This window comes from Vulpes vulpes, chromosome 6 (genome assembly GCF_048418805.1).
Source record: "Vulpes vulpes isolate BD-2025 chromosome 6, VulVul3, whole genome shotgun sequence".
Lineage (NCBI taxonomy): Eukaryota > Metazoa > Chordata > Mammalia > Carnivora > Canidae > Vulpes > Vulpes vulpes.
This window is the reverse complement of record NC_132785.1, coordinates 21,438-89,149: the sequence shown is the minus strand read 5'-3', so window position 1 is coordinate 89,149 and position 67,712 is coordinate 21,438. Positions and strand designations below refer to the sequence as shown.

Genomic DNA, 67,712 nt, shown 5'->3' with positions numbered 1-67,712 from the left:
CCGCCCTGGCTCTGCCCTGGCTGTGCCCGTCACTGCCCAGCGAGGGGCACGAGCTGCAGTGGCCGCGGGGCAGGAAGGGTGTCCTGGGCCCGACAGCGTCATCCCTAGGGGGCTGGGGGGACCGCGTGATGGGAGTCCCGGGGGTGCTCCAGGGCCCGGTCCGTCGCGGGGCCTCTGGGGTGGCCCAGGCAGGTGCCAAATGGAAGGAGACCCCGTTTTCTGTCTTGAAGCCCGCCGCGTCCCGGGGCCGCCTGCCTGCACCGCCTTGTTGCCCCGGGAGGGTGGGGAGGGAGTTCCACCGCCGGGGCTGGGGGGCAAGTTGGACGATGGCCTGGCCGGGAGGGGGTCCGGGCGGCTCAGGCCGGGCGGCTGGGCCCGGGGAGGCCGGCTCCTCCACCCTGCGCGGTGGCTCAGAGGCCGGAGAAGGGAGGAGAGGCCCGGGCGCCGGGGACACTGGCTCCAGGCCCAGGGGCCTCGTGGGGAACTCCTCAGGTCCCGCTGGAAAGAGGCCGACGGGGTCAGCGTCTCCAGCAGGCTGTGTGTCCCCCGCTGGGGGCCCCGGGGGTCCTCACGGCTCCCGCGTGACCCCCCCCCCGGCCTGACCCTGTGCTCAGCCCCCCACACTGCTGCCCGGGCCCTGCAGTGGGTACCCGCCCGCCCAGCCCTGGCCTGGGGTCCCCGAGGCTGGAGCAGAAGAGGAGAGCCCCAGAGATGAGGACGGGGGCCCCGGGGGCTCTGTCCCCTGTGGGCGGCCCCAGCAGGCCGAGTCGGGAGGGGCCGGGGCCCTGAGCCCACCTGGCGGGGGCAGGTCGCACCGCATCCTGCGGAGCTGGGTCATGGAGGCCCGAAGGTGTCTCAGCACGGCCTCGTCCTCCAGGGCCCAGGGCTGGGCCAGAGAGTCCTGGAGGAACTCCCGGAGCCCTTCCAGGGGCAGCTTCAGGAGGCGCTCTGGGCGGTGGGCGAGAGTCAGACCCAGAGGGCCCCGCCCTGGGGCCCCCGGGGCCCCCAGGCCAGCGGCTGGGGTCCCGCTGTGCCCAGGAGCGCCGCGGGCAGTGCGCTGGCCGGGGTGGCCCCTGCCCGCTGCTCCACTCGGGGAGCCCCGCTGCACCCGCCTGCCCCGCCGTCCCCCCGCCCCAGGTCTGGGTGCTGCTCAGAGCCCAGGGTCACCGCCCCTGCCCCCCGCCCCCGGCACACCTGGGCTCCCGGGGGCTCACTTACTCCTGTGCACCTTGAGGATGGTGTAGGCCATGGCCGTGAGCACCCTCTCCCCATCCAACACGTAGGCATCCCACAGCTTCAGGGTGAGCGAGAAGGGGGTCTAGGGGGACGGCGGGGTGGGAGGAGCAGCCTGAGCAGGGCCCCTGGGGGGCTCGGCTGGGGCTAGGCTAGGCCTGCCATCTGGCCCCCGGCTGCCTGCGACGAGGCCCCGCAGCGCGCCCCCCCCCCGCCCCCGGCCCCCCGCCTCCCCGTGCGTGCCCTCCTCCCAGGGAGATCAGGGACTCCCGGCCGCTCCGGGTTCCGACCCCGGCCAGCACCTCCCGCACCCCTGGGGGCACAGACTCTGCCCGCACTTGACGACAGACACCACGCCTCGAGAGGACCCCAGGCTGGCCGCCCGATGGGCCGAGGGCCCGTCCACACCCCGGGCTGACCCGGCCTCCCCCGGGGGAGCTGAGGCAGAGACGGGCCGCCCCCCGGGACCTCGTCCAGGGACCCTCTGGGCTTCTCTAGGACGGGCTGGGCTGCGAGCCTCAGCCTCAGCCTCAGGACCCCGGGGTCGGGCCTGGCTCGTCTGGAGGGTGGGGCTGAGCTGGGCCCTCCCCCGGGGGCAGGGGGCAGGTCCGGGAGCGGGGGTCCCGGGGGGGGGGGGGGGGGGGCCTCACCCGGCCGAGGAAGCACTGGAGAAACCATTTGGGGCTGTAGATGCCGGTGGACATCTGCTCCTCGTCCTGGCGGGAGGGCAGGGGGTGCTCAGGCCCCACGCCGCGGCCCCTGGAGCCGGGTGGACGCGCTCCCCGCAGCCCAGCCCAGCCCCGAGGGCGCCCCCGGGCCCCAGGGGGAGGAACGTGACCCCAACTCTGGGCAGCTCGGAGGGAGGGCCATGCCCCCCACCCCCTGCCCCGGGCTCCGGGGACGGAGCCTCAGGAGCTCCCACTCGCCCCCACTCGCCATGTGCTTCCTCAGGTCCGGGAGAGCTCTTTGGAGGACCCGCTCGTGATGTCTCTGGAACCTGAGGAGCTTCGGGAAGCCCGGGACGAAGAAGCCTGAGAAGGCCCCAGGCCCCCACGGTCAGGGCCTCCTCCTGCACCAGGCGGGGTGGGGGGTGTCGGGGCAGGGGCCTCCCCGCCACGCCCTGACCCCCGTGTGCCCACCGCCCTCGGAGCCCTGGCTGGATCCGCTCTTCCCAGAGGGCAGGGCCTGCCTCCCAGGCCGGGGGCGCGGGGCCCGGGGACCCTCGTCCTCACAGAGATCCCGCGGGGCGTGGGCTGGGGGCTGAGGACCGGGCCCGGCTGACCCAGCACCCTCTCTCCTGCGGGGGCCGCCGCGGGGACAGGCGGGTCCCCAGCCCCGAGGGGCAGCGGGTGCAGGCCAAGGGGAGGGTGATGGGCGTGCACGGCCCTCTGCTGTGGGGCTTGGGAGTGAGGCTGGGGGCCCCCGGGAGGGGGAGACGCTGCCCCCTGGGCCCCGTGTGGCCGTGGGCTGGCAGGGGGGCCTGGGGGACAAGCCGGCAGCCCGGCGGGAGGCTGGGGGAGCAACGGGAGTGCGTGCCTGGCCTGCAGACGGTGGGGCGGGTGGCCGTGGCTCCGGGACCCCGAGGCCACCGGGGAGGCGGGGCCCTTGCCCGTGGGGGGGCGAGCTGGGGGGTCCCCGCCTGCCCCCCGGTGCAGCAGCCTGCGGGGAGGCCCTCCTGAGCTCCCCGGCGGGCCCCTACCGTGCATGGAGTGCCGGTCGCCCACCATCAGCTGGGCCAGCGCCCAGAAGGCGTCCTCCTCGGGCAGGAACATGAGGAGGACGGCCGCGATCTCGCTCATGCCCTGGCAGTAGCCCACCTCCTGCAAGAGCCAGAGCCCCACGGAGGGCGTGCGCCCCGAGGCCCCCTCTGAGCCCTCCCCGCGGGCGTCAGGCTCCCCCGGCTCCCTCCCAGCCCGGGCTCCCGGAGGGGGCTCCCAGAGGGCGGGGGAGCAGGTGAGGGCCACCCGGACCAGCTGGGGCGCGAGCACCCCGGGCCCCGCTACCGAGCCCTGCGGCCGCCGTGCCAGGACCCCCGTCCTCAGGCCAGCAGGAGGGGCCTCCGTGAGCTGTGCCAGGCTGTAGGGGACCCGCCAGGTCTGGAGACCCCCCAGAGGGCAGGTCGGCGGGGGGGTGGGGGGGCCTGACTGTGGCCCCTGGCAGGTCCCACGAGGGGAGCTGGGCCAGGACACCCCGCGGGGCCGGGGAGCGTGTGAGCTGGGGTCCTCGGGGACCCTTCTGGAATGCGCCGTGGAAGGGGGCGGCCTCCTGGGCGCCTCGGCCTCGTTCCCTTCGGGGGAGTGGGAGCCTTCCCCGCCCGGGCTCTCGTCGGTAGTGCCGTCTGTCAGGGTCCAGACCCGAGCTCTAGGACGGCCGCGGTGCACGCGGGGGCCCCGGGCAGCCCCGGCCCTCGGGCACGCAGGCCCTGCCTCCCCTGGGAGGTCTGCACCCCGCCCCCTGCCCGTCCCGGAGGAGAGAGACCCTCCCCGGCATCTCGGGGGCCGTGGAGCCGGGGCCATAACTGTGAGTCCCGCTGGTCACCACCACTCAGGACAAGGCCGCCCGCGGGGCAGGAGGCGGGGGCAGGGACACTCACCGTGTCGTACACCGAGTACGCTGCCAGTACGCAGAACAGGGCTCGCTGCCTAGGAGGGGGGACAGCGGGGGGCTCTGCTCAGTCAGCCCCCGCCCAGCGAGGCCGCCGAGGTGCCGACACCGGCCCCGCAGGCCCCGCGGCCCGCAGGGCCCCTCCGCGGGGGCCGATCTCCGGGGTCAGGTCTGCGCACGGGGACAGGCGGCGACCTCACACGTGCAGCGTGCCGGGGGTTCAGTGCACCCTGGGGTGTCCGACGCCTCCGAGCGGCTCCCGCCGTGGGGTGTGCAGCTCCGGGCTCCCCCAGCGCCGCCAGCGCCCCGGGCCTCCAGCCCTGGAGCGGCCCCCCCCCCCCCGCACGCCCCCATGGGAGCCAGCGCTCCCCCTGCCCCGGTCCCCGCAGCCCCTGACGCCTCTCCTCCGCTGCCCTGGCCTGGCCCGGCCCCGTGTCCCGGGAACACCACCAGCCCCACGTGACCCCTGCCCCGAGCCCACGCAGCCGGGGCATCCGTGGCCCTGAGCGCACCCCCAGGTCTTCCCAGGTGTCCCTGGGCTGGACTCTGTGGGGGGCACCCCGGGCCCGCCCATCCCAGAGCATCTCGGGGCTCCAGGTCTGAGCCGCCGTGAGGAGTGCAGGGAACGTCGTGCAGGTGTGACCCCGATACAGGCTGCGAACCCCTGGGGTCACTATCTGAGCACGGGGGGGTACGGGGTGCGGCCCCCTCAGCGCTGCCAGGAGCCGCCCGATGCCCCCCGCACGGCGGCCTGAGTCTGCACCCCGGCTCCGCGGCCCCCGGGCCCGGGCTGCTGGAGGCCGGCTCCCCCCGGGCCGGGGGTCACAGGTCAGCCTGACCCGGCCGCGCTCTGAGGGCCGCGGGGGCCCCGGGGGGCAGCAGGTTCCCTGCAGGGAGGAGCACCGAGTTCTCGTGGGGAGACGGTCCGAGCGGCCCGCCCGGGAAGCCCAGCCACCCATGCCTGGCGTATCCCCAGCCCCGCCCCTGGCGCCCCTGCAGGTCACCCCTGGGGTCCCGGGCTCCCACACACCCCGCCCGCTGCACACACAGGTAGCTGCACCCTATGCTCCACCCACCTGCAAGCCCCTGTCGGGGGGCTCCCTGCCTTCCCCACCCCCCCGCGGCCCCTGGGGACTCTGCGGGACACCCGGGCTTCTGACGGGAGCAGGCCGTCCAGAGAACCCCAAGGTGGCCGGGGAGGCTGAGCATGTCCCACAGGGGGCAGCTGCACCGCGTCCTCGTGGGGGTGGGGTGGGGTGGCGGTGGGGGCGGGACCGATAGTGTAGGGGTGGGGGTCTGGGGTTGTGGGGGATGGTGTGGGGGGTGATGCAGGGGGATGGCGTGGGGGGCTGCGGACACAGGGCACCCCCTTCTCTAAGGTGCACACGGAGACGTCTACAGATAAAGGCGACCCCAGTCTGGGGTTTGCTGTGACCCCTGCCCCTGCCCCTGGGGCCCCGTGTGCTCCGCGCAGGGCCTGCCTGGACCGGGGCGGCGTCGGGGGGGGGGGGGGGGGGGCGTCATGCCGTGTGTGCTCACCAAGTGCAAATTGTCTAAAACAAAATGCCCAGAATTCAGAAGTACATAAAGCACCGGAGGGTGGGTGTCACCCTGACCTGTCCGACCCTCGTCGGGTCCACGTGTCCCGGTCCAGCCGCGGCCATGCACCCTGGCCCCAGGTCCCCTTCGTGCCCCCCACGCCCCCACCCCGGCCCCCTGCTCTTCACGGGGCCGCCCCTCACCCCCTTGGGGTTCAGCTCAGACGGTGACCCCTGGAGGCCCCGTCCTGCGGCCTCCCCATCCCCGAGACCCTGGGGTTGGGGGCACGGGGGTCATCCCCAGCACCCTACCACGTGGCAGTGTGTTGTTTGCTGCCGTCGCTCCCCCCGGCCTCGGAGACCCCGTGTCCCCAGCACAGAAGCCCCCGGGCCTCTCCCAGGCCGGGCCCCCGACCCCCGAACCCCGCTGGCCCAGCAGCCTCACCCGACCCCGTAGCGGTCCCAGAACATGGTGTGACTGCGGAACGTGCGGTTGACGTCCAGGTCGATCTGCACGATGTCCCGGGAGGAGACCAGGGCCGCCTCCTTCATTGCCTGCGGGGAGACCCCGGGAGGAGGAGCCGGCGTCAGGGACACAGACCCCGACCTGTCAGCAGCTGCCGTCCTGGGCAGGGAGCCCCGGGGCCACCACGGGAGTGTGTCCTGCAGGAACCTCCACCCTTCCCCTGGGAGGCCGGGGACGGCGGGAGTGCCCACCGTGCCCGCGGGGCCTGCGTGAGGGCCTGTGCCCAGCTGTCGTGGGCGGGGAGGGGACTGAGGGTCAGCCCTGGACAGGGAGGGGACGTGGAGGATCAGCCCGGGTGGGGAGGGGACACGGGAGTTCAGCCCCGGGCGGGGAGGGGTCACGGAGGGTCAGCCCTGGGCAGGGAGGGGACCGAGGGTCCACGGGGAGTAGACGGGTCGGGTCCCACCTGGTATTTCCCGGCATTGCTGGCCTTAACCTGGTCGACGTTCAGCAATCGCAGCCACACCTGTCCCCGCACCTGGGGCGGGACCCCCTTGTACACCCGGCGTCGCAGCTGCGGGGAGGAAGGCAGTGCTGGTGAGAGGGGCCCAGGGCGGCCCCTTGGAGCCCAGGGAACACGAGGCATCTAGAAGGTTCCGGCGTCGGCTCCAGGGTGTCTGCAGAGAGGCTGGGTCTCCCTGGATCTGGGCCCCCCCCCACCCCCGTCCCCCGCGAGGAGCAGGGACCCTGGCCCCGACCTGACGCTCCCCCACCGCCGTCCCGGGGCCTGGGGAGGGAGGCCCGGGCTCCCAGCGGACTCTCCCCAGGCAGGGGGCTCCCCCGAGGACGGGGCAGGAGGACACTGAGGGCGGCCCCCCAGCCCCGTCGGGACGGAGAGCCCTCGGGGGCACCCAGCGCCCCACCTTCTCGCTGGGGAGGTAGTGGTCCCATCGCTTGAGCATTTTTATCCATTTGTCCGCGCGCCGGGTCTCCTGGCGGAGTTTCTGGGAGAGGACAGGCGGGGGCCGCAGGTGAGGCTCCCGCCGCGGGAGGTGGGCGCTCGGGCCGCGTCCAGTGCCCCGCGGGACCCGGAGGAGCCAGGAAGGCACAGGGCCCCCCGCGGACCGCGGCTCCGGGTCTCGGGTGCGTTCCCGGCGGCCCGTGCAGCGCTGGGACGGGGGACTGGGGAGACGCCCGGGGATGTCCTGGGGGACGCGGTGCAGACAGCTGGCCCCAGCTCCCCCCCACGTCCTGCCCGGGGCCCAGGACGGGCTCTCACCTTGGCCTCGCGGGGGCTGGGGTCGGGCAGCTCCCTGTCCCTGGAAGGCAGGAGACGCAGAGCCCTGAGGCCCCGGCCCCACAGCCACACACACACACACACACACCCCGTCTGCACCCAGCGTCCTGGGGAGGGCAGGGCTCCCCCGGGGAGGGCAGGGGCTGCCAGCGGCCTGAGGGCGGGCGGGGGCGGCGTCTGGGGGGTCTGAGGAGGGTGTTTGCCGGTGGTGGGCTGGGCGGGGACCCCTCGGCGCCCCCAGGGGGTGACCTGCCCCCCTCCTCGATGGACCAGCCCGAGAGCTGTCAGCGTGGCCCGGGTGCCCCGTGACCGTCCCGCTGAGGTCCCCCCGCCTCCCCAGGGCCTGACTGCCCAGCGTCCAGCCGGCCTCCCCCTGCCCCCTGGCCGTCCCCCTGCTGTCCCCGGGCTCCCCTCTCTGCTGTCCCCTCTGCCACCCTGGCCCATTTCACCTCCCGTCCTGTCGGAGCCCCTGAGCACGACCACCCCTGAGCCATCCCAGCAGACACTGGGCCGTGAGCAGGGCCGAGGGGGCCCCACCTGGGGTCTCCAGCGTCCGTCAGGTTCTCGTGGGGCTGTTGACCCATCAGCCTCGTCCCCTGCGACCTAGGCCACTGGGCTGTCCCCTCCCTCCTTCCCGCCCAGGGCAGCCCCCTCCTCCTCTTGCCTCCTCCTGCCTGGTCGGGGCCTCCCTCTGCGCCCCCCCCCCCTCCCTGCGCTGGCCTGGTCCCCGGCATCCACCTGCAGCCCCGCAAAAGCCTTCGGGTGTGGGCGAGAGCACCCCTGCGGACTCGGCCCAGACCAGGCCGTCCCCCTACGGAGAGCACGCCCCGGCCCCAGAGCCCCTCACGGGCGGGATCCCCTGCTGAAGGGACTGGACACCCCACCCCACCACCACCCCCGGATGCAGCAGGCTGACACCTGGGCCTGCCCAAAGCAGGCGTGGGGGCCCCTCCTCTGAGTGTCCAGGGGCCTCCCCCGGGCCCAGCTCCCTTCCTGCCCACGTCCCGGGTCGGCCTCCGGGGTGTCTCAGCTGCAACCCAGCGCAGACATGGCCCTCAGAGGGCTCCAGGGGACCAGGTCCCGACCTGGGGGCGGGGGGGTCAGCCTCCAGAGAGGTGTTCCTGCAAAGGCCACCCGCCCTGGGATGGATGAGGGGTGTCCAGGGGACTCACTGCAGAAAGCCCTGGTGGTCGGCGACCTTGCACAGTGACAGGTCCTGCGGAGACCCTGCTTGGGGCGCCTGCAACAGAGGGGGCTCCGTGGTGGGGACCGATCAGAGCAGGGGAGTGGGGACAGAGACAGGAGGGAGCAGAAGGGCTCCTCCCTCCCCTGGATCCTGAGGGAGCGCCGACCCTCTGAGATTGGCCGGGCGCCAGAGTGGGCGCAGCCTGGCAGCCTCACCTGCTTCTGTCTATCAGTGACGATCCCCCCCTGGGCCTCACCCGGACCCGGCGACTGTGGTCCCCACCTGGGCCTCACTTGACCTGGTGACTCTGATCCCTACCTGGCCCTCACCCAGGCCTGGTGACTCTAGTCCCCAACTGGGCTTCACCCAGGTGACTCTGGTCTCCACCTGAGCCTCATGTGGATCTGCGACTGTGGTCCCCACCTTGGCCTCACCTGAACCTGGTGACTCTGGTCCCCACCTGGGCTCACCTGGACCTGGTAGCTGTGGTCTTCATCTGGACCTGGTGACTCTGGTCCCCACCCGGGCCTCACCTGTACCTGGTGCCTGGGCTCCTCCGCTACCAATGACGAGGATCCAGGATGGACCCTTAGTTGCTACTGACACCGGGACCGTCCCCAGGGTCTCACTTGTTCCTGGTGACTGTGGTCCTTGCCTGGGCTGACCTGGCTCATCCTTGGCTCTGATCCCCTCTTGAGCCTCACCTGCTCTTGCAGGTACGGTCCCCCCTGTCGTGGGTGTGTAGTGTCTATGGTCCCTTCTGGGCCTCACCTGATGGTACTGGGCCACGATATTGGCCCTTTGCAAGGCCAGCAGGGTCTCCGGGTCCTCCTGCATCGTGCTGCAATCCAAACACATCCAAGGATGACGGCGCGTGAGAACCTTCCGAGGACACATGCGTCCGGGTGCTCCCCGTGGGCGGGTGCCCCTCTGTCTGACCGGAGCCGGAGACAACCCCGTAGCCCCGAGGGGCACAGGCATCACACACGGGCCCTCGCTGCCTGTCTGTCTGTCCGTCGCCCACCGACAGTCCACCTTCCCAGCCACTGTCCCAGGGCACGCCGTCACGCTGGGGTCACAGAGCGCTCCCACCCCGGTATCAGGAGCACACGGGCGGGGGACCCAGGGGCTCCGGGGAACTGCCCACCTGATGCTCGGGGGTGACGTCTCCCAGCCCGGGGCCGGCGCAGAGATGGTGGTGGGTGGGCCGGCCAGCGAGTGTCCCTGCGGGCTTGGGGGGGCGGGGGGGCGGGAATGGAAGGTTTCTCCGAGATTCCACAAGCACACGACCAAGGGGAGAAAGCGACGGACTGGACTTCATCAAAATTAAAACCTGATGCCAGCAAGAGTGCGACCGAACTCCCCACCCTGAGGGCAGCGATGTGTGAATAGCCTGAGGGGGGCCCTGGGGGAGCACGAGGGACTCCACGTTCTTTGGAGCCTGAAGAGCAAGCCTGCTCACGGGCCAGGGGGACCCAGCGGGCACAGGGCGGGATGGGGGGGTGACAGTCACCCCTGTCGGGGTCCATGCGTCTAGGACAGGCTGGAAAGGTCATGGCTTGGCTGCCTGCACAGCAGAGGGCTTACAGGGGAGCGGGGGTCCCGGGGGAGCTGCCTGAGTTCCGACTGCAGCCTCCTTCCCTGGACGGGGGCAGCAGGGTGGCCGCTCTCACCCCGTGGGGCTGTGGAAGGGCTGTGGGAGCTGCTCACGGTCATCGCATGGGGGTCGGGGTGTTGTGGACCCCAGCGCGGGAGGCCTGTGCCCCCACGCGGATCCACAGGCCCCACTGTGGCCCGCGGGGATCAGGGATCAGCTGCCACTCACCTGTGACCTGTCGCTGTGTGGGCGCCTCCTCTTTATGCACTGGGGTACTGGGGAGTGTGGGAGGGTGGGGGTACTGGGGAGAGTGGGAGGGTGGGGGTACTGGGGAGAGTGGGAGTAGCGGGGTACTGGGGAGAGTGGGAGGGTGGGGGTACTGGGGAGAGTGGGAGTAGCGGGGTACTGGGGAGAGTGGGAGGGTGGGGGTACTGGGGAGAGTGGGAGGGTGGGGGTACTGGGGAGAGTGGGAGTAGCGGGGTACTGGGGAGAGTGGGAGTAGCGGGGTACTGGGGAGAGTGGGAGTAGCGGGGTACTGGGGAGAGTGGGAGCGTGGGGGTACTGAGGAGAGACGAGTCCTGGGCTACTGGGGAGAGCAGGAGAGTCGGGTCGCTGCGAGCCAGATCCGGAGCACCGGTGCCTCCGAAGGTCTGCGGACGCAGAGTGGGCACCAGGCAGCGGTGGAACCCGGGGGCACCACAGTTCCGCCCAGAGCGGGGTCCCGCATCATCACTGTGGGCAGGCGGGGTCCAATCAGCACTCAGCCCTCACCCTGGTGGCCGAGGGTCCCGGGGGAGGGTCCTGTCCCCACGCCGGGCGGGAAGGCGATGCAGACAGCCTCCCGCATCCTCAGTTCCCATCCTCGGGCCCTGCAGGCCTCCCGCCCTTCAAGGCAGACTGGGGGTCACAGATGCCCCCCCCCGCCCCCCAGGGTTCACAGCGTGGGGTTGCAGTTAGGAGCATTTGAGGGGCTCCTGGGTGGTTCCGTCCGTCGGTTCCACGTCGACTCTTGAGTTTGGCTCAAGCCAGGATCTCCAGGTTGTGGCGTGGAGCCTCGGGTGGGGCTCGGTCTCCGGTGGGTGAGGAGTCCGCTCCAGGTTCCCCCTGTCCCTCCGCCCCTGCCCCCCGCACCGTCTCCCAAGTACATCTTCTAAACATTAACATGAAGACACGAGAGCATCTGGATCCCCTCTGCAGAGGCGCCTTCGTGTGCGTCACGACCGTGTAAATGCCTTTCACGGACCCACCGGGATTCCCACCGGAAACCCCTTTTCCTTGGTATCTATTGAAGTGCCGTCGACACCCAAGGGGACAGTAGTTTCAGGGCTACAGCTGGCGACTTGACAATTCTATGCCTCGCTCAGCTCTCCCCGCGAGAAGCGGCGTCACCGTCTGTCCCCGTACCGAGTTGTCCCCACGGTCCTGACTCTATTGCCAGGCCGTACTTTCTAAATTTCCGGGATTCCTTTATTTAGAACCACACGCTTGTAGCTTTCCCTATTTGTTCATCCACGTTGCCCACCTGCCCCCCGCGGCCCCTCTGATCACTCAGCACGATCCATCCCGTTAACCAGAGAAAGGACATGGGGCGGCCCGGGGCGGAGGGGGGCGGCGGGGCTCAGCGCTTCAGCGCCTGCCTTCCCTTCGGCCCAGGGCGTGATCCTGGAGTCCCGGGATCGAGTCCCACATCGGGCTCCCTGCACGGAGCCTTCTTCTCCCTCTGCCCGTGTCTCTGCCTCTCTCTCTCTCTCTCTCTCTCTCTCTCTCTCTCTCTCTCTCGTCTCTCGGTGTCTCTCAAGGATATATAAATAAAATCTTTAAAAAAACAACAAAAACAAAGAGGAAGGAGACGATCCCCTCAAGAGTCGCAGAAAACGCATTTGACAGAACAAAGCATGAAAAGCACAGGGGGTTTTAGGAAAGGTCTGTCAACAGAGGAGAGGCCGCGTAGGAAGGCCCGCAGCTGACGTCATCCCCGAGGGTGACGACCTGAAATCGTCTCCCCCGAGAGCAGGAACAAGCCACGGAGGTGCCCTCTCAGCGCTGGGAGTCCCACGTAGTCAACAGACGGGAAACAGCCGTGTGGGGGTCGCGTCCACGCCCACAGGGGCCCGGCCTCCTCAGGACCCGCGGGGAGGCTTCCGGGTCAGGGTTAGGGTCAGGGTCAGGGTCAGGGTTAGGGTTAGGGTTAGGGTTGGCATATTGTGCTTAGCATAATACTCTTTCTAGGCTTTAATACTTCTTTAAATGTTTCATAGAATTCACTCATGAAACCATCTGGTCGTGGACTTCTGCGTTTTGGGAATTTTTTTTCTATTACTCAACAGCTTCGCTGAGAATTGGTCTATTCAAATTTTCTATTTCTCTATGTGTCAGTTTTGGTAGGTTATATATTTTCTAGGAATTTAGCCACACACAAAAGTAAAATCAAAAACTAGAAATTTCATTCTTTGGCTTGTGTCTATCCAGTTTTTCCAACACCATTTGTAGATTTTTTTCCCCACTGGATATTCTTTCCAGCTTTATCAAGGATTAAACGACGACATAGTTGTGGGTTCATTTCTGGGAGGTCTGCTCTGTGCTCTCGGTCTGTGTGTCCGTTGTCGTGCCAGGACCGTACTGTCTTCATCACAACAGTTTTGTGACATAACTGGAAATCTAGCGATGTGAAGCTTCGTACTTGGCTTTTCTTTTGCAAGGCTGCTTCGCCTGTCTGGGGTCTTTTGAGGTTCCATGCAAAGTTGAAGATCATTTATCTTAGCTCTGTGAGAAATGCTGGGGGCATTTTGATAGGGTTTATAGGAATGTCTGGGCTGCTCTCGGTTGTGAAGACACTTCGTACCCTTTCAGTCCACGAGTGTGGAGTGTCTCTTCCCGTTTCTTTGTGTCATCGATTTCTTTCCATCATCGTCTTCAGAGTAAGTTTTTATAGCTGTTTCCTTAGGTTTTTTCTTAAGTATAATATTATTTTTTGTTTCATTTTAAATTTATTTTTATTAATGTCTTAGTTTCTCTTTTTCTTACCTTCTTACTGAGGTATAGGCATGCAACAGAATTCTGTGCATTAATTATGTATCCTGTGACTTTACTGAATTCATTTACCGGTTCTAACATTTTTTTGTTTGTTCATTTTTGTAGTTTTCTATATATAGTGTCATGGTGTCCATTTCTTGTAGGTTGTCCTATTGGCATATAGTTTCTGATGTGCCATCAAGCCCTCTTGTCTCCACCGTTTCTGTCTGTCAGAACCCTGCGTTCACCCTGCCTGTGTCCGAGTTTTGTTTTGTTTTGTTTTTTTTCTTTTTATCTCGGACAAGTGACTGAGTTTCAAACCTCCAAGTTTTAGGGGCTGCCCTGGGAGAGACCCGTGCTCCTCCCGCCCGGGAGGGTCTCCTCCCACTTCTGGCCTTTGCTGGCCCGGCCCAGGGACGCGGCCCCGTGACCGCACAGGGGTTTGCAGTTTGTGGCCACACAGGGCAGACAGCTGGCCCTAGTCCCGCGGCCCTCGGCCGGGGTCCCCGCTCCTGGGCCTGGGAACCGTTGGCGCCACCGTCCTTGGGACCCCGGGGACCCTGAGCCCACCCTGTCGCTCCAGGGGCCGCCCCCCACTTCGCCTCCCGAGCACCGTCGAGGCCGGCGTGTCCCCCCCTCTAGCAGACTTCTGGAAGTTCTGACTTTGTGCTCTGCTGCTTCTAATAGTGTGCGTAGACCCGTCAGCTGGCTCCCTGCCCCTGTGGGATCCGGGGCTGTGTCTCCCCCAGACCGACTGACTGATTTTCTTTTTAAGATTTTAATTTTCTGTCATCTCTACACCCACATGGGGCTTGAACTCTCCGCCCCAAGAACAAGAGTCGCGTGTTCTTACCAACCACCCCAACCACCCCGAGAGCGGCCAGGCTCCCTTTGATTGATTGACAGGGAGTAACTGAAGCCGACGTGCTGCCTGTGTCGTGTCAGGGCAGAAACTGAGCCCCGGCGTCGAGGTGCGGTGGAGTCATTGGGACCTTGGTCGATGTTAAAGAAAGCGGAGCCTCCCCGGGAGCCCCGGGAGCCCAGGGAGCGGGGCCCACACACGTGACAAGTTGGCCGTTTCCTTGACCAGGAGTCATTGGGCTGGCTGCCGATTTATTTGAGTTGCTGTTCGACGGCGAAGGTCGTTCTAGGATGGGGACACAGCGAGAACGTTCCGGGTTCTTGCGGGTTCGGAGGTAGCTAAAGCTCCCCCGTCGTGGACTCGATGTCCCAGCTGGGTGCAGAGATAGGCGAGCCAGCAAAGAGATGAGAAACATGGCCCTGGGGTGCCTGGCCGGCCTGGTCGGGGGACCTTGATGTCAGGACTGTGAGCTGGAACTCCGTGTTGGGTGTAGAGAGGACATAAACGTAAAACCTTTAACAAATAATAAATGGATGAACTAAGACAGCGTGACGTGGAAGGGGAGTGCTCGCTTCAGGACAAACCTCAGAGCGGACCATGTCTAGCCTGCGACCTGTTCTTGATGGCCCCGCTCGCTCTCCCGGGCCCAGATGACGGGGTCCCCCACGAGGGACGGTCCCGCCCGAGTGGGAGTGGGCCTCCTTCCCCGTAAGGCCCGTGCCTCCCCTCGTTCTGCAGGACAGAAGAGCCGGGAAGGCACGAGCTCGGGGGGATCAGCATAAACCTCGGCGATGGTCCTTCCCGATCCCGGGAGCCAGAGCTCGGCCTCCTTTTGGGACCCGACGTCCTAAAGAAGCCCGTGTGGTCAGTGGCTCGGATGCAGGGCGGAGGCCGACGGAGAATCAGGAAGAGCAAAATGGGGCGGGGGGGAACCAGAAGCTGAAGGAGAGGGGGACAGCTGTCAGCATCGGGAGCCTTCGCGGGGACCCGGCGTCCTTTCCCAGGAGGGGCCCCCCTCTGTAGGGTGCTTCCCGCCGCCCCGCGCTCCCCGTGGGCACCCGCAGGCGCATCCCCGGGCCTCCAGCGCCTCTGCAGCCGTGGTCTGGAGCGTCCTCCGTGTGTCCTACCGGGGACCCCAGCGTCACGTCTGTAACCGTCCGGCTGCTGTCTGACAACAGTCGGGGGATTCCGACGTTTGTTGGGTTTGGGGTGTGTGCCTGTCTGTCGCCGTGCCGCGATCTGATCCTCGGGCCGCGTCGTCCTGACGCCGAAACGGTTGAAGAAGCACCATCATTTCCGGTGCTGGCGCTGGGCGGCTAGCTGGGTTCTCCCGGCCGACCCGGGCCCCATCGTGCCGTCCCGTGCCGTCCCGTGCCGTCCCGTCCCGCCGGGGGGTCAGCTGAGCTGGAAGGTCCGGCTCGGCCACATTCCCGTGGGTGGCAGCGGGTCCCCGCCGAGCGCCGGCCGCTTCTCTTCTCCCCGATGCCTCTCCAGCGGGGAGCCAGACCTCGGGGCCGCCCTGGGGGGAGCTCCTGAGGGGCCGGCTGCCCGTGGGGGGAGCCCTGGGGCTGCCTGTGTGTGTGTGTGGGTGTGGGAGTCGGGGTGGGGACGGGGCCGGGGTCCCTCGGTCCCCTGCGCTGCCTGCCCCCAGGCCGAGCCCCGCGCTCACCCAGCCCCTACTCTCCAGGGCGTGCAGGGTGCCCTCCACACTCTGGTGCGAGGGATCCAGCAGCACCGGGTGTGCACGCTGAGCCCGCCCGGTGAGGGTGGCCCAGGTGTGAGAGCTGCAAGGGCCTGCTGTCCTGACGTCCGCTCCGGGGCCACGCTGACCGCCCCGCGGGCCCTCTGTGCCCCAGGCGCACAGGCCCGGGGCGGGGAGGGGAGGAAGCGCCCCGGAGCCCGGGCAGCCCAGGCCCCCTGGACAGAGGGGGCACAGACCTCCCAGGGCGCTTAGCACAGACCCTGGTGACCTGAGGCTCCCCGGCTGTCACTCTGTCCCAGGCCCGTCCTGGCCGCGGGCGCAGGCTGAGTCGCAGTAGAGTCTGCGGGGTCCTGACCCTGGCGTCTGGCCGCCCCGGGAAGGCACGTGGGGACGTCAGCCGTGTGTGCCTGGCGGCGCCCCCGCAGGGGCTGGTCGGGGCCTGGGCGGCGCCCCCTCCTCCTCTCTGGGGGTGTCTCCGCACCCCGTGCACAGAGCTCCTGGAGACGCAGAAACGAGCCGGCCGTGCCCTCTCACACAACAAGACTTTATTGAACTTGGCAACAGCAAACAGGGGCTCAGAGCCGAGGGTGCGCGCCTTCCCCTGGGAGACCTTCCTGTCCTTAGAGGAAAGCGGGAATCCCACAGGGGTGCGGGTGCTGGAGTCGTCCCCCGCCTGGGAGCCTGTGCGGACTCGACTCCGGGTGGGGGCGCGTGTCCTGAGGTCGGGGCGGTGAGAGGCGGTTCTGGGGGCGGCAGGGCTGACGTGGACCTGCGGCCCATGGGCTCCTGCGCTGGGTCCCCGCAGGGCAGCTGGACCCCGGCCTCGGGCCCCCTGGGGCCGGGTGACTGACTGCTGGAGCCCCAGCGCGTGGAGGAGCCTGCCTCCTGGTGTGGGTGGGGGTGGGGGTGGGGGTGGGGGTGGGGGTGGGGCCCACGGGCCTGCCCCCGCTGCCCTGCCCTGGGGTGTCCCGGGATCCCCAGGGCTGCCCTAGGTCAGCGACCTGGGTCTGTGGGGCACGCCCAGGGCCCAGGAGGCCACATCCTGCTGTGAGAGGGCTCGCTCGGCCCGGGGCCAGAACGCAGGCCTGGCCAGGGCCCCGGGGCGCTGGATCCCATTAGCGCTGGGCCTGGGGCAGGCGCTCGAGTCGCCCCTGCCCCCACAGAGCCCGGGGCCAGGCCAGCCCAGGTCCCTCTGGGTCAGGGGCTGGTGTCCCGTGCGGGCGGTGCCGCCCTCCGGGAGGCACAGCGAGACGAGGCAGGGCACGGTGACGGCGGGCCGGAGCCTCCGGGCCCCCGCCCTCACCGCCACGCTCTGCCCCCGAGGCCCGCGAGCATCGAGCTGCCCCGTGGACGCGGGGGGCAGAGGGTCCCGGGCCTGTGCGGGGCCTCGGGGCAGCGGGCTCAGCGCCGCCCTGGCTCTGCCCTGGCTGTGCCCGTCACTGCCCAGCGAGGGGCACGAGCTGCAGTGGCCGCGGGGCAGGAAGGGTGTCCTGGGCCCGACAGCGTCATCCCTAGGGGGCTGGGGGGACCGCGTGATGGGAGTCCCGGGGGTGCTCCAGGGCCCGGTCCGTCGCGGGGCCTCTGGGGTGGCCCAGGCAGGTGCCAAATGGAAGGAGACCCCGTTTTCTGTCTTGAAGCCCGCCGTGTCCCGGGGCCGCCTGCCTGCACCGCCTTGTTGCCCCGGGAGGGTGGGGAGGGAGTTCCACCGCCGGGGCTGGGGGGCAAGTTGGACGATGGCCTGGCCGGGAGGGGGTCCGGGCGGCTCAGGCCGGGCGGCTGGGCCCGGGGAGGCCGGCTCCTCCACCCTGGGCGGTGGCTCAGAGGCCGGAGAAGGGAGGAGAGGCCCGGGCGCCGGGGACACTGGCTCCAGGCCCAGGGGCCTCGTGGGGAACTCCTCAGGTCCCGCTGGAAAGAGGCCGACGGGGTCAGCGTCTCCAGCAGGCTGTGTGTCCCCCGCTGGGGGCCCCGGGGGTCCTCACGGCTCCCGCGTGACCCCCCCCCGGCCTGACCCTGTGCTCAGCCCCCCACACTGCTGCCCGGGCCCTGCAGTGGGTACCCGCCCGCCCAGCCCTGGCCTGGGGTCCCCGAGGCTGGAGCAGAAGAGGAGAGCCCCAGAGATGAGGACGGGGGCCCCGGGGGCTCTGTCCCCTGTGGGCGGCCCCAGCAGGCCGAGTCGGGAGGGGCCGGGGCCCTGAGCCCACCTGGCGGGGGCAGGTCGCACCGCATCCTGCGGAGCTGGGTCATGGAGGCCCGAAGGTGTCTCAGCACGGCCTCGTCCTCCAGGGCCCAGGGCTGGGCCAGAGAGTCCTGGAGGAACTCCCGGAGCCCTTCCAGGGGCAGCTTCAGGAGGCGCTCTGGGCGGTGGGCGAGAGTCAGACCCAGAGGGCCCCGCCCTGGGGCCCCCGGGGCCCCCAGGCCAGCGGCTGGGGTCCCGCTGTGCCCAGGAGCGCCGCGGGCAGTGCGCTGGCCGGGGTGGCCCCTGCCCGCTGCTCCACTCGGGGAGCCCCGCTGCACCCGCCTGCCCCGCCGTCCCCCCGCCCCAGGTCTGGGTGCTGCTCAGAGCCCAGGGTCACCGCCCCTGCCCCCCGCCCCCGGCACACCTGGGCTCCCGGGGGCTCACTTACTCCTGTGCACCTTGAGGATGGTATAGGCCATGGCCGTGAGCACCCTCTCCCCATCCAACACGTAGGCATCCCACAGCTTCAGGGTGAGCGAGAAGGGGGTCTAGGGGGACGGCGGGGTGGGAGGAGCGGCCTGAGCAGGGCCCCTGGGGGGCTCGGCTGGGGCTAGGCTAGGCCTGCCATCTGGCCCCCGGCTGCCTGCGACGAGGCCCCGCAGCGCCCCCCCCCGCCCCCCGCCTCCCCGTCCGTGCCCTCCTCCCAGGGAGATCAGGGACTCCCGGCCGCTCCGGGTTCCGACCCCGGCCAGCACCTCCCGCACCCCTGGGGGCACAGACTCTGCCCGCACTTGACGACAGACACCACGCCTCGAGAGGACCCCAGGCTGGCCGCCCGATGGGCCGAGGGCCCGTCCACACCCCGGGCTGACCCGGCCTCCCCCGGGGAAGCTGAGGCAGAGACGGGCCGCCCCCCGGGACCTCGTCCAGGGACCCTCTGGGCTTCTCCAGGACGGGCTGGGCTGCGAGCCTCAGCCTCAGCCTCAGGACCCCGGGGTCGGGCCTGGCTCGTCTGGAGGGTGGGGCTGAGCTGGGCCCTCCCCGGGGGCAGGGGGCAGGTCCGGGAGCGGGGGTCCCGGGGGGGGGCCTCACCCGGCCGAGGAAGCACTGGAGAAACCATTTGGGGCTGTAGATGCCGGTGGACATCTGCTCCTCGTCCTGGCGGGAGGGCAGGGGGTGCTCAGGCCCCACGCCGCGGCCCCTGGAGCCGGGTGGACGCGCTCCCCGCAGCCCAGCCCAGCCCCGAGGGCGCCCCCGGGCCCCAGGGGGAGGAACGTGACCCCAACTCTGGGCAGCTCGGAGGGAGGGCCATGCCCCCCACCCCCTGCCCCGGGCTCCGGGGACGGAGCCTCAGGAGCTCCCACTCGCCCCCACTCGCCATGTGCTTCCTCAGGTCCGGGAGAGCTCTTTGGAGGACCCGCTCGTGATGTCTCTGGAACCTGAGGAGCTTCGGGAAGCCCGGGACGAAGAAGCCTGAGAAGTCCCCAGGCCCCCACGGTCAGGGCCTCCTCCTGCACCAGGCGGGGTGGGGGGTGTCGGGGCAGGGGCCTCCCCGCCACGCCCTGACCCCCGTGTGCCCACCGCCCTCGGAGCCCTGGCTGGATCCGCTCTTCCCAGAGGGCAGGGCCTGCCTCCCAGGCCGGGGGCGCGGGGCCCGGGGACCCTCGTCCTCACAGAGACCCCGCGGGGCGTGGGCTGGGGGCTGAGGACCGGGCCCGGCTGACCCAGCACCCTCTCTCCTGCGGGGGCCGCCGCGGGGACAGGCGGGTCCCCAGCCCCGAGGGGCAGCGGGTGCAGGCCAAGGGGAGGGTGATGGGCGTGCACGGCCCTCTGCTGTGGGGCTTGGGAGTGAGGCTGGGGGCCCCCGGGAGGGGGAGACGCTGCCCCCTGGGCCCCGTGTGGCCGTGGGCTGGCAGGGGGGCCTGGGGGACAAGCCGGCAGCCCGGCGGGAGGCTGGGGGAGCAACGGGAGTGCGTGCCTGGCCTGCAGACGGTGGGGCGGGTGGCCGTGGCTCCGGGACCCCGAGGCCACCGGGGAGGCGGGGCCCTTGCCCGTGGGGGGGCGAGCTGGGGGGTCCCCGCCTGCCCCCCGGTGCAGCAGCCTGCGGGGAGGCCCTCCTGAGCTCCCCGGCGGGCCCCTACCGTGCATGGAGTGCCGGTCGCCCACCATCAGCTGGGCCAGCGCCCAGAAGGCGTCCTCCTCGGGCAGGAACATGAGGAGGACGGCCGCGATCTCGCTCATGCCCTGGCAGTAGCCCACCTCCTGCAAGAGCCAGAGCCCCACGGAGGGCGTGCGCCCCGAGGCCCCCTCTGAGCCCTCCCCGCGGGCGTCAGGCTCCCCCGGCTCCCTCCCAGCCCGGGCTCCCGGAGGGGGCTCCCAGAGGGCGGGGGAGCAGGTGAGGGCCACCCGGACCAGCTGGGGCGCGAGCACCCCGGGCCCCGCTACCGAGCCCTGCGGCCGCCGTGCCAGGACCCCCGTCCTCAGGCCAGCAGGAGGGGCCTCCGTGAGCTGTGCCAGGCTGTAGGGGACCCGCCAGGTCTGGAGACCCCCCAGAGGGCAGGTCGGCGGGGGGGTGGGGGGGCCTGACTGTGGCCCCTGGCAGGTCCCACGAGGGGAGCTGGGCCAGGACACCCCGCGGGGCCGGGGAGCGTGTGAGCTGGGGTCCTCGGGGACCCTTCTGGAATGCGCCGTGGAAGGGGGCGGCCTCCTGGGCGCCTCGGCCTCGTTCCCTTCGGGGGAGTGGGAGCCTTCCCCGCCCGGGCTCTCGTCGGTAGTGCCGTCTGTCAGGGTCCAGACCCGAGCTCTAGGACGGCCGCGGTGCACGCGGGGGCCCTGGGCAGCCCCGGCCCTCGGGCACGCAGGCCCTGCCTCCCCTGGGAGGTCTGCACCCCGCCCCCTGCCCGTCCCGGAGGAGAGAGACCCTCCCCGGCATCTCGGGGGCCGTGGAGCCGGGGCCATAACTGTGAGTCCCGCTGGTCACCACCACTCAGGACAAGGCCGCCCGCGGGGCAGGAGGCGGGGGCAGGGACACTCACCGTGTCGTACACCGAGTACGCTGCCAGTACGCAGAACAGGGCTCGCTGCCTAGGAGGGGGGACAGCGGGGGGCTCTGCTCAGTCAGCCCCCGCCCAGCGAGGCCGCCGAGGTGCCGACACCGGCCCCGCAGGCCCCGCGGCCCGCAGGGCCCCTCCGCGGGGGCCGATCTCCGGGGTCAGGTCTGCGCACGGGGACAGGCGGCGACCTCACACGTGCAGCGTGCCGGGGGTTCAGTGCACCCTGGGGTGTCCGACGCCTCCGAGCGGCTCCCGCCGTGGGGTGTGCAGCTCCGGGCTCCCCCAGCGCCGCCAGCGCCCCGGGCCTCCAGCCCTGGAGCGGCCCCCCCCCCCCCCGCACGCCCCCATGGGAGCCAGCGCTCCCCCTGCCCCGGTCCCCGCAGCCCCTGACGCCTCTCCTCCGCTGCCCTGGCCTGGCCCGGCCCCGTGTCCCGGGAACACCACCAGCCCCACGTGACCCCTGCCCCGAGCCCACGCAGCCGGGGCATCCGTGGCCCTGAGCGCACCCCCAGGTCTTCCCAGGTGTCCCTGGGCTGGACTCTGTGGGGGGCACCCCGGGCCCGCCCATCCCAGAGCATCTCGGGGCTCCAGGTCTGAGCCGCCGTGAGGAGAGCAGGGAACGTCGTGCAGGTGTGACCCCGATACAGGCTGCGAACCCCTGGGGTCACTATCTGAGCACGGGGGGGTACGGGGTGCGGCCCCCTCAGCGCTGCCAGGAGCCGCCCGATGCCCCCCGCACGGCGGCCTGAGTCTGCACCCCGGCTCCGCGGCCCCCGGGCCCGGGCTGCTGGAGGCCGGCTCCCCCCGGGCCGGGGGTCACAGGTCAGCCTGACCCGGCCGCGCTCTGAGGGCCGCGGGGGCCCCGGGGGGCAGCAGGTTCCCTGCAGGGAGGAGCACCGAGTTCTCGTGGGGAGACGGTCCGAGCGGCCCGCCCGGGAAGCCCAGCCACCCATGCCTGGCGTCTCCCCAGCCCCGCCCCTGGCGCCCCTGCAGGTCACCCCTGGGGTCCCGGGCTCCCACACACCCCGCCCGCTGCACACACAGGTAGCTGCACCCTATGCTCCACCCACCTGCAAGCCCCTGTCGGGGGGCTCCCTGCCTTCCCCACCTCCCCGCGGCCCCTGGGGACTCTGCGGGACACCCGGGCTTCTGACGGGAGCAGGCCGTCCAGAGAACCCCAAGGTGGCCGGGGAGGCTGAGCATGTCCCACAGGGGGCAGCTGCACCGCGTCCTCGTGGGGGTGGGGTGGGGTGGCGGTGGGGGCGGGACCGATAGTGTAGGGGTGGGGGTCTGGGGTTGTGGGGGATGGTGTGGGGGGTGATGCAGGGGGATGGCGTGGGGGGCTGCGGACACAGGGCACCCCCTTCTCTAAGGTGCACACGGAGACGTCTACAGATAAAGGCGACCCCAGTCTGGGGTTTGCTGTGACCCCTGCCCCTGCCCCTGGGGCCCCGTGTGCTCCGCGCAGGGCCTGCCTGGACCGGGGCGGCGTCGGGGGGGGGGGGGGGCGTCATGCCGTGTGTGCTCACCAAGTGCAAATTGTCTAAAACAAAATGCCCAGAATTCAGAAGTACATAAAGCACCGGAGGGTGGGTGTCACCCTGACCTGTCCGACCCTCGTCGGGTCCACGTGTCCCGGTCCAGCCGCGGCCATGCACCCTGGCCCCAGGTCCCCTTCGTGCCCCCCACGCCCCCACCCCGGCCCCCTGCTCTTCACGGGGCCGCCCCTCACCCCCTTGGGGTTCAGCTCAGACGGTGACCCCTGGAGGCCCCGTCCTGCGGCCTCCCCATCCCCGAGACCCTGGGGTTGGGGGCACGGGGGTCATCCCCAGCACCCTACCACGTGGCAGTGTGTTGTTTGCTGCCGTCGCTCCCCCCGGCCTCGGAGACCCCGTGTCCCCAGCACAGAAGCCCCCGGGCCTCTCCCAGGCCGGGCCCCCGACCCCCGAATCCCGCTGGCCCAGCAGCCTCACCCGACCCCGTAGCGGTCCCAGAACATGGTGTGACTGCGGAACGTGCGGTTGACGTCCAGGTCGATCTGCACGATGTCCCGGGAGGAGACCAGGGCCGCCTCCTTCATTGCCTGCGGGGAGACCCCGGGAGGAGGAGCCGGCGTCAGGGACACAGACCCCGACCTGTCAGCAGCTGCCGTCCTGGGCAGGGAGCCCCGGGGCCACCACGGGAGTGTGTCCTGCAGGAACCTCCACCCTTCCCCTGGGAGGCCGGGGACGGCGGGAGTGCCCACCGTGCCCACGGGGCCTGCGTGAGGGCCTGTGCCCAGCTGTCGTGGGCGGGGAGGGGACTGAGGGTCAGCCCTGGACAGGGAGGGGACGTGGAGGATCAGCCCGGGTGGGGAGGGGACACGGGAGTTCAGCCCCGGGTGGGGAGGGGTCACGGAGGGTCAGCCCTGGGCAGGGAGGGGACCGAGGGTCCACGGGGAGTAGACGGGTCGGGTCCCACCTGGTATTTCCCGGCATTGCTGGCCTTAACCTGGTCGACGTTCAGCAATCGCAGCCACACCTGTCCCCGCACCTGGGGCGGGACCCCCTTGTACACCCGGCGTCGCAGCTGCGGGGAGGAAGGCAGTGCTGGTGAGAGGGGCCCAGGGCGGCCCCTTGGAGCCCAGGGAACACGAGGCATCTAGAAGGTTCCGGCGTCGGCTCCAGGGTGTCTGCAGAGCGGCTGGGTCTCCCTGGATCTGGGCCCCCCCCCACCCCCGTCCCCCGCGAGGAGCAGGGACCCTGGCCCCGACCTGACGCTCCCCCACCGCCGTCCCGGGGCCTGGGGAGGGAGGCCCGGGCTCCCAGCAGACTCTCCCCAGGCAGGGGGCTCCCCCGAGGACGGGGCAGGAGGACACTGAGGGCGGCCCCCCAGCCCCGTCAGGACGGAGAGCCCTCGGGGGCACCCAGCGCCCCACCTTCTCGCTGGGGAGGTAGTGGTCCCATCGCTTGAGCATTTTTATCCATTTGTCCGCGCGCCGGGTCTCCTGGCGGAGTTTCTGGGAGAGGACAGGCGGGGGCCGCAGGTGAGGCTCCCGCCGCGGGAGGTGGGCGCTCGGGCCGCGTCCAGTGCCCCGCGGGACCCGGAGGAGCCAGGAAGGCACAGGGCCCCCCGCGGACCGCGGCTCCGGGTCTCGGGTGCGTTCCCGGCGGCCCGTGCAGCGCTGGGACGGGGGACTGGGGAGACGCCCGGGGATGTCCTGGGGGACGCGGTGCAGACAGCTGGCCCCAGCTCCCCCCCACGTCCTGCCCGGGGCCCAGGACGGGCTCTCACCTTGGCCTCGCGGGGGCTGGGGTCGGGCAGCTCCCTGTCCCTGGAAGGCAGGAGACGCAGAGCCCTGAGGCCCGGGCCCCACAGCCACACACACACACACACACCCCGTCTGCACCCAGCGTCCTGGGGAGGGCAGGGCTCCCCCGGGGAGGGCAGGGGCTGCCAGCGGCCTGAGGGCGGGCGGGGGCGGCGTCTGGGGGGTCTGAGGAGGGTGTTTGCCGGTGGTGGGCTGGGCGGGGACCCCTCGGCGCCCCCAGGGGGTGACCTGCCCCCCTCCTCGATGGACCAGCCCGAGAGCTGTCAGCGTGGCCCGGGTGCCCCGTGACCGTCCCGCTGAGGTCCCCCCGCCTCCCCAGGGCCTGACTGCCCAGCGTCCAGCCGGCCTCCCCCTGCCCCCTGGCCGTCCCCCTGCTGTCCCCGGGCTCCCCTCTCTGCTGTCCCCTCTGCCACCCTGGCCCATTTCACCTCCCGTCCTGTCGGAGCCCCTGAGCACGACCACCCCTGAGCCATCCCAGCAGACACTGGGCCGTGAGCAGGGCCGAGGGGGCCCCACCTGGGGTCTCCAGCGTCCGTCAGGTTCTCGTGGGGCTGTTGACCCATCAGCCTCGTCCCCTGCGACCTAGGCCACTGGGCTGTCCCCTCCCTCCTTCCCACCCAGGGCAGCCCCCTCCTCCTCTTGCCTCCTCCTGCCTGGTCGGGGCCTCCCTCTGCGGCCCCCCCCCCTCCCTGCGCTGGCCTGGTCCCCGGCATCCACCTGCAGCCCCGCAAAAGCCTTCGGGTGTGGGCGAGAGCACCCCTGCGGACTCGGCCCAGACCAGGCCGTCCCCCTACGGAGAGCACGCCCCGGCCCCAGAGCCCCTCACGGGCGGGATCCCCTGCTGAAGGGACTGGACACCCCACCCCACCACCACCCCCGGATGCAGCAGGCTGACACCTGGGCCTGCCCAAAGCAGGCGTGGGGGCCCCTCCTCTGAGTGTCCAGGGGCCTCCCCCGGGCCCAGCTCCCTTCCTGCCCACGTCCCGGGTCGGCCTCCGGGGTGTCTCAGCTGCAACCCAGCGCAGACATGGCCCTCAGAGGGCTCCAGGGGACCAGGTCCCGACCTGGGGGCGGGGGGGTCAGCCTCCAGAGAGGTGTTCCTGCAAAGGCCACCCGCCCTGGGATGGATGAGGGGTGTCCAGGGGACTCACTGCAGAAAGCCCTGGTGGTCGGCGACCTTGCACAGTGACAGGTCCTGCGGAGACCCTGCTTGGGGCGCCTGCAACAGAGGGGGGCTCCGTGGTGGGGACCGATCAGAGCAGGGGAGTGGGGACAGAGACAGGAGGGAGCAGAAGGGCTCCTCCCTCCCCTGGATCCTGAGGGAGCGCCGACCCTCTGAGATTGGCCGGGCGCCAGAGTGGGCGCAGCCTGGCAGCCTCACCTGCTTCTGTCTATCAGTGACGATCCCCCCCTGGGCCTCACCCGGACCCGGCGACTGTGGTCCCCACCTGGGCCTCACTTGACCTGGTGACTCTGATCCCTACCTGGCCCTCACCCAGGCCTGGTGACTCTAGTCCCCAACTGGGCTTCACCCAGGTGACTCTGGTCTCCACCTGAGCCTCATGTGGATCTGCGACTGTGGTCCCCACCTTGGCCTCACCTGAACCTGGTGACTCTGGTCCCCACCCGGGGCTCACCTGGACCTGGTAGCTGTGGTCTTCATCTGGACCTGGTGACTCTGGTCCCCACCCGGGCCTCACCTGTACCTGGTGCCTGGGCTCCTCCGCTACCAATGACGAGGATCCAGGATGGACCCTTAGTTGCTACTGACACCGGGACCGTCCCCAGGGTCTCACTTGTTCCTGGTGACTGTGGTCCTTGCCTGGGCTGACCTGGCTCATCCTTGGCTCTGATCCCCTCTTGAGCCTCACCTGCTCTTGCAGGTACGGTCCCCCCTGTCGTGGGTGTGTAGTGTCTATGGTCCCTTCTGGGCCTCACCTGATGGTACTGGGCCACGATATTGGCCCTTTGCAAGGCCAGCAGGGTCTCCGGGTCCTCCTGCATCGTGCTGCAATCCAAACACATCCAAGGATGACGGCGCGTGAGAACCTTCCGAAGACACATGCGTCCGGGTGCTCCCCGTGGGCGGGCGCCCCTCTGTCTGACCGGAGCCGGAGACAACCCCGTAGCCCCGAGGGGCACAGGCATCACACACGGGCCCTCGCTGCCTGTCTGTCTGTCCGTCGCCCACCGACAGTCCACCTTCCCAGCCACTGTCCCAGGGCACGCCGTCACGCTGGGGTCACAGAGCGCTCCCACCCCGGTATCAGGAGCACACGGGCGGGGGACCCAGGGGCTCCGGGGAACTGCCCACCTGATGCTCGGGGGTGACGTCTCCCAGCCCGGGGCCGGCGCAGAGATGGTGGTGGGTGGGCCGGCCAGCGAGTGTCCCTGCGGGCTTGGGGGGGGGGGGGGCGGGAATGGAAGGTTTCTCCGAGATTCCACAAGCACACGACCAAGGGGAGAAAGCGACGGACTGGACTTCATCAAAATTAAAACCTGATGCCAGCAAGAGTGCGACCGAACTCCCCACCCTGAGGGCAGCGATGTGTGAATAGCCTGAGGGGGGCCCTGGGGGAGCACGAGGGACTCCACGTTCTTTGGAGCCTGAAGAGCAAGCCTGCTCACGGGCCAGGGGGACCCAGCGGGCACAGGGCGGGATGGGGGGGTGACAGTCACCCCTGTCGGGGTCCATGCGTCTAGGACAGGCTGGAAAGGTCATGGCTTGGCTGCCTGCACAGCAGAGGGCTTACAGGGGAGCGGGGGTCCCGGGGGAGCTGCCTGAGTTCCGACTGCAGCCTCCTTCCCTGGACGGGGGCAGCAGGGTGGCCGCTCTCACCCCGTGGGGCTGTGGAAGGGCTGTGGGAGCTGCTCACGGTCATCGCATGGGGGTCGGGGTGTTGTGGACCCCAGCGCGGGAGGCCTGTGCCCCCACGCGGATCCACAGGCCCCACTGTGGCCCGCGGGGATCAGGGATCAGCTGCCACTCACCTGTGACCTGTCGCTGTGTGGGCGCCTCCTCTTTATGCACTGGGGTACTGGGGAGTGTGGGAGGGTGGGGGTACTGGGGAGAGTGGGAGTAGCGGGGTACTGGGGAGAGTGGGAGGGTGGGGGTACTGGGGAGAGTGGGAGGGTGGGGGTACTGGGGAGAGTGGGAGGGTGGGGGTACTGGGGAGAGTGGGAGTAGCGGGGTACTGGGGAGAGTGGGAGGGTGGGGGTACTGGGGAGAGTAGGAGCGTGGGGGTACTGAGGAGAGACGAGTCCTGGGCTACTGGGGAGAGCAGGAGAGTCGGGTCGCTGCGAGCCAGATCCGGAGCACCGGTGCCTCCGAAGGTCTGCGGACGCAGAGTGGGCACCAGGCAGCGGTGGAACCCGGGGGCACCACAGTTCCGCCCAGAGCGGGGTCCCGCATCATCACTGTGGGCAGGCGGGGTCCAATCAGCACTCAGCCCTCACCCTGGTGGCCGAGGGTCCCGGGGGAGGGTCCTGTCCCCACGCCGGGCGGGAAGGCGATGCAGACAGCCTCCCGCATCCTCAGTTCCCATCCTCGGGCCCTGCAGGCCTCCCGCCCTTCAAGGCAGACTGGGGGTCACAGATGCCCCCCCCGCCCCCCAGGGTTCACAGCGTGGGGTTGCAGTTAGGAGCATTTGAGGGGCTCCTGGGTGGTTCCGTCCGTCGGTTCCACGTCGACTCTTGAGTTTGGCTCAAGCCAGGATCTCCAGGTTGTGGCGTGGAGCCTCGGGTGGGGCTCGGTCTCCGGTGGGTGAGGAGTCCGCTCCAGGTTCCCCCTGTCCCTCCGCCCCTGCCCCCCGCACCGTCTCCCAAGTACATCTTCTAAACATTAACATGAAGACACGTGAGCATCTGGATCCCCTCTGCAGAGGCGCCTTCGTGTGCGTCACGACCGTGTAAATGCCTTTCACGGACCCACCGGGATTCCCACCGGAAACCCCTTTTCCTTGGTATCTGTTGAAGTGCCGTCGACACCCAAGGGGACAGTAGTTTCAGGGCTACAGCTGGCGACTTGACAATTCTGTGCCTCGCTCAGCTCTCCCCGCGAGAAGCGGCGTCACCGTCTGTCCCCGTACCGAGTTGTCCCCACGGTCCTGACTCTATTGCCAGGCCGTACTTTCTAAATTTCCGGGATTCCTTTATTTAGAACCACACGCTTGTAGCTTTCCCTATTTGTTCATCCACGTTGCCCACCTGCCCCCCGCGGCCCCTCTGATCACTCAGCACGATCCATCCCGTTAACCAGAGAAAGGACATGGGGCGGCCCGGGGCGGAGGGGGGCGGCGGGGCTCAGCGCTTCAGCGCCTGCCTTCCCTTCGGCCCAGGGCGTGATCCTGGAGTCCCGGGATCGAGTCCCACATCGGGCTCCCTGCACGGAGCCTTCTTCTCCCTCTGCCCGTGTCTCTGCCTCTCTCTCTCTCTCTCTCTCTCTCTCTCTCTCTCGTCTCTCGGTGTCTCTCAAGGATATATAAATAAAATCTTTAAAAAAACAACAAAAACAAAGAGAAAGGAGACGATCCCCTCAAGAGTCGCAGAAAACGCATTTGACAGAACAAAGCATGAAAAGCACAGGGGGTTTTAGGAAAGGTCTGTCAACAGAGGAGAGGCCGCGTAGGAAGGCCCGCAGCTGACGTCATCCCCGAGGGTGACGACCTGAAATCGTCTCCCCCGAGAGCAGGAACAAGCCACGGAGGTGCCCTCTCAGCGCTGGGAGTCCCACGTAGTCAACAGACGGGAAACAGCCGTGTGGGGGTCGCGTCCACGCCCACAGGGGCCCGGCCTCCTCAGGACCCGCGGGGAGGCTTCCGGGTCAGGGTTAGGGTCAGGGTCAGGGTCAGGGTCAGGGTCAGGGTCAGGGTCAGGGTTAGGGTTAGGGTTAGGGTTGGCATATTGTGCTTAGCATAATACTCTTTCTAGGCTTTAATACTTCTTTAAATGTTTCATAGAATTCACTCATGAAACCATCTGGTCGTGGACTTCTGCGTTTTGGGAATTTTTTTTCTATTACTCAACAGCTTCGCTGAGAATTGGTCTATTCAAATTTTCTATTTCTCTATGTGTCAGTTTTGGTAGGTTATATATTTTCTAGGAATTTAGCCACACACAAAAGTAAAATCAAAAACTAGAAATTTCATTCTTTGGCTTGTGTCTATCCAGTTTTTCCAACACCATTTGTAGATTTTTTTTCCCCACTGGATATTCTTTCCAGCTTTATCAAGGATTAAACGACGACATAGTTGTGGGTTCATTTCTGGGAGGTCTGCTCTGTGCTCTCGGTCTGTGTGTCCGTTGTCGTGCCAGGACCGTACTGTCTTCATCACAACAGTTTTGTGACATAACTGGAAATCTAGCGATGTGAAGCTTCCTACTTGGCTTTTCTTTTGCAAGGCTGCTTCGCCTGTCTGGGGTCTTTTGAGGTTCCATGCAAAGTTGAAGATCATTTATCTTAGCTCTGTGAGAAATGCTGGGGGCATTTTGATAGGGTTTATAGGAACGTCTGGGCTGCTCTCGGTTGTGAAGACACTTCGTACCCTTTCAGTCCACGAGTGTGGAGTGTCTCTTCCCGTTTCTTTGTGTCATCGATTTCTTTCCATCATCGTCTTCAGAGTAAGTTTTTATAGCTGTTTCCTTAGGTTTTTTCTTAAGTATAATATTATTTTTTGTTTCATTTTAAATTTATTTTTATTAATGTCTTAGTTTCTCTTTTTCTTACCTTCTTACTGAGGTATAGGAATGCAACAGAATTCTGTGCATTAATTATGTATCCTGTGACTTTACTGAATTCATTTACCGGTTCTAACATTTTTTTGTTTGTTCATTTTTGTAGTTTTCTATATATAGTGTCATGGTGTCCATTTCTTGTAGGTTGTCCTATTGGCATATAGTTTCTGATGTGCCATCAAGCCCTCTTGTCTCCACCGTTTCTGTCTGTCAGAACCCTGCGTTCACCCTGCCTGTGTCCGAGTTTTGTTTTGTTTTGTTTTTTTTCTTTTTATCTCGGACAAGTGACTGAGTTTCAAACCTCCAAGTTTTAGGGGCTGCCCTGGGAGAGACCCGTGCTCCTCCCGCCCGGGAGGGTCTCCTCCCACTTCTGGCCTTTGCTGGCCCGGCCCAGGGACGCGGCCCCGTGACCGCACAGGGGTTTGCAGTTTGTGGCCACACAGGGCAGACAGCTGGCCCTAGTCCCGCGGCCCTCGGCCGGGGTCCCCGCTCCTGGGCCTGGGAACCGTTGGCGCCACCGTCCTTGGGACCCCGGGGACCCTGAGCCCACCCTGTCGCTCCAGGGGCCGCCCCCCACTTCGCCTCCCGAGCACCGTCGAGGCCGGCGTGTCCCCCCCTCTAGCAGACTTCTGGAAGTTCTGACTTTGTGCTCTGCTGCTTCTAATAGTGTGCGTAGACCCGTCAGCTGGCTCCCTGCCCCTGTGGGATCCGGGGCTGTGTCTCCCCCAGACCGACTGACTGATTTTCTTTTTAAGATTTTATTTTTCTGTCATCTCTACACCCACATGGGGCTTGAACTCTCCGCCCCAAGAACAAGAGTCGCGTGTTCTTACCAACCACCCCAACCACCCCGAGAGCGGCCAGGCTCCCTTTGATTGATTGACAGGGAGTAACTGAAGCCGACGTGCTGCCTGTGTCGGGTCAGGGCAGAAACTGAGCCCCGGCGTCGAGGTGCGGTGGAGTCATTGGGACCTTGGTCGATGTTAAAGAAAGCGGAGCCTCCCCGGGAGCCCCGGGAGCCCAGGGAGCGGGGCCCACACACGTGACAAGTTGGCCGTTTCCTTGACCAGGAGTCATTGGGCTGGCTGCCGATTTATTTGAGTTGCTGTTCGACGGCGAAGGTCGTTCTAGGATGGGGACACAGCGAGAACGTTCCGGGTTCTTGCGGGTTCGGAGGTAGCTAAAGCTCCCCCGTCGTGGACTCGATGTCCCAGCTGGGTGCAGAGATAGGCGAGCCAGCAAAGAGATGAGAAACATGGCCCTGGGGTGCCTGGCCGGCCTGGTCGGGGGACCTTGATGTCAGGACTGTGAGCTGGAACTCCGTGTTGGGTGTAGAGAGGACATAAACGTAAAACCTTTAACAAATAATAAATGGATGAACTAAGACAGCGTGACGTGGAAGGGGAGTGCTCGCTTCAGGACAAACCTCAGAGCGGACCATGTCTAGCCTGCGACCTGTTCTTGATGGCCCCGCTCGCTCTCCCGGGCCCAGATGACGGGGTCCCCCACGAGGGACGGTCCCGCCCGAGTGGGAGTGGGCCTCCTTCCCCGTAAGGCCCGTGCCTCCCCTCGTTCTGCAGGACAGAAGAGCCGGGAAGGCACGAGCTCGGGGGGATCAGCATAAACCTCGGCGATGGTCCTTCCCGATCCCGGGAGCCAGAGCTCGGCCTCCTTTTGGGACCCGACGTCCTAAAGAAGCCCGTGTGGTCAGTGGCTCGGATGCAGGGCGGAGGCCGACGGAGAATCAGGAAGAGCAAAATGGGGCGGGGGGGAACCAGAAGCTGAAGGAGAGGGGGACAGCTGTCAGCATCGGGAGCCTTCGCGGGGACCCGGCGTCCTTTCCCAGGAGGGGCCCCCCTCTGTAGGGTGCTTCCCGCCGCCCCGCGCTCCCCGTGGGCACCCGCAGGCGCATCCCCGGGCCTCCAGCGCCTCTGCAGCCGTGGTCTGGAGCGTCCTCCGTGTGTCCTACCGGGGACCCCAGCGTCACGTCTGTAACCGTCCGGCTGCTGTCTGACAACAGTCGGGGGATTCCGACGTTTGTTGGGTTTGGGGTGTGTGCCTGTCTGTCGCCGTGCCGCGATCTGATCCTCGGGCCGCGTCGTCCTGACGCCGAAACGGTTGAAGAAGCACCATCATTTCCGGTGCTGGCGCTGGGCGGCTAGCTGGGTTCTCCCGGCCGACCCGGGCCCCCTCGTGCCGTCCCGTGCCGTCCCGTGCCGTCCCGTCCCGCCGGGGGGTCAGCTGAGCTGGAAGGTCCGGCTCGGCCACATTCCCGTGGGTGGCAGCGGGTCCCCGCCGAGCGCCGGCCGCTTCTCTTCTCCCCGATGCCTCTCCAGCTCCAGCGGGGAGCCAGACCTCGGGGCCGCCCTGGGGGGAGCTCCTGAGGGGCCGGCTGCCCGTGGGGGGAGCCCTGGGGCTGCCTGTGTGTGTGTGTGGGTGTGGGAGTCGGGGTGGGGACGGGGCCGGGGTCCCTCGGTCCCCTGCGCTGCCTGCCCCCAGGCCGAGCCCCGCGCTCACCCAGCCCCTACTCTCCAGGGCGTGCAGGGTGCCCTCCACACTCTGGTGCGAGGGATCCAGCAGCACCGGGTGTGCACGCTGAGCCCGCCCGGTGAGGGTGGCCCAGGTGTGAGAGCTGCAAGGGCCTGCTGTCCTGACGTCCGCTCCGGGGCCACGCTGACCGCCCCGCGGGCCCTCTGTGCCCCAGGCGCACAGGCCCGGGGCGGGGAGGGGAGGAAGCGCCCCGGAGCCCGGGCAGCCCAGGCCCCCTGGACAGAGGGGGCACAGACCTCCCAGGGCGCTTAGCACAGACCCTGGTGACCTGAGGCTCCCCGGCTGTCACTCTGTCCCAGGCCCGTCCTGGCCGCGGGCGCAGGCTGAGTCGCAGTAGAGTCTGCGGGGTCCTGACCCTGGCGTCTGGCCGCCCCGGGAAGGCACGTGGGGACGTCAGCCGTGTGTGCCTGGCGGCGCCCCCGCAGGGGCTGGTCGGGGCCTGGGCGGCGCCCCCTCCTCCTCTCTGGGGGTGTCTCCGCACCCCGTGCACAGAGCTCCGGGAGACGCAGAAACGAGCCGGCCGTGCCCTCTCACACAACAAGACTTTATTGAACTTGCAACAGCAAACAGGGGCTCAGAGCCGAGGGTGCGCGCCTTCCCCTGGGAGACCTTCCTGTCCTTAGAGGAAAGCGGGAATCCCACAGGGGTGCGGGTGCTGGAGTCGTCCCCCGCCTGGGAGCCTGTGCGGACTCGACTCCGGGTGGGGGCGCGTGTCCTGAGGTCAGGGCGGTGAGAGGCGGTTCTGGGGGCGGCAGGGCTGACGTGGACCTGCGGCCCATGGGCTCCTGCGCTGGGTCCCCGCAGGGCAGCTGGACCCCGGCCTCGGGCCCCCTGGGACCGGGTGACTGACTGCTGGAGCCCCAGCGCGTGGAGGAGCCTGCCTCCTGGTGTGGGTGGGGGTGGGGGTGGGGGTGGGGGTGTGGGTGGGGCCCACGGGCCTGCCCCCGCTGCCCTGCCCTGGGGTGTCCCGGGATCCCCAGGGCTGCCCTAGGTCAGCGACCTGGGTCTGTGGGGCACGCCCAGGGCCCAGGAGGCCACATCCTGCTGTGAGAGGGCTCGCTCGGCCCGGGGCCAGAATGCAGGCCTGGCCAGGGCCCCGGGGCGCTGGATCCCATTAGCGCTGGGCCTGGGGCAGGCGCTCGAGTCGCCCCTGCCCCCACAGAGCCCGGGGCCAGGCCAGCCCAGGTCCCTCTGGGTCAGGGGCTGGTGTCCCGTGCGGGCGGTGCCGCCCTCCGGGAGGCACAGCGAGACGAGGCAGGGCACGGTGACGGCGGGCCGGAGCCTCCGGGCCCCCGCCCTCACCGCCACGCTCTGCCCCCGAGGCCCGCGAGCATCGAGCTGCCCCGTGGACGCGGGGGGCAGAGGGTCCCGGGCCTGTGCGGGGCCTCGGGGCAGCGGGCTCAGCGCCGCCCTGGCTCTGCCCTGGCTGTGCCCGTCACTGCCCAGCGAGGGGCATGAGCTGCAGTGGCCGCGGGGCAGGAAGGGTGTCCTGGGCCCGACAGCGTCATCCCTAGGGGGCTGGGGGGACCGCGTGATGGGAGTCCCGGGGGTGCTCCAGGGCCCGGTCCGTCGCGGGGCCTCTGGGGTGGCCCAGGCAGGTGCCAAATGGAAGGAGACCCCGTTTTCTGTCTTGAAGCCCGCCGTGTCCCGGGGCCGCCTGCCTGCACCGCCTTGTTGCCCCGGGAGGGTGGGGAGGGAGTTCCACCGCCGGGGCTGGGGGGCAAGTTGGACGATGGCCTGGCCGGGAGGGGGTCCGGGCGGCTCAGGCCGGGCGGCTGGGCCCGGGGAGGCCGGCTCCTCCACCCTGCGCGGTGGCTCAGAGGCCGGAGAAGGGAGGAGAGGCCCGGGCGCCGGGGACACTGGCTCCAGGCCCAGGGGCCTCGTGGGGAACTCCTCAGGTCCCGCTGGAAAGAGGCCGACGGGGTCAGCGTCTCCAGCAGGCTGTGTGTCCCCCGCTGGGGGCCCCGGGGGTCCTCACGGCTCCCGCGTGACCCCCCCCCCCCCGGCCTGACCCTGTGCTCAGCCCCCCACACTGCTGCCCGGGCCCTGCAGTGGGTACCCGCCCGCCCAGCCCTGGCCTGGGGTCCCCGAGGCTGGAGCAGAAGAGGAGAGCCCCAGAGATGAGGACGGGGGCCCCGGGGGCTCTGTCCCCTGTGGGCGGCCCCAGCAGGCCGAGTCGGGAGGGGCCGGGGCCCTGAGCCCACCTGGCGGGGGCAGGTCGCACCGCATCCTGCGGAGCTGGGTCATGGAGGCCCGAAGGTGTCTCAGCACGGCCTCGTCCTCCAGGGCCCAGGGCTGGGCCAGAGAGTCCTGGAGGAACTCCCGGAGCCCTTCCAGGGGCAGCTTCAGGAGGCGCTCTGGGCGGTGGGCGAGAGTCAGACCCAGAGGGCCCCGCCCTGGGGCCCCCGGGGCCCCCAGGCCAGCGGCTGGGGTCCCGCTGTGCCCAGGAGCGCCGCGGGCAGTGCGCTGGCCGGGGTGGCCCCTGCCCGCTGCTCCACTCGGGGAGCCCCGCTGCACCCGCCTGCCCCGCCGTCCCCCCGCCCCAGGTCTGGGTGCTGCTCAGAGCCCAGGGTCACCGCCCCTGCCCCCCGCCCCCGGCACACCTGGGCTCCCGGGGGCTCACTTACTCCTGTGCACCTTGAGGATGGTATAGGCCATGGCCGTGAGCACCCTCTCCCCATCCAACACGTAGGCATCCCACAGCTTCAGGGTGAGCGAGAAGGGGGTCTAGGGGGACGGCGGGGTGGGAGGAGCGGCCTGAGCAGGGCCCCTGGGGGGCTCGGCTGGGGCTAGGCTAGGCCTGCCATCTGGCCCCCGGCTGCCTGCGACGAGGCCCCGCAGCGCCCCCCCCCCCGCCCCCCGCCTCCCCGTGCGTGCCCTCCTCCCAGGGAGATCAGGGACTCCCGGCCGCTCCGGGTTCCGACCCCGGCCAGCACCTCCCGCACCCCTGGGGGCACAGACTCTGCCCGCACTTGACGACAGACACCACGCCTCGAGAGGACCCCAGGCTGGCCGCCCGATGGGCCGAGGGCCCGTCCACACCCCGGGCTGACCCGGCCTCCCCCGGGGGAGCTGAGGCAGAGACGGGCCGCCCCCCGGGACCTCGTCCAGGGACCCTCTGGGCTTCTCCAGGACGGGCTGGGCTGCGAGCCTCAGCCTCAGCCTCAGGACCCCGGGGTCGGGCCTGGCTCGTCTGGAGGGTGGGGCTGAGCTGGGCCCTCCCCGGGGGCAGGGGGCAGGTCCGGGAGCGGGGGTCCCGGGGGGGGGCCTCACCCGGCCGAGGAAGCACTGGAGAAACCATTTGGGGCTGTAGATGCCGGTGGACATCTGCTCCTCGTCCTGGCGGGAGGGCAGGGGGTGCTCAGGCCCCACGCCGCGGCCCCTGGAGCCGGGTGGACGCGCTCCCCGCAGCCCAGCCCAGCCCCGAGGGCGCCCCCGGGCCCCAGGGGGAGGAACGTGACCCCAACTCTGGGCAGCTCGGAGGGAGGGCCATGCCCCCCACCCCCTGCCCCGGGCTCCGGGGACGGAGCCTCAGGAGCTCCCACTCGCCCCCACTCGCCATGTGCTTCCTCAGGTCCGGGAGAGCTCTTTGGAGGACCCGCTCGTGATGTCTCTGGAACCTGAGGAGCTTCGGGAAGCCCGGGACGAAGAAGCCTGAGAAGTCCCCAGGCCCCCACGGTCAGGGCCTCCTCCTGCACCAGGCGGGGTGGGGGGTGTCGGGGCAGGGGCCTCCCCGCCACGCCCTGACCCCCGTGTGCCCACCGCCCTCGGAGCCCTGGCTGGATCCGCTCTTCCCAGAGGGCAGGGCCTGCCTCCCAGGCCGGGGGCGCGGGGCCCGGGGACCCTCGTCCTCACAGAGACCCCGCGGGGCGTGGGCTGGGGGCTGAGGACCGGGCCCGGCTGACCCAGCACCCTCTCTCCTGCGGGGGCCGCCGCGGGGACAGGCGGGTCCCCAGCCCCGAGGGGCAGCGGGTGCAGGCCAAGGGGAGGGTGATGGGCGTGCACGGCCCTCTGCTGTGGGGCTTGGGAGTGAGGCTGGGGGCCCCCGGGAGGGGGAGACGCTGCCCCCTGGGCCCCGTGTGGCCGTGGGCTGGCAGGGGGGCCTGGGGGACAAGCCGGCAGCCCGGCGGGAGGCTGGGGGAGCAACGGGAGTGCGTGCCTGGCCTGCAGACGGTGGGGCGGGTGGCCGTGGCTCCGGGACCCCGAGGCCACCGGGGAGGCGGGGCCCTTGCCCGTGGGGGGGCGAGCTGGGGGGTCCCCGCCTGCCCCCCGGTGCAGCAGCCTGCGGGGAGGCCCTCCTGAGCTCCCCGGCGGGCCCCTACCGTGCATGGAGTGCCGGTCGCCCACCATCAGCTGGGCCAGCGCCCAGAAGGCGTCCTCCTCGGGCAGGAACATGAGGAGGACGGCCGCGATCTCGCTCATGCCCTGGCAGTAGCCCACCTCCTGCAAGAGCCAGAGCCCCACGGAGGGCGTGCGCCCCGAGGCCCCCTCTGAGCCCTCCCCGCGGGCGTCAGGCTCCCCCGGCTCCCTCCCAGCCCGGGCTCCCGGAGGGGGCTCCCAGAGGGCGGGGGAGCAGGTGAGGGCCACCCGGACCAGCTGGGGCGCGAGCACCCCGGGCCCCGCTACCGAGCCCTGCGGCCGCCGTGCCAGGACCCCCGTCCTCAGGCCAGCAGGAGGGGCCTCCGTGAGCTGTGCCAGGCTGTAGGGGACCCGCCAGGTCTGGAGACCCCCCAGAGGGCAGGTCGGCGGGGGGGTGGGGGGGCCTGACTGTGGCCCCTGGCAGGTCCCACGAGGGGAGCTGGGCCAGGACACCCCGCGGGGCCGGGGAGCGTGTGAGCTGGGGTCCTCGGGGACCCTTCTGGAATGCGCCGTGGAAGGGGGCGGCCTCCTGGGCGCCTCGGCCTCGTTCCCTTCGGGGGAGTGGGAGCCTTCCCCGCCCGGGCTCTCGTCGGTAGTGCCGTCTGTCAGGGTCCAGACCCGAGCTCTAGGACGGCCGCGGTGCACGCGGGGGCCCTGGGCAGCCCCGGCCCTCGGGCACGCAGGCCCTGCCTCCCCTGGGAGGTCTGCACCCCGCCCCCTGCCCGTCCCGGAGGAGAGAGACCCTCCCCGGCATCTCGGGGGCCGTGGAGCCGGGGCCATAACTGTGAGTCCCGCTGGTCACCACCACTCAGGACAAGGCCGCCCGCGGGGCAGGAGGCGGGGGCAGGGACACTCACCGTGTCGTACACCGAGTACGCTGCCAGTACGCAGAACAGGGCTCGCTGCCTAGGAGGGGGGACAGCGGGGGGCTCTGCTCAGTCAGCCCCCGCCCAGCGAGGCCGCCGAGGTGCCGACACCGGCCCCGCAGGCCCCGCGGCCCGCAGGGCCCCTCCGCGGGGGCCGATCTCCGGGGTCAGGTCTGCGCACGGGGACAGGCGGCGACCTCACACGTGCAGCGTGCCGGGGGTTCAGTGCACCCTGGGGTGTCCGACGCCTCCGAGCGGCTCCCGCCGTGGGGTGTGCAGCTCCGGGCTCCCCCAGCGCCGCCAGCGCCCCGGGCCTCCAGCCCTGGAGCGGCCCGCCCCCGCCCCCGCACGCCCCCATGGGAGCGAGCGCTCCCCCTGCCCCGGTCCCCGCAGCCCCTGACGCCTCTCCTCCGCTGCCCTGGCCTGCCCCGGCCCCGTGTCCCGGGAACACCACCAGCCCCACGTGACCCCTGCCCCGAGCCCACGCAGCCGGGGCATCCGTGGCCCTGAGCGCACCCCCAGGTCTTCCCAGGTGTCCCTGGGCTGGACTCTGTGGGGGGCACCCCGGGCCCGCCCATCCCAGAGCAATCTCGGGGCTCCAGGTCTGAGCCGCCGTGAGGAGAGCAGGGAACGTCGTGCAGGTGTGACCCCGATACAGGCTGCGAACCCCTGGGGTCACTATCTGAGCACGGGGGGGTACGGGGTGTGGCCCCCTCAGCGCTGCCAGGAGCCGCCCGATGCCCCCCGCACGGCGGCCTGAGTCTGCACCCCGGCTCCGCGGCCCCCGGGCCCGGGCTGCTGGAGGCCGGCTCCCCCCGGGCCGGGGGTCACAGGTCAGCCTGACCCGGCCGCGCTCTGAGGGCCGCGGGGGCCCCGGGGGGCAGCAGGTTCCCTGCAGGGAGGAGCACCGAGTTCTCGTGGGGAGACGGTCCGAGCGGCCCGCCCGGGAAGCCCAGCCACCCATGCCTGGCGTCTCCCCAGCCCCGCCCCTGGCGCCCCTGCAGGTCACCCCTGGGGTCCCGGGCTCCCACACACCCCGCCCGCTGCACACACAGGTAGCTGCACCCTATGCTCCACCCACCTGCAAGCCCCTGTCGGGGGGCTCCCTGCCTTCCCCACCTCCCCGCGGCCCCTGGGGACTCTGCGGGACACCCGGGCTTCTGACGGGAGCAGGCCGTCCAGAGAACCCCAAGGTGGCCGGGGAGGCTGAGCATGTCCCACAGGGGGCAGCTGCACCGCGTCCTCGTGGGGGTGGGGTGGGGTGGCGGTGGGGGCGGGACCGATAGTGTAGGGGTGGGGGTCTGGGGTTGTGGGGGATGGTGTGGGGGGTGATGCAGGGGGATGGCGTGGGGGGCTGCGGACACAGGGCACCCCCTTCTCTAAGGTGCACACGGAGACGTCTACAGATAAAGGCGACCCCAGTCTGGGGTTTGCTGTGACCCCTGCCCCTGCCCCTGGGGCCCCGTGTGCTCCGCGCAGGGCCTGCCTGGACCGGGGCGGCGTCGGGGGGGGGGGGGGGGGGCGTCATGCCGTGTGTGCTCACCAAGTGCAAATTGTCTAAAACAAAATGCCCAGAATTCAGAAGTACATAAAGCACCGGAGGGTGGGTGTCACCCTGACCTGTCCGACCCTCGTCGGGTCCACGTGTCCCGGTCCAGCCGCGGCCATGCACCCTGGCCCCAGGTCCCCTTCGTGCCCCCCACGCCCCCACCCCGGCCCCCTGCTCTTCACGGGGCCGCCCCTCACCCCCTTGGGGTTCAGCTCAGACGGTGACCCCTGGAGGCCCCGTCCTGCGGCCTCCCCATCCCCGAGACCCTGGGGTTGGGGGCACGGGGGTCATCCCCAGCACCCTACCACGTGGCAGTGTGTTGTTTGCTGCCGTCGCTCCCCCCGGCCTCGGAGACCCCGTGTCCCCAGCACAGAAGCCCCCGGGCCTCTCCCAGGCCGGGCCCCCAACCCCCGAACCCCGCTGGCCCAGCAGCCTCACCCGACCCCGTAGCGGTCCCAGAACATGGTGTGACTGCGGAACGTGCGGTTGACGTCCAGGTCGATCTGCACGATGTCCCGGGAGGAGACCAGGGCCGCCTCCTTCATTGCCTGCGGGGAGACCCCGGGAGGAGGAGCCGGCGTCAGGGACACAGACCCCGACCTGTCAGCAGCTGCCGTCCTGGGCAGGGAGCCCCGGGGCCACCACGGGAGTGTGTCCTGCAGGAACCTCCACCCTTCCCCTGGGAGGCCGGGGACGGCGGGAGTGCCCACCGTGCCCGCGGGGCCTGCGTGAGGGCCTGTGCCCAGCTGTCGTGGGCGGGGAGGGGACTGAGGGTCAGCCCTGGACAGGGAGGGGACGTGGAGGATCAGCCCGGGTGGGGAGGGGACACGGGAGTTCAGCCCCGGGTGGGGAGGGGTCACGGAGGGTCAGCCCTGGGCAGGGAGGGGACCGAGGGTCCACGGGGAGTGGACGGGTCGGGTCCCACCTGGTATTTCCCGGCATTGCTGGCCTTAACCTGGTCGACGTTCAGCAATCGCAGCCACACCTGTCCCCGCACCTGGGGCGGGACCCCCTTGTACACCCGGCGTCGCAGCTGCGGGGAGGAAGGCAGTGCTGGTGAGAGGGGCCCAGGGCGGCCCCTTGGAGCCCAGGGAACACGAGGCATCTAGAAGGTTCCGGCGTCGGCTCCAGGGTGTCTGCAGAGAGGCTGGGTCTCCCTGGATCTGGGCCCCCCCCCACCCCCGTCCCCCGCGAGGAGCAGGGACCCTGGCCCCGACCTGACGCTCCCCCACCGCCGTCCCGGGGCCTGGGGAGGGAGGCCCGGGCTCCCAGCAGACTCTCCCCAGGCAGGGGGCTCCCCCGAGGACGGGGCAGGAGGACACTGAGGGCGGCCCCCCAGCCCCGTCGGGACGGAGAGCCCTCGGGGGCACCCAGCGCCCCACCTTCTCGCTGGGGAGGTAGTGGTCCCATCGCTTGAGCATTTTTATCCATTTGTCCGCGCGCCGGGTCTCCTGGCGGAGTTTCTGGGAGAGGACAGGCGGGGGCCGCAGGTGAGGCTCCCGCCGCGGGAGGTGGGCGCTCGGGCCGCGTCCAGTGCCCCGCGGGACCCGGAGGAGCCAGGAAGGCACAGGGCCCCCCGCGGACCGCGGCTCCGGGTCTCGGGTGCGTTCCCGGCGGCCCGTGCAGCGCTGGGACGGGGGACTGGGGAGACGCCCGGGGATGTCCTGGGGGACGCGGTGCAGACAGCTGGCCCCAGCTCCCCCCCACGTCCTGCCCGGGGCCCAGGACGGGCTCTCACCTTGGCCTCGCGGGGGCTGGGGTCGGGCAGCTCCCTGTCCCTGGAAGGCAGGAGACGCAGAGCCCTGAGGCCCGGGCCCCACAGCCACACACACACACACACACCCCGTCTGCACCCAGCGTCCTGGGGAGGGCAGGGCTCCCCCGGGGAGGGCAGGGGCTGCCAGCGGCCTGAGGGCGGGCGGGGGCGGCGTCTGGGGGGTCTGAGGAGGGTGTTTGCCGGTGGTGGGCTGGGCGGGGACCCCTCGGCGCCCCCAGGGGGTGACCTGCCCCCCTCCTCGATGGACCAGCCCGAGAGCTGTCAGCGTGGCCCGGGTGCCCCGTGACCGTCCCGCTGAGGTCCCCCCGCCTCCCCAGGGCCTGACTGCCCAGCGTCCAGCCGGCCTCCCCCTGCCCCCTGGCCGTCCCCCTGCTGTCCCCGGGCTCCCCTCTCTGCTGTCCCCTCTGCCACCCTGGCCCATTTCACCTCCCGTCCTGTCGGAGCCCCTGAGCACGACCACCCCTGAGCCATCCCAGCAGACACTGGGCCGTGAGCAGGGCCGAGGGGGCCCCACCTGGGGTCTCCAGCATCCGTCAGGTACTCGTGGGGCTGTTGACCCATCAGCCTCGTCCCCTGCGACCTAGGCCACTGGGCTGTCCCCTCCCTCCTTCCCGCCCAGGGCAGCCCCCTCCTCCTCTTGCCTCCTCCTGCCTGGTCGGGGCCTCCCTCTGCGGCCCCCCCCCCCTCCCTGCGCTGGCCTGGTCCCCGGCATCCACCTGCAGCCCCGCAAAAGCCTTCGGGTGTGGGCGAGAGCACCCCTGCGGACTCGGCCCAGACCAGGCCGTCCCCCTACGGAGAGCACGCCCCGGCCCCAGAGCCCCTCACGGGCGGGATCCCCTGCTGAAGGGACTGGACACCCCACCCCACCACCACCCCCGGATGCAGCAGGCTGACACCTGGGCCTGCCCAAAGCAGGCGTGGGGGCCCCTCCTCTGAGTGTCCAGGGGCCTCCCCCGGGCCCAGCTCCCTTCCTGCCCACGTCCCGGGTCGGCCTCCGGGGTGTCTCAGCTGCAACCCAGCGCAGACATGGCCCTCAGAGGGCTCCAGGGGACCAGGTCCCGACCTGGGGGCGGGGGGGTCAGCCTCCAGAGAGGTGTTCCTGCAAAGGCCACCCGCCCTGGGATGGATGAGGGGTGTCCAGGGGACTCACTGCAGAAAGCCCTGGTGGTCGGCGACCTTGCACAGTGACAGGTCCTGCGGAGACCCTGCTTGGGGCGCCTGCAACAGAGGGGGGCTCCGTGGTGGGGACCGATCAGAGCAGGGGAGTGGGGACAGAGACAGGAGGGAGCAGAAGGGCTCCTCCCTCCCCTGGATCCTGAGGGAGCGCCGACCCTCTGAGATTGGCCGGGCGCCAGAGTGGGCGCAGCCTGGCAGCCTCACCTGCTTCTGTCTATCAGTGACGATCCCCCCCTGGGCCTCACCCGGACCCGGCGACTGTGGTCCCCACCTGGGCCTCACTTGACCTGGTGACTCTGATCCCTACCTGGCCCTCACCCAGGCCTGGTGACTCTAGTCCCCAACTGGGCTTCACCCAGGTGACTCTGGTCTCCACCTGAGCCTCATGTGGATCTGCGACTGTGGTCCCCACCTTGGCCTCACCTGAACCTGGTGACTCTGGTCCCCACCCGGGGCTCACCTGGACCTGGTAGCTGTGGTCTTCATCTGGACCTGGTGACTCTGGTCCCCACCCGGGCCTCACCTGTACCTGGTGCCTGGGCTCCTCCGCTACCAATGACGAGGATCCAGGATGGACCCTTAGTTGCTACTGACACCGGGACCGTCCCCAGGGTCTCACTTGTTCCTGGTGACTGTGGTCCTTGCCTGGGCTGACCTGGCTCATCCTTGGCTCTGATCCCCTCTTGAGCCTCACCTGCTCTTGCAGGTACGGTCCCCCCTGTCGTGGGTGTGTAGTGTCTATGGTCCCTTCTGGGCCTCACCTGATGGTACTGGGCCACGATATTGGCCCTTTGCAAGGCCAGCAGGGTCTCCGGGTCCTCCTGCATCGTGCTGCAATCCAAACACATCCAAGGATGACGGCGCGTGAGAACCTTCCGAGGACACATGCGTCCGGGTGCTCCCCGTGGGCGGGCGCCCCTCTGTCTGACCGGAGCCGGAGACAACCCCGTAGCCCCGAGGGGCACAGGCATCACACACGGGCCCTCGCTGCCTGTCTGTCTGTCCGTCGCCCACCGACAGTCCACCTTCCCAGCCACTGTCCCAGGGCACGCCGTCACGCTGGGGTCACAGAGCGCTCCCACCCCGGTATCAGGAGCACACGGGCGGGGGACCCAGGGGCTCCGGGGAACTGCCCACCTGATGCTCGGGGGTGACGTCTCCCAGCCCGGGGCCGGCGCAGAGATGGTGGTGGGTGGGCCGGCCAGCGAGTGTCCCTGCGGGCTTGGGGGGGGGGGGGGGGGGCGGGAATGGAAGGTTTCTCCGAGATTCCACAAGCACACGACCAAGGGGAGAAAGCGACGGACTGGACTTCATCAAAATTAAAACCTGATGCCAGCAAGAGTGCGACCGAACTCCCCACCCTGAGGGCAGCGATGTGTGAATAGCCTGAGGGGGGCCCTGGGGGAGCACGAGGGACTCCACGTTCTTTGGAGCCTGAAGAGCAAGCCTGCTCACGGGCCAGGGGGACCCAGCGGGCGCAGGGCGGGATGGGGGGGTGACAGTCACCCCTGTCGGGGTCCATGCGTCTAGGACAGGCTGGAAAGGTCATGGCTTGGCTGCCTGCACAGCAGAGGGCTTACAGGGGAGCGGGGGTCCCGGGGGAGCTGCCTGAGTTCCGACTGCAGCCTCCTTCCCTGGACGGGGGCAGCAGGGTGGCCGCTCTCACCCCGTGGGGCTGTGGAAGGGCTGTGGGAGCTGCTCACGGTCATCGCATGGGGGTCGGGGTGTTGTGGACCCCAGCGCGGGAGGCCTGTGCCCCCACGCGGATCCACAGGCCCCACTGTGGCCCGCGGGGATCAGGGATCAGCTGCCACTCACCTGTGACCTGTCGCTGTGTGGGCGCCTCCTCTTTATGCACTGGGGTACTGGGGAGTGTGGGAGGGTGGGGGTACTGGGGAGAGTGGGAGGGTGGGGGTACTGGGGAGAGTGGGAGTAGCGGGGTACTGGGGAGAGTGGGAGGGTGGGGGTACTGGGGAGAGTGGGAGGGTGGGGGTACTGGGGAGAGTGGGAGTAGCGGGGTACTGGGGAGAGTGGGAGTAGCGGGGTACTGGGGAGAGTGGGAGCGTGGGGGTACTGAGGAGAGACGAGTCCTGGGCTACTGGGGAGAGCAGGAGAGTCGGGTCGCTGCGAGCCAGATCCGGAGCACCGGTGCCTCCGAAGGTCTGCGGACGCAGAGTGGGCACCAGGCAGCGGTGGAACCCGGGGGCACCACAGTTCCGCCCAGAGCGGGGTCCCGCATCATCACTGTGGGCAGGCGGGGTCCAATCAGCACTCAGCCCTCACCCTGGTGGCCGAGGGTCCCGGGGGAGGGTCCTGTCCCCACGCCGGGCGGGAAGGCGATGCAGGCAGCCTCCCGCATCCTCAGTTCCCATCCTCGGGCCCTGCAGGCCTCCCGCCCTTCAAGGCAGACTGGGGGTCACAGATGCCCCCCCCCGCCCCCCAGGGTTCACAGCGTGGGGTTGCAGTTAGGAGCATTTGAGGGGCTCCTGGGTGGTTCCGTCCGTCGGTTCCACGTCGACTCTTGAGTTTGGCTCAAGCCAGGATCTCCAGGTTGTGGCGTGGAGCCTCGGGTGGGGCTCGGTCTCCGGTGGGTGAGGAGTCCGCTCCAGGTTCCCCCTGTCCCTCCGCCCCTGCCCCCCGCACCGTCTCCCAAGTACATCTTCTAAACATTAACATGAAGACACGAGAGCATCTGGATCCCCTCTGCAGAGGCGCCTTCGTGTGCGTCACGACCGTGTAAATGCCTTTCACGGACCCACCGGGATTCCCACCGGAAACCCCTTTTCCTTGGTATCTGTTGAAGTGCCGTCGACACCCAAGGGGACAGTAGTTTCAGGGCTACAGCTGGCGACTTGACAATTCTGTGCCTCGCTCAGCTCTCCCCGCGAGAAGCGGCGTCACCGTCTGTCCCCGTACCGAGTTGTCCCCACGGTCCTGACTCTATTGCCAGGCCGTACTTTCTAAATTTCCGGGATTCCTTTATTTAGAACCACACGCTTGTAGCTTTCCCTATTTGTTCATCCACGTTGCCCACCTGCCCCCCGCGGCCCCTCTGATCACTCAGCACGATCCATCCCGTTAACCAGAGAAAGGACATGGGGCGGCCCGGGGCGGAGGGGGGCGGCGGGGCTCAGCGCTTCAGCGCCTGCCTTCCCTTCGGCCCAGGGCGTGATCCTGGAGTCCCGGGATCGAGTCCCACATCGGGCTCCCTGCACGGAGCCTTCTTCTCCCTCTGCCCGTGTCTCTGCCTCTCTCTCTCTCTCTCTCTCTCTCTCTCTCTCTCGTCTCTCGGTGTCTCTCAAGGATATATAAATAAAATCTTTAAAAAAACAACAAAAACAAAGAGAAAGGAGACGATCCCCTCAAGAGTCGCAGAAAACGCATTTGACAGAACAAAGCATGAAAAGCACAGGGGGTTTTAGGAAAGGTCTGTCAACAGAGGAGAGGCCGCGTAGGAAGGCCCGCAGCTGACGTCATCCCCGAGGGTGACGACCTGAAATCGTCTCCCCCGAGAGCAGGAACAAGCCACGGAGGTGCCCTCTCAGCGCTGGGAGTCCCACGTAGTCAACAGACGGGAAACAGCCGTGTGGGGGTCGCGTCCACGCCCACAGGGGCCCGGCCTCCTCAGGACCCGCGGGGAGGCTTCCGGGTCAGGGTTAGGGTCAGGGTCAGGGTCAGGGTCAGGGTCAGGGTCAGGGTCAGGGTTAGGGTTAGGGTTAGGGTTGGCATATTGTGCTTAGCATAATACTCTTTCTAGGCTTTAATACTTCTTTAAATGTTTCATAGAATTCACTCATGAAACCATCTGGTCGTGGACTTCTGCGTTTTGGGAATTTTTTTTCTATTACTCAACAGCTTCGCTGAGAATTGGTCTATTCAAATTTTCTATTTCTCTATGTGTCAGTTTTGGTAGGTTATATATTTTCTAGGAATTTAGCCACACACAAAAGTAAAATCAAAAACTAGAAATTTCATTCTTTGGCTTGTGTCTATCCAGTTTTTCCAACACCATTTGTAGATTTTTTTTCCCCACTGGATATTCTTTCCAGCTTTATCAAGGATTAAACGACGACATAGTTGTGGGTTCATTTCTGGGAGGTCTGCTCTGTGCTCTCGGTCTGTGTGTCCGTTGTCGTGCCAGGACCGTACTGTCTTCATCACAACAGTTTTGTGACATAACTGGAAATCTAGCGATGTGAAGCTTCCTACTTGGCTTTTCTTTTGCAAGGCTGCTTCGCCTGTCTGGGGTCTTTTGAGGTTCCATGCAAAGTTGAAGATCATTTATCTTAGCTCTGTGAGAAATGCTGGGGGCATTTTGATAGGGTTTATAGGAACGTCTGGGCTGCTCTCGGTTGTGAAGACACTTCGTACCCTTTCAGTCCACGAGTGTGGAGTGTCTCTTCCCGTTTCTTTGTGTCATCGATTTCTTTCCATCATCGTCTTCAGAGTAAGTTTTTATAGCTGTTTCCTTAGGTTTTTTCTTAAGTATAATATTATTTTTTGTTTCATTTTAAATTTATTTTTATTAATGTCTTAGTTTCTCTTTTTCTTACCTTCTTACTGAGGTATAGGAATGCAACAGAATTCTGTGCATTAATTATGTATCCTGTGACTTTACTGAATTCATTTACCGGTTCTAACATTTTTTTGTTTGTTCATTTTTGTAGTTTTCTATATATAGTGTCATGGTGTCCATTTCTTGTAGGTTGTCCTATTGGCATATAGTTTCTGATGTGCCATCAAGCCCTCTTGTCTCCACCGTTTCTGTCTGTCAGAACCCTGCGTTCACCCTGCCTGTGTCCGAGTTTTGTTTTGTTTTGTTTTTTTTCTTTTTATCTCGGACAAGTGACTGAGTTTCAAACCTCCAAGTTTTAGGGGCTGCCCTGGGAGAGACCCGTGCTCCTCCCGCCCGGGAGGGTCTCCTCCCACTTCTGGCCTTTGCTGGCCCGGCCCAGGGACGCGGCCCCGTGACCGCACAGGGGTTTGCAGTTTGTGGCCACACAGGGCAGACAGCTGGCCCTAGTCCCGCGGCCCTCGGCCGGGGTCCCCGCTCCTGGGCCTGGGAACCGTTGGCGCCACCGTCCTTGGGACCCCGGGGACCCTGAGCCCACCCTGTCGCTCCAGGGGCCGCCCCCCACTTCGCCTCCCGAGCACCGTCGAGGCCGGCGTGTCCCCCCCTCTAGCAGACTTCTGGAAGTTCTGACTTTGTGCTCTGCTGCTTCTAATAGTGTGCGTAGACCCGTCAGCTGGCTCCCTGCCCCTGTGGGATCCGGGGCTGTGTCTCCCCCAGACCGACTGACTGATTTTCTTTTTAAGATTTTATTTTTCTGTCATCTCTACACCCACATGGGGCTTGAACTCTCCGCCCCAAGAACAAGAGTCGCGTGTTCTTACCAACCACCCCAACCACCCCGAGAGCGGCCAGGCTCCCTTTGATTGATTGACAGGGAGTAACTGAAGCCGACGTGCTGCCTGTGTCGGGTCAGGGCAGAAACTGAGCCCCGGCGTCGAGGTGCGGTGGAGTCATTGGGACCTTGGTCGATGTTAAAGAAAGCGGAGCCTCCCCGGGAGCCCCGGGAGCCCAGGGAGCGGGGCCCACACACGTGACAAGTTGGCCGTTTCCTTGACCAGGAGTCATTGGGCTGGCTGCCGATTTATTTGAGTTGCTGTTCGACGGCGAAGGTCGTTCTAGGATGGGGACACAGCGAGAACGTTCCGGGTTCTTGCGGGTTCGGAGGTAGCTAAAGCTCCCCCGTCGTGGACTCGATGTCCCAGCTGGGTGCAGAGATAGGCGAGCCAGCAAAGAGATGAGAAACATGGCCCTGGGGTGCCTGGCCGGCCTGGTCGGGGGACCTTGATGTCAGGACTGTGAGCTGGAACTCCGTGTTGGGTGTAGAGAGGACATAAACGTAAAACCTTTAACAAATAATAAATGGATGAACTAAGACAGCGTGACGTGGAAGGGGAGTGCTCGCTTCAGGACAAACCTCAGAGCGGACCATGTCTAGCCTGCGACCTGTTCTTGATGGCCCCGCTCGCTCTCCCGGGCCCAGATGACGGGGTCCCCCACGAGGGACGGTCCCGCCCGAGTGGGAGTGGGCCTCCTTCCCCGTAAGGCCCGTGCCTCCCCTCGTTCTGCAGGACAGAAGAGCCGGGAAGGCACGAGCTCGGGGGGATCAGCATAAACCTCGGCGATGGTCCTTCCCGATCCCGGGAGCCAGAGCTCGGCCTCCTTTTGGGACCCGACGTCCTAAAGAAGCCCGTGTGGTCAGTGGCTCGGATGCAGGGCGGAGGCCGACGGAGAATCAGGAAGAGCAAAATGGGGCGGGGGGGAACCAGAAGCTGAAGGAGAGGGGGACAGCTGTCAGCATCGGGAGCCTTCGCGGGGACCCGGCGTCCTTTCCCAGGAGGGGCCCCCCTCTGTAGGGTGCTTCCCGCCGCCCCGCGCTCCCCGTGGGCACCCGCAGGCGCATCCCCGGGCCTCCAGCGCCTCTGCAGCCGTGGTCTGGAGCGTCCTCCGTGTGTCCTACCGGGGACCCCAGCGTCACGTCTGTAACCGTCCGGCTGCTGTCTGACAACAGTCGGGGGATTCCGACGTTTGTTGGGTTTGGGGTGTGTGCCTGTCTGTCGCCGTGCCGCGATCTGATCCTCGGGCCGCGTCGTCCTGACGCCGAAACGGTTGAAGAAGCACCATCATTTCCGGTGCTGGCGCTGGGCGGCTAGCTGGGTTCTCCCGGCCGACCCGGGCCCCCTCGTGCCGTCCCGTGCCGTCCCGTGCCGTCCCGTCCCGCCGGGGGGTCAGCTGAGCTGGAAGGTCCGGCTCGGCCACATTCCCGTGGGTGGCAGCGGGTCCCCGCCGAGCGCCGGCCGCTTCTCTTCTCCCCGATGCCTCTCCAGCTCCAGCGGGGAGCCAGACCTCGGGGCCGCCCTGGGGGGAGCTCCTGAGGGGCCGGCTGCCCGTGGGGGGAGCCCTGGGGCTGCCTGTGTGTGTGTGTGGGTGTGGGAGTCGGGGTGGGGACGGGGCCGGGGTCCCTCGGTCCCCTGCGCTGCCTGCCCCCAGGCCGAGCCCCGCGCTCACCCAGCCCCTACTCTCCAGGGCGTGCAGGGTGCCCTCCACACTCTGGTGCGAGGGATCCAGCAGCACCGGGTGTGCACGCTGAGCCCGCCCGGTGAGGGTGGCCCAGGTGTGAGAGCTGCAAGGGCCTGCTGTCCTGACGTCCGCTCCGGGGCCACGCTGACCGCCCCGCGGGCCCTCTGTGCCCCAGGCGCACAGGCCCGGGGCGGGGAGGGGAGGAAGCGCCCCGGAGCCCGGGCAGCCCAGGCCCCCTGGACAGAGGGGGCACAGACCTCCCAGGGCGCTTAGCACAGACCCTGGTGACCTGAGGCTCCCCGGCTGTCACTCTGTCCCAGGCCCGTCCTGGCCGCGGGCGCAGGCTGAGTCGCAGTAGAGTCTGCGGGGTCCTGACCCTGGCGTCTGGCCGCCCCGGGAAGGCACGTGGGGACGTCAGCCGTGTGTGCCTGGCGGCGCCCCCGCAGGGGCTGGTCGGGGCCTGGGCGGCGCCCCCTCCTCCTCTCTGGGGGTGTCTCCGCACCCCGTGCACAGAGCTCCGGGAGACGCAGAAACGAGCCGGCCGTGCCCTCTCACACAACAAGACTTTATTGAACTTGCAACAGCAAACAGGGGCTCAGAGCCGAGGGTGCGCGCCTTCCCCTGGGAGACCTTCCTGTCCTTAGAGGAAAGCGGGAATCCCACAGGGGTGCGGGTGCTGGAGTCGTCCCCCGCCTGGGAGCCTGTGCGGACTCGACTCCGGGTGGGGGCGCGTGTCCTGAGGTCAGGGCGGTGAGAGGCGGTTCTGGGGGCGGCAGGGCTGACGTGGACCTGCGGCCCATGGGCTCCTGCGCTGGGTCCCCGCAGGGCAGCTGGACCCCGGCCTCGGGCCCCCTGGGACCGGGTGACTGACTGCTGGAGCCCCAGCGCGTGGAGGAGCCTGCCTCCTGGTGTGGGTGGGGGTGGGGGTGGGGGTGGGGGTGTGGGTGGGGCCCACGGGCCTGCCCCCGCTGCCCTGCCCTGGGGTGTCCCGGGATCCCCAGGGCTGCCCTAGGTCAGCGACCTGGGTCTGTGGGGCACGCCCAGGGCCCAGGAGGCCACATCCTGCTGTGAGAGGGCTCGCTCGGCCCGGGGCCAGAATGCAGGCCTGGCCAGGGCCCCGGGGCGCTGGATCCCATTAGCGCTGGGCCTGGGGCAGGCGCTCGAGTCGCCCCTGCCCCCACAGAGCCCGGGGCCAGGCCAGCCCAGGTCCCTCTGGGTCAGGGGCTGGTGTCCCGTGCGGGCGGTGCCGCCCTCCGGGAGGCACAGCGAGACGAGGCAGGGCACGGTGACGGCGGGCCGGAGCCTCCGGGCCCCCGCCCTCACCGCCACGCTCTGCCCCCGAGGCCCGCGAGCATCGAGCTGCCCCGTGGACGCGGGGGGCAGAGGGTCCCGGGCCTGTGCGGGGCCTCGGGGCAGCGGGCTCAGCGCCGCCCTGGCTCTGCCCTGGCTGTGCCCGTCACTGCCCAGCGAGGGGCATGAGCTGCAGTGGCCGCGGGGCAGGAAGGGTGTCCTGGGCCCGACAGCGTCATCCCTAGGGGGCTGGGGGGACCGCGTGATGGGAGTCCCGGGGGTGCTCCAGGGCCCGGTCCGTCGCGGGGCCTCTGGGGTGGCCCAGGCAGGTGCCAAATGGAAGGAGACCCCGTTTTCTGTCTTGAAGCCCGCCGTGTCCCGGGGCCGCCTGCCTGCACCGCCTTGTTGCCCCGGGAGGGTGGGGAGGGAGTTCCACCGCCGGGGCTGGGGGGCAAGTTGGACGATGGCCTGGCCGGGAGGGGGTCCGGGCGGCTCAGGCCGGGCGGCTGGGCCCGGGGAGGCCGGCTCCTCCACCCTGCGCGGTGGCTCAGAGGCCGGAGAAGGGAGGAGAGGCCCGGGCGCCGGGGACACTGGCTCCAGGCCCAGGGGCCTCGTGGGGAACTCCTCAGGTCCCGCTGGAAAGAGGCCGACGGGGTCAGCGTCTCCAGCAGGCTGTGTGTCCCCCGCTGGGGGCCCCGGGGGTCCTCACGGCTCCCGCGTGACCCCCCCCCCCCCGGCCTGACCCTGTGCTCAGCCCCCCACACTGCTGCCCGGGCCCTGCAGTGGGTACCCGCCCGCCCAGCCCTGGCCTGGGGTCCCCGAGGCTGGAGCAGAAGAGGAGAGCCCCAGAGATGAGGACGGGGGCCCCGGGGGCTCTGTCCCCTGTGGGCGGCCCCAGCAGGCCGAGTCGGGAGGGGCCGGGGCCCTGAGCCCACCTGGCGGGGGCAGGTCGCACCGCATCCTGCGGAGCTGGGTCATGGAGGCCCGAAGGTGTCTCAGCACGGCCTCGTCCTCCAGGGCCCAGGGCTGGGCCAGAGAGTCCTGGAGGAACTCCCGGAGCCCTTCCAGGGGCAGCTTCAGGAGGCGCTCTGGGCGGTGGGCGAGAGTCAGACCCAGAGGGCCCCGCCCTGGGGCCCCCGGGGCCCCCAGGCCAGCGGCTGGGGTCCCGCTGTGCCCAGGAGCGCCGCGGGCAGTGCGCTGGCCGGGGTGGCCCCTGCCCGCTGCTCCACTCGGGGAGCCCCGCTGCACCCGCCTGCCCCGCCGTCCCCCCGCCCCAGGTCTGGGTGCTGCTCAGAGCCCAGGGTCACCGCCCCTGCCCCCCGCCCCCGGCACACCTGGGCTCCCGGGGGCTCACTTACTCCTGTGCACCTTGAGGATGGTATAGGCCATGGCCGTGAGCACCCTCTCCCCATCCAACACGTAGGCATCCCACAGCTTCAGGGTGAGCGAGAAGGGGGTCTAGGGGGACGGCGGGGTGGGAGGAGCGGCCTGAGCAGGGCCCCTGGGGGGCTCGGCTGGGGCTAGGCTAGGCCTGCCATCTGGCCCCCGGCTGCCTGCGACGAGGCCCCGCAGCGCCCCCCCCCCCGCCCCCCGCCTCCCCGTGCGTGCCCTCCTCCCAGGGAGATCAGGGACTCCCGGCCGCTCCGGGTTCCGACCCCGGCCAGCACCTCCCGCACCCCTGGGGGCACAGACTCTGCCCGCACTTGACGACAGACACCACGCCTCGAGAGGACCCCAGGCTGGCCGCCCGATGGGCCGAGGGCCCGTCCACACCCCGGGCTGACCCGGCCTCCCCCGGGGGAGCTGAGGCAGAGACGGGCCGCCCCCCGGGACCTCGTCCAGGGACCCTCTGGGCTTCTCCAGGACGGGCTGGGCTGCGAGCCTCAGCCTCAGCCTCAGGACCCCGGGGTCGGGCCTGGCTCGTCTGGAGGGTGGGGCTGAGCTGGGCCCTCCCCGGGGGCAGGGGGCAGGTCCGGGAGCGGGGGTCCCGGGGGGGGGCCTCACCCGGCCGAGGAAGCACTGGAGAAACCATTTGGGGCTGTAGATGCCGGTGGACATCTGCTCCTCGTCCTGGCGGGAGGGCAGGGGGTGCTCAGGCCCCACGCCGCGGCCCCTGGAGCCGGGTGGACGCGCTCCCCGCAGCCCAGCCCAGCCCCGAGGGCGCCCCCGGGCCCCAGGGGGAGGAACGTGACCCCAACTCTGGGCAGCTCGGAGGGAGGGCCATGCCCCCCACCCCCTGCCCCGGGCTCCGGGGACGGAGCCTCAGGAGCTCCCACTCGCCCCCACTCGCCATGTGCTTCCTCAGGTCCGGGAGAGCTCTTTGGAGGACCCGCTCGTGATGTCTCTGGAACCTGAGGAGCTTCGGGAAGCCCGGGACGAAGAAGCCTGAGAAGTCCCCAGGCCCCCACGGTCAGGGCCTCCTCCTGCACCAGGCGGGGTGGGGGGTGTCGGGGCAGGGGCCTCCCCGCCACGCCCTGACCCCCGTGTGCCCACCGCCCTCGGAGCCCTGGCTGGATCCGCTCTTCCCAGAGGGCAGGGCCTGCCTCCCAGGCCGGGGGCGCGGGGCCCGGGGACCCTCGTCCTCACAGAGACCCCGCGGGGCGTGGGCTGGGGGCTGAGGACCGGGCCCGGCTGACCCAGCACCCTCTCTCCTGCGGGGGCCGCCGCGGGGACAGGCGGGTCCCCAGCCCCGAGGGGCAGCGGGTGCAGGCCAAGGGGAGGGTGATGGGCGTGCACGGCCCTCTGCTGTGGGGCTTGGGAGTGAGGCTGGGGGCCCCCGGGAGGGGGAGACGCTGCCCCCTGGGCCCCGTGTGGCCGTGGGCTGGCAGGGGGGCCTGGGGGACAAGCCGGCAGCCCGGCGGGAGGCTGGGGGAGCAACGGGAGTGCGTGCCTGGCCTGCAGACGGTGGGGCGGGTGGCCGTGGCTCCGGGACCCCGAGGCCACCGGGGAGGCGGGGCCCTTGCCCGTGGGGGGGCGAGCTGGGGGGTCCCCGCCTGCCCCCCGGTGCAGCAGCCTGCGGGGAGGCCCTCCTGAGCTCCCCGGCGGGCCCCTACCGTGCATGGAGTGCCGGTCGCCCACCATCAGCTGGGCCAGCGCCCAGAAGGCGTCCTCCTCGGGCAGGAACATGAGGAGGACGGCCGCGATCTCGCTCATGCCCTGGCAGTAGCCCACCTCCTGCAAGAGCCAGAGCCCCACGGAGGGCGTGCGCCCCGAGGCCCCCTCTGAGCCCTCCCCGCGGGCGTCAGGCTCCCCCGGCTCCCTCCCAGCCCGGGCTCCCGGAGGGGGCTCCCAGAGGGCGGGGGAGCAGGTGAGGGCCACCCGGACCAGCTGGGGCGCGAGCACCCCGGGCCCCGCTACCGAGCCCTGCGGCCGCCGTGCCAGGACCCCCGTCCTCAGGCCAGCAGGAGGGGCCTCCGTGAGCTGTGCCAGGCTGTAGGGGACCCGCCAGGTCTGGAGACCCCCCAGAGGGCAGGTCGGCGGGGGGGTGGGGGGGCCTGACTGTGGCCCCTGGCAGGTCCCACGAGGGGAGCTGGGCCAGGACACCCCGCGGGGCCGGGGAGCGTGTGAGCTGGGGTCCTCGGGGACCCTTCTGGAATGCGCCGTGGAAGGGGGCGGCCTCCTGGGCGCCTCGGCCTCGTTCCCTTCGGGGGAGTGGGAGCCTTCCCCGCCCGGGCTCTCGTCGGTAGTGCCGTCTGTCAGGGTCCAGACCCGAGCTCTAGGACGGCCGCGGTGCACGCGGGGGCCCTGGGCAGCCCCGGCCCTCGGGCACGCAGGCCCTGCCTCCCCTGGGAGGTCTGCACCCCGCCCCCTGCCCGTCCCGGAGGAGAGAGACCCTCCCCGGCATCTCGGGGGCCGTGGAGCCGGGGCCATAACTGTGAGTCCCGCTGGTCACCACCACTCAGGACAAGGCCGCCCGCGGGGCAGGAGGCGGGGGCAGGGACACTCACCGTGTCGTACACCGAGTACGCTGCCAGTACGCAGAACAGGGCTCGCTGCCTAGGAGGGGGGACAGCGGGGGGCTCTGCTCAGTCAGCCCCCGCCCAGCGAGGCCGCCGAGGTGCCGACACCGGCCCCGCAGGCCCCGCGGCCCGCAGGGCCCCTCCGCGGGGGCCGATCTCCGGGGTCAGGTCTGCGCACGGGGACAGGCGGCGACCTCACACGTGCAGCGTGCCGGGGGTTCAGTGCACCCTGGGGTGTCCGACGCCTCCGAGCGGCTCCCGCCGTGGGGTGTGCAGCTCCGGGCTCCCCCAGCGCCGCCAGCGCCCCGGGCCTCCAGCCCTGGAGCGGCCCCCCCCCCCCCCCGCACGCCCCCATGGGAGCCAGCGCTCCCCCTGCCCCGGTCCCCGCAGCCCCTGACGCCTCTCCTCCGCTGCCCTGGCCTGCCCCGGCCCCGTGTCCCGGGAACACCACCAGCCCCACGTGACCCCTGCCCCGAGCCCACGCAGCCGGGGCATCCGTGGCCCTGAGCGCACCCCCAGGTCTTCCCAGGTGTCCCTGGGCTGGACTCTGTGGGGGGCACCCCGGGCCCGCCCATCCCAGAGCAATCTCGGGGCTCCAGGTCTGAGCCGCCGTGAGGAGAGCAGGGAACGTCGTGCAGGTGTGACCCCGATACAGGCTGCGAACCCCTGGGGTCACTATCTGAGCACGGGGGGGTACGGGGTGTGGCCCCCTCAGCGCTGCCAGGAGCCGCCCGATGCCCCCCGCACGGCGGCCTGAGTCTGCACCCCGGCTCCGCGGCCCCCGGGCCCGGGCTGCTGGAGGCCGGCTCCCCCCGGGCCGGGGGTCACAGGTCAGCCTGACCCGGCCGCGCTCTGAGGGCCGCGGGGGCCCCGGGGGGCAGCAGGTTCCCTGCAGGGAGGAGCACCGAGTTCTCGTGGGGAGACGGTCCGAGCGGCCCGCCCGGGAAGCCCAGCCACCCATGCCTGGCGTCTCCCCAGCCCCGCCCCTGGCGCCCCTGCAGGTCACCCCTGGGGTCCCGGGCTCCCACACACCCCGCCCGCTGCACACACAGGTAGCTGCACCCTATGCTCCACCCACCTGCAAGCCCCTGTCGGGGGGCTCCCTGCCTTCCCCACCTCCCCGCGGCCCCTGGGGACTCTGCGGGACACCCGGGCTTCTGACGGGAGCAGGCCGTCCAGAGAACCCCAAGGTGGCCGGGGAGGCTGAGCATGTCCCACAGGGGGCAGCTGCACCGCGTCCTCGTGGGGGTGGGGTGGGGTGGCGGTGGGGGCGGGACCGATAGTGTAGGGGTGGGGGTCTGGGGTTGTGGGGGATGGTGTGGGGGGTGATGCAGGGGGATGGCGTGGGGGGCTGCGGACACAGGGCACCCCCTTCTCTAAGGTGCACACGGAGACGTCTACAGATAAAGGCGACCCCAGTCTGGGGTTTGCTGTGACCCCTGCCCCTGCCCCTGGGGCCCCGTATGCTCCGCGCAGGGCCTGCCTGGACCGGGGCGGCGTCTGAGGGGGGGGGGGGGGGGGGGCGTCATGCCGTGTGTGCTCACCAAGTGCAAATTGTCTAAAACAAAATGCCCAGAATTCAGAAGTACATAAAGCACCGGAGGGTGGGTGTCACCCTGACCTGTCCGACCCTCGTCGGGTCCACGTGTCCCGGTCCAGCCGCGGCCATGCACCCTGGCCCCAGGTCCCCTTCGTGCCCCCCACGCCCCCACCCCGGCCCCCTGCTCTTCACGGGGCCGCCCCTCACCCCCTTGGGGTTCAGCTCAGACGGTGACCCCTGGAGGCCCCGTCCTGCGGCCTCCCCATCCCCGAGACCCTGGGGTTGGGGGCACGGGGGTCATCCCCAGCACCCTACCACGTGGCAGTGTGTTGTTTGCTGCCGTCGCTCCCCCCGGCCTCGGAGACCCCGTGTCCCCAGCACAGAAGCCCCCGGGCCTCTCCCAGGCCGGGCCCCCGACCCCCGAACCCCGCTGGCCCAGCAGCCTCACCCGACCCCGTAGCGGTCCCAGAACATGGTGTGACTGCGGAACGTGCGGTTGACGTCCAGGTCGATCTGCACGATGTCCCGGGAGGAGACCAGGGCCGCCTCCTTCATTGCCTGCGGGGAGACCCCGGGAGGAGGAGCCGGCGTCAGGGACACAGACCCCGACCTGTCAGCAGCTGCCGTCCTGGGCAGGGAGCCCCGGGGCCACCACGGGAGTGTGTCCTGCAGGAACCTCCACCCTTCCCCTGGGAGGCCGGGGACGGCGGGAGTGCCCACCGTGCCCGCGGGGCCTGCGTGAGGGCCTGTGCCCAGCTGTCGTGGGCGGGGAGGGGACTGAGGGTCAGCCCTGGACAGGGAGGGGACGTGGAGGATCAGCCCGGGTGGGGAGGGGACACGGGAGTTCAGCCCCGGGTGGGGAGGGGTCACGGAGGGTCAGCCCTGGGCAGGGAGGGGACCGAGGGTCCACGGGGAGTAGACGGGTCGGGTCCCACCTGGTATTTCCCGGCATTGCTGGCCTTAACCTGGTCGACGTTCAGCAATCGCAGCCACACCTGTCCCCGCACCTGGGGCGGGACCCCCTTGTACACCCGGCGTCGCAGCTGCGGGGAGGAAGGCAGTGCTGGTGAGAGGGGCCCAGGGCGGCCCCTTGGAGCCCAGGGAACACGAGGCATCTAGAAGGTTCCGGCGTCGGCTCCAGGGTGTCTGCAGAGAGGCTGGGTCTCCCTGGATCTGGGCCCCCCCCCGCCCCCGTCCCCCGCGAGGAGCAGGGACCCTGGCCCCGACCTGACGCTCCCCCACCGCCGTCCCGGGGCCTGGGGAGGGAGGCCCGGGCTCCCAGCAGACTCTCCCCAGGCAGGGGGCTCCCCCGAGGACGGGGCAGGAGGACACTGAGGGCGGCCCCCCAGGCCCGTCAGGACGGAGAGCCCTCGGGGGCACCCAGCGCCCCACCTTCTCGCTGGGGAGGTAGTGGTCCCATCGCTTGAGCATTTTTATCCATTTGTCCGCGCGCCGGGTCTCCTGGCGGAGTTTCTGGGAGAGGACAGGCGGGGGCCGCAGGTGAGGCTCCCGCCGCGAGAGGTGGGCGCTCGGGCCGCGTCCAGTGCCCCGCGGGACCCGGAGGAGCCAGGAAGGCACAGGGCCCCCCGCGGACCGCGGCTCCGGGTCTCGGGTGCGTTCCCGGCGGCCCGTGCAGCGCTGGGACGGGGGACTGGGGAGACGCCCGGGGATGTCCTGGGGGACGCGGTGCAGACAGCTGGCCCCAGCTCCCCCCCACGTCCTGCCCGGGGCCCAGGACGGGCTCTCACCTTGGCCTCGCGGGGGCTGGGGTCGGGCAGCTCCCTGTCCCTGGAAGGCAGGAGACGCAGAGCCCTGAGGCCCCGGCCCCACAGCCGCACACACACACACACACACACACACACACACACACACACACACCCGTCTGCACCCAGCGTCCTGGGGAGGGCAGGGCTCCCCCGGGGAGGGCAGGGGCTGCCAGCGGCCTGAGGGCGGGCGGGGGCGGCGTCTGGGGGGTCTGAGGAGGGTGTTTGCCGGTGGTGGGCTGGGCGGGGACCCCTCGGCGCCCCCAGGGGGTGACCTGCCCCCCTCCTCGATGGACCAGCCCGAGAGCTGTCAGCGTGGCCCGGGTGCCCCGTGACCGTCCCGCTGAGGTCCCCCCGCCTCCCCAGGGCCTGACTGCCCAGCGTCCAGCCGGCCTCCCCCTGCCCCCTGGCCGTCCCCCTGCTGTCCCCGGGCTCCCCTCTCTGCTGTCCCCTCTGCCACCCTGGCCCATTTCACCTCCCGTCCTGTCGGAGCCCCTGAGCACGACCACCCCTGAGCCATCCCAGCAGACACTGGGCCGTGAGCAGGGCCGAGGGGGCCCCACCTGGGGTCTCCAGCGTCCGTCAGGTTCTCGTGGGGCTGTTGACCCATCAGCCTCGTCCCCTGCGACCTAGGCCACTGGGCTGTCCCCTCCCTCCTTCCCGCCCAGGGCAGCCCCCTCCTCCTCTTACCTCCTCCTGCCTGGTCGGGGCCTCCCTCTGCGGCCCCCCCCCCTCCCTGCGCTGGCCTGGTCCCCGGCATCCACCTGCAGCCCCGCAAAAGCCTTCGGGTGTGGGCGAGAGCACCCCTGCGGACTCGGCCCAGACCAGGCCGTCCCCCTACGGAGAGCACGCCCCGGCCCCAGAGCCCCTCACGGGCGGGATCCCCTGCTGAAGGGACTGGACACCCCACCCCACCACCACCCCCGGATGCAGCAGGCTGACACCTGGGCCTGCCCAAAGCAGGCGTGGGGGCCCCTCCTCTGAGTGTCCAGGGGCCTCCCCCGGGCCCAGCTCCCTTCCTGCCCACGTCCCGGGTCGGCCTCCGGGGTGTCTCAGCTGCAACCCAGCGCAGACATGGCCCTCAGAGGGCTCCAGGGGACCAGGTCCCGACCTGGGGGCGGGGGGGTCAGCCTCCAGAGAGGTGTTCCTGCAAAGGCCACCCGCCCTGGGATGGATGAGGGGTGTCCAGGGGACTCACTGCAGAAAGCCCTGGTGGTCGACGACCTTGCACAGTGACAGGTCCTGCGGAGACCCTGCTTGGGGCGCCTGCAACAGAGGGGGGCTCCGTGGTGGGGACCGATCAGAGCAGGGGAGTGGGGACAGAGACAGGAGGGAGCAGAAGGGCTCCTCCCTCCCCTGGATCCTGAGGGAGCGCCGACCCTCTGAGATTGGCCGGGCGCCAGAGTGGGCGCAGCCTGGCAGCCTCACCTGCTTCTGTCTATCAGTGACGATCCCCCCCTGGGCCTCACCCGGACCCGGCGACTGTGGTCCCCACCTGGGCCTCACTTGACCTGGTGACTCTGATCCCTACCTGGCCCTCACCCAGGCCTGGTGACTCTAGTCCCCAACTGGGCTTCACCCAGGTGACTCTGGTCTCCACCTGAGCCTCATGTGGATCTGCGACTGTGGTCCCCACCTTGGCCTCACCTGAACCTGGTGACTCTGGTCCCCACCTGGGCTCACCTGGACCTGGTAGCTGTGGTCTTCATCTGGACCTGGTGACTCTGGTCCCCACCCGGGCCTCACCTGTACCTGGTGCCTGGGCTCCTCCGCTACCAATGACGAGGATCCAGGATGGACCCTTAGTTGCTACTACACCGGGACCATCCCCAGGGTCTCACTTGTTCCTGGTGACTGTGGTCCTTGCCTGGGCTGACCTGGCTCATCCTTGGCTCTGATCCCGTCTTGAGCCTCACCTGCTCTTGCAGGTACGGTCCCCCCTGTCGTGGGTGTGTAGTGTCTATGGTCCCTTCTGGTGGGCCTCACCTGATGGTACTGGGCCACGATATTGGCCCTTTGCAAGGCCAGCAGGGTCTCCGGGTCCTCCTGCATCGTGCTGCAATCCAAACACATCCAAGGATGACGGCGCGTGAGAACCTTCCGAGGACACGTGCGTCCGGGTGCTCCCCGTGGGCGGGCGCCCCTCTGTCTGACCGGAGCCGGAGACAACCCCGTAGCCCCGAGGGGCACAGGCATCACACACGGGCCCTCGCTGCCTGTCTGTCCGTCGCCCACCGACAGTCCACCTTCCCAGCCACTGTCCCAGGGCACGCCGTCACGCTGGGGTCACAGAGCGCTCCCACCCCGGTATCAGGAGCACACGGGCGGGGGACCCAGGGGCTCCGGGGAACTGCCCACCTGATGCTCGGGGGTGACGTCTCCCAGCCCGGGGCCGGCGCAGAGATGGTGGTGGGTGGGCCGGCCAGCGAGTGTCCCTGCGGGCTTGGGGGGGGGGGGGGGGCGGGAATGGAAGGTTTCTCCGAGATTCCACAAGCACACGACCAAGGGGAGAAAGCGACGGACTGGACTTCATCAAAATTAAAACCTGATGCCAGCAAGAGTGCGACCGACCGAACTCCCCACCCTGAGGGCAGCGATGTGTGAATAGCCTGAGGGGGGCCCTGGGGGAGCACGAGGGACTCCACGTTCTTTGGAGCCTGAAGAGCAAGCCTGCTCACGGGCCAGGGGGACCCAGCGGGCGCAGGGCGGGATGGGGGGGTGACAGTCACCCCTGTCGGGGTCCATGCGTCTAGGACAGGCTGGAAAGGTCATGGCTTGGGTGCCTGCACAGCAGAGGGCTTACAGGGGAGCGGGGGTCCCGGGGGAGCTGCCTGAGTTCCGACTGCAGCCTCCTTCCCTGGACGGGGGGCAGCAGGGTGGCCGCTCTCACCCCGTGGGGCTGTGGAAGGGCTGTGGGAGCTGCTCACGGTCATCGCATGGGGGTCGGGGTGTTGTGGACCCCAGCGCGGGAGGCCTGTGCCCCCACGCGGATCCACAGGCCCCACTGTGGCCCGCGGGGATCAGGGATCAGCTGCCACTCACCTGTGACCTGTCGCTGTGTGGGCGCCTCCTCTTTATGCACTGGGGTACTGGGGAGTGTGGGAGGGTGGGGGTACTGGGGAGAGTGGGAGGGTGGGGGTACTGGGGAGAGTGGGAGGGTGGGGGTACTGGGGAGAGTGGGAGTAGCGGGGTACTGGGGAGAGTGGGAGGGTGGGGGTACTGAGGAGAGACGAGTCCTGGGCTACTGGGGAGAGCAGGAGAGTCGGGTCGCTGCGAGCCAGATCCGGAGCACCGGTGCCTCCGAAGGTCTGCGGACGCAGAGTGGGCACCAGGCAGCGGTGGAACCCGGGGGCACCACAGTTCCGCCCAGAGCGGGGTCCCGCATCATCACTGTGGGCAGGCGGGGTCCAATCAGCACTCAGCCCTCACCCTGGTGGCCGAGGGTCCCGGGGGAGGGTCCTGTCCCCACGCCGGGCGGGAAGGCGATGCAGGCAGCCTCCCGCATCATCAGTTCCCATCCTCGGGCCCTGCAGGCCTCCCGCCCTTCAAGGCAGACTGGGGGTCACAGATGCCCCCCCCCGCCCCCCAGGGTTCACAGCGTGGGGTTGCAGTTAGGAGCATTTGAGGGGCTCCTGGGTGGTTCCGTCCGTCGGTTCCACGTCGACTCTTGAGTTTGGCTCAAGCCAGGATCTCCAGGTTGTGGCGTGGAGCCTCGGGTGGGGCTCGGTCTCCGGTGGGTGAGGAGTCCGCTCCAGGTTCCCCCTGTCCCTCCGCCCCTGCCCCCCGCACCGTCTCCCAAGTACATCTTCTAAACATTAACATGAAGACACGTGAGCATCTGGATCCCCTCTGCAGAGGCGCCTTCGTGTGCGTCACGACCGTGTAAATGCCTTTCACGGACCCACCGGGATTCCCACCGGAAACCCCTTTTCCTTGGTATCTGTTAAAGTGCCGTCGACACCCAAGGGGACAGTAGCTTCAGGGCTACAGCTGGCGACTTGACAATTCTGTGCCTCGCTCAGCTCTCCCCGCGAGAAGCGGCGTCACCGTCTGTCCCCGTACCGAGTTGTCCCCACGGTCCTGACTCTATTGCCAGGCCGTACTTTCTAAATTTCCGGGATTCCTTTATTTAGAACCACACGCTTGTAGCTTTCCCTACTTGTTCATCCACGTTGCCCACCTGCCCCCCGCGGCCCCTCTGATCACTCAGCACGATCCATCCCGTTAACCAGAGAAAGGACATGGGGCGGCCCGGGGCGGAGGGGGGCGGCGGGGCTCAGCGCTTCAGCGCCTGCCTTCCCTTCGGCCCAGGGCGTGATCCTGGAGTCCCGGGATCGAGTCCCACATCGGGCTCCCTGCACGGAGCCTTCTTCTCCCTCTGCCCGTGTCTCTGCCTCTCTCTCTCTCTCTCTCTCTCTCTCTCGTCTCTCGGTGTCTCTCAAGGATATATAAATAAAATCTTTAAAAAAACAACAAAAACAGAGAAAGGAGACGATCCCCTCAAGAGTCGCAGAAAACGCATTTGACAGAACAAAGCATGAAAAGCACAGGGGGTTTTAGGAAAGGTCTGTCAACAGAGGAGAGGCCGCGTAGGAAGGCCCGCAGCTGACGTCATCCCCGAGGGTGACGACCTGAAATCGTCTCCCCCGAGAGCAGGAACAAGCCACGGAGGTGCCCTCTCAGCGCTGGGAGTCCCACGTAGTCAACAGACGGGAAACAGCCGTGTGGGGGTCGCGTCCACGCCCACAGGGGCCCGGCCTCCTCAGGACCCGCGGGGAGGCTTCCGGGTCAGGGTCAGGGTCAGGGTTAGGGTTAGGGTTAGGGTTGGCATATTGTGCTTAGCATAATACTCTTTCTAGGCTTTAATACTTCTTTAAATGTTTCATAGAATTCACTCATGAAGCCATCTGGTCGTGGACTTCTGCGTTTTGGGAATTTTTTTTCTATTACTCAACAGCTTCGCTGAGAATTGGTCTATTCAAATTTTCTATTTCTCTATGTGTCAGTTTTGGTAGGTTATATATTTTCTAGGAATTTAGCCACACACAAAAGTAAAATCAAAAACTAGAAATTTCATTCTTTGGCTTGTGTCTATCCAGTTTTTCCAACACCATTTGTAGATTTTTTCCCCACTGGATATTCTTTCCAGCTTTATCAAGGATTAAACGACGACATAGTTGTGGGTTCATTTCTGGGAGGTCTGCTCTGTGCTCTTGGTCTGTGTGTCCGTTGTCGTGCCAGGACCGTACTGTCTTCATCACAACAGTTTTGTGACATAACTGGAAATCTAGCGATGTGAAGCTTCCTACTTTGCTTTTCTTTTGCAAGGCTGCTTCGCCTGTCTGGGGTCTTTTGAGGTTCCATGCAAAGTTGAAGATCATTTATCTTAGCTCTGTGAGAAATGCTGGGGGCATTTTGATAGGGTTCATAGGAACGTCTGGGCTGCTCTCGGTTGTGAAGACACTTCGTACCCTTTCAGTCCACGAGTGTGGAGTGTCTCTTCCCGTTTCTTTGTGTCATCGATTTCTTTCCATCATCGTCTTCAGAGTAAGTTTTTATAGCTGTTTCCTTAGGTTTTTTCTTAAGTATAATATTATTTTTTGTTTCATTTTAAATTTATTTTTATTAATGTCTTAGTTTCTCTTTTTCTTACCTTCTTACTGAGGTATAGGAATGCAACAGAATTCTGTGCATTAATTATGTATCCTGTGACTTTACTGAATTCATTTACCGGTTCTAACATTTTTTTGTTTGTTCATTTTTGTAGTTTTCTATATATAGTGTCATGGTGTCCATTTCTTGTAGGTTGTCCTATTGGCATATAGTTTCTGATGTGCCATCAAGCCCTCTTGTCTCCACCGTTTCTGTCAGAACCCTGCGTTCACCCTGCCTGTGTCCGAGTTTTGTTTTGTTTTGTTTTGTTTTCTTTTTATCTCGGACAAGTGACTGAGTTTCAAACCTCCAAGTTTTAGGGGCTGCCCTGGGGGAGACCCGTGCTCCTCCCGCCCGGGAGGGTCTCCTCCCACTTCTGGCCTTTGCTGGCCCGGCCCAGGGACGCGGCCCCGTGACCGCACAGGGGTTTGCAGTTTGTGGCCACACAGGGCAGACAGCTGGCCCTAGTCCCGCGGCCCTCGGCCGGGGTCCCCGCTCCTGGGCCTGGGAACCGTTGGCGCCACCGTCCTTGGGACCCCGGGGACCCTGAGCCCACCCTGTCGCTCCAGGGGCCGCCCCCCACTTCGCCTCCCGAGCACCGTCGAGGCCGGCGTGTCCCCCCCTCTAGCAGACTTCTGGAAGTTCTGACTTTGTGCTCTGCTGCTTCTAATAGTGTGCGTAGACCCGTCAGCTGGCTCCCTGCCCCTGTGGGATCCGGGGCTGTGTCTCCCCCAGACCGACTGACTGATTTTCTTTTTAAGATTTTATTTTTCTGTCATCTCTACACCCACATGGGGCTTGAACTCTCCGCCCCAAGAACAAGAGTCGCGTGTTCTTACCAACCACCCCAACCACCCCGAGAGCGGCCAGGCTCCCTTTGATTGATTGACAGGGAGTAACTGAAGCCGACGTGCTGCCTGTGTCGTGTCAGGGCAGAAACTGAGCCCCGGCGTCGAGGTGCGGTGGAGTCATTGGGACCTTGGTCGATGTTAAAGAAAGCGGAGCCTCCCCGGGAGCCCCGGGAGCCCAGGGAGCGGGGCCCACACACGTGACAAGTTGGCCGTTTCCTTGACCAGGAGTCATTGGGCTGGCTGCCGATTTATTTGAGTTGCTGTTCGACGGCGAAGGTCGTACTAGGATGGGGACACAGCGAGAACGTTCCGGGTTCTTGCGGGTTCGGAGGTAGCTAAAGCTCCCCCGTCGTGGACTCGATGTCCCAGCTGGGTGCAGAGATAGGCGAGCCAGCAAAGAGATGAGAAACATGGCCCTGGGGTGCCTGGCCGGCCTGGTCGGGGGACCTTGATGTCAGGACTGTGAGCTGGAACTCCGTGTTGGGTGTAGAGAGGACATAAACGTAAAACCTTTAACAAATAATAAATGGATGAACTAAGACAGCGTGACGTGGAAGGGGAGTCCTCGCTTCAGGACAAACCTCAGAGCGGACCATGTCTAGCCTGCGACCTGTTCTTGATGGCCCCGCTCGCTCTCCCGGGCCCAGATGACGGGGTCCCCCACGAGGGACGGTCCCGCCCGAGTGGGAGTGGGCCTCCTTCCCCGTAAGGCCCGTGCCTCCCCTCGTTCTGCAGGACAGAAGAGCCGGGAAGGCACGAGCTCGGGGGGATCAGCATAAACCTCGGCGATGGTCCTTCCCGATCCCGGGAGCCAGAGCTCGGCCTCCTTTTGGGACCCGACGTCCTAAAGAAGCCCGTGTGGTCAGTGGCTCGGATGCAGGGCGGAGGCCGACGGAGAATCAGGAAGAGCAAAATGGGGCGGGGGGGGAACCAGAAGCTGAAGGAGAGGGGGACAGCTGTCAGCATCGGGAGCCTTCGCGGGGACCCGGCGTCCTTTCCCAGGAGGGGCCCCCCTCTGTAGGGTGCTTCCCGCCGCCCCGCGCTCCCCGTGGGCACCCGCAGGCGCATCCCCGGGCCTCCAGCGCCTCTGCAGCCGTGGTCTGGAGCGTCCTCCGTGTGTCCTACCGGGGACCCCAGCGTCCCGTCTGTAACCGTCCGGCTGCTGTCTGACAACAGTCGGGGGATTCCGACGTTTGTTGGGTTTGGGGTGTGTGCCTGTCTGTCGCCGTGCCGCGATCTGATCCTCGGGCCGCGTCGTCCTGACGCCGAAACGGTTGAAGAAGCACCATCATTTCCGGTGCTGGCGCTGGGCGGCTAGCTGGGTTCTCCCGGCCGACCCGGGCCCCCTCGTGCCGTCCCGTGCCGTCCCGTGCCGTGCCGTCCCGTCCCGCCGGGGGGTCAGCTGAGCTGGAAGGTCCGGCTCGGCCACATTCCCGTGGGTGGCAGCGGGTCCCCGCCGAGCGCCGGCCGCTTCTCTTCTCCCCGATGCCTCTCCAGCTCCAGCGGGGAGCCAGACCTCGGGGCCGCCCTGGGGGGAGCTCCTGAGGGGCCGGCTGCCCGTGGGGGGAGCCCTGGGGCTGCCTGTGTGTGTGTGTGTGTGTGGGAGTCGGGGTGGGGACGGGGCCGGGGTCCCTCGGTCCCCTGCGCTGCCTGCCCCCAGGCCGAGCCCCGCGCTCACCCAGCCCCTACTCTCCAGGGCGTGCAGGGTGCCCTCCACACTCTGGTGCGAGGGATCCAGCAGCACCGGGTGTGCACGCTGAGCCCGCCCGGTGAGGGTGGCCCAGGTGTGAGAGCTGCAAGGGCCTGCTGTCCTGACGTCCGCTCCGGGGCCACGCTGACCGCCCCGCGGGCCCTCTGTGCCCCAGGCGCACAGGCCCGGGGCGGGGAGGGGAGGAAGCGCCCCGGAGCCCGGGCAGCCCAGGCCCCCTGGACAGAGGGGGCACAGACCTCCCAGGGCGCTTAGCACAGACCCTGGTGACCTGAGGCTCCCCGGCTGTCACTCTGTCCCAGGCCCGTCCTGGCCGCGGGCGCAGGCTGAGTCGCAGTAGAGTCTGCGGGGTCCTGACCCTGGCGTCTGGCCGCCCCGGGAAGGCACGTGGGGACGTCAGCCGTGTGTGCCTGGCGGCGCCCCCGCAGGGGCTGGTCGGGGCCTGGGCGGCGCCCCCTCCTCCTCTCTGGGGGTGTCTCCGCACCCCGTGCACAGAGCTCCGGGAGACGCAGAAACGAGCCGGCCGTGCCCTCTCACACAACAACACTTTATTGAACTTGCAACAGCAAACAGGGGCTCAGAGCCGAGGGTGCGCGCCTTCCCCTGGGAGACCTTCCTGTCCTTAGAGGAAAGCGGGAATCCCGCAGGGGTGCGGGTGCTGGAGTCCCCCGCCTGGGAGCCTGTGCGGACTCGACTCCGGGTGGGGGCGCGTGTCCTGAGGTCGGGGCGGTGAGAGGCGGTTCTGGGGGCGGCAGGGCTGACGTGGACCTGCGGCCCATGGGCTCCTGCGCTGGGTCCCCGCAGGGCCTCTGGACCCCGGCCTCGGGCCCCCTGGGGCCGGGTGACTGACTGCTGGAGCCCCAGCGCGTGGAGGAGCCTGCCTCCTGGTGTGGGTGTGGGTGGGGGTGGGGGTGGGGGTGGGGGTGGGGGTGTGGGTGGGGCCCACGGGCCTGCCCCCGCTGCCCTGCCCTGGGGTGTCCCGGGATCCCCAGGGCTGCCCTAGGTCAGCGACCTGGATCTGTGGGGCACGCCCAGGGCCCAGGAGGCCACATCCTGCTGTGAGAGGGCTCGTTCGGCCCGGGGCCAGAACGCAGGCCTGGCCAGGGCCCCGGGGCGCTGGATCCCATTAGCGCTGGGCCTGGGGCAGGCGCTCGAGTCGCCCCTGCCCCCACAGAGCCCGGGGCCAGGCCAGCCCAGGTCCCTCTGGGTCAGGGGCTGGTGTCCCGTGCGGGCGGTGCCGCCCTCCGGGAGGCACAGCGAGACGAGGCAGGGCACGGTGACGGCGGGCCGGAGCCTCCGGGCCCCCGCCCTCACCGCCACGCTCTGCCCCCGAGGCCCGCGAGCATCGAGCTGCCCCGTGGACGCGGGGGGCAGAGGGTCCCGGGCCTGTGCGGGGCCTCGGGGCAGCGGGCTCAGCGCCGCCCTGGCTCTGCCCTGGCTGTGCCCGTCACTGCCCAGCGAGGGGCACGAGCTGCAGTGGCCGCGGGGCAGGAAGGGTGTCCTGGGCCCGACAGCGTCATCCCTAGGGGGCTGGGGGGACCGCGTGATGGGAGTCCCGGGGGTGCTCCAGGGCCCGGTCCGTCGCGGGGCCTCTGGGGTGGCCCAGGCAGGTGCCAAATGGAAGGAGACCCCGTTTTCGGTCTTGAAGCCCGCCGTGTCCCGGGGCCGCCTGCCTGCACCGCCTTGTTGCCCCGGGAGGGTGGGGAGGGAGTTCCACCGCCGGGGCTGGGGGGCAAGTTGGACGATGGCCTGGCCGGGAGGGGGTCCGGGCGGCTCAGGCCGGGCGGCTGGGCCCGGGGAGGCCGGCTCCTCC

General features: G+C 68.6%; 1 protein-coding gene across 1 annotated transcript; it reads right to left on the bottom strand.

Moving 5' to 3' along the window:
• Positions 1-16,042: 16,042 nt before the first annotated feature.
• Positions 16,043-35,721, bottom strand: LOC140599459 (uncharacterized). Its single transcript, XM_072762553.1, has 11 exons — positions 35,593-35,721; positions 34,947-35,046; positions 34,524-34,676; positions 34,123-34,223; positions 19,815-20,046; positions 19,052-19,146; positions 18,766-18,831; positions 18,122-18,221; positions 17,699-17,851; positions 16,938-17,402; positions 16,043-16,050 (listed from the first exon to the last, which is right to left on the bottom strand). Exons 1-11 carry the CDS (start codon positions 35,644-35,646, stop codon positions 16,043-16,045), a joined length of 1,527 nt encoding a protein of 508 aa, XP_072618654.1. The 5' UTR covers positions 35,647-35,721.
• Between the last annotated feature and the right edge of the window lie 31,991 nt (positions 35,722-67,712).

Bases quoted from the DNA above. Each gene is read 5' to 3' on its own strand.
- LOC140599459 (XM_072762553.1), bottom strand. From the start codon at position 35,646: ATGTCCACCGGCATCTACAGCCCCAAATGGTTTCTCCAGTGCTTCCTC. The intron at 18,832-19,051 runs GCGAGTGGGGGC...CCCTCCCGCCAG, and splicing joins CGGACCTGAGGAAGCACATG to GACGAGGAGCAGATGTCCAC. The intron at 18,222-18,765 runs GTGAGGCCCCCC...CCGTCCCCCTAG, and splicing joins TCCAGTGCTTCCTCGGCCGG to ACCCCCTTCTCGCTCACCCT.